The 72,089-nt window shown below is 34.9% G+C and overlaps 2 protein-coding genes across 4 annotated transcripts; one reads left to right on the top strand and one right to left on the bottom strand.

The window, feature by feature from the left end:
• The first annotated feature begins 8,876 nt into the window (after nucleotides 1–8,876).
• On the top strand, nucleotides 8,877–9,983 carry Cpr49Ad (Cuticular protein 49Ad). 2 transcript variants are annotated; one of them, XM_073992907.1, is made up of 4 exons: nucleotides 8,877–9,012; nucleotides 9,218–9,273; nucleotides 9,337–9,760; nucleotides 9,827–9,983. In XM_073992907.1, the coding sequence occupies exons 2-4, from the start codon at nucleotides 9,271–9,273 to the stop codon at nucleotides 9,898–9,900; spliced, it is 501 nt and encodes a 166-aa protein (XP_073849008.1). In that variant the 5' UTR covers nucleotides 8,877–9,012; nucleotides 9,218–9,270; the 3' UTR covers nucleotides 9,901–9,983. The 2 variants fall into 2 exon arrangements, with proteins under 2 accessions (XP_073849008.1, XP_073849009.1); XM_073992908.1 differs by having other exon boundaries at nucleotides 8,883–9,273.
• Nucleotides 9,984–40,196: 30,213 nt separating this feature from the next.
• Nucleotides 40,197–60,962, bottom strand: Cpr49Ac (Cuticular protein 49Ac). 2 transcript variants are annotated; one of them, XM_073990748.1, is made up of 7 exons: nucleotides 60,755–60,962; nucleotides 48,950–48,998; nucleotides 47,843–47,872; nucleotides 42,161–42,332; nucleotides 42,073–42,088; nucleotides 41,175–41,344; nucleotides 40,197–41,098 (listed from the first exon to the last, which is right to left on the bottom strand). In XM_073990748.1, the coding sequence occupies exons 1-7, from the start codon at nucleotides 60,788–60,790 to the stop codon at nucleotides 40,669–40,671; spliced, it is 903 nt and encodes a 300-aa protein (XP_073846849.1). In that variant the 5' UTR covers nucleotides 60,791–60,962; the 3' UTR covers nucleotides 40,197–40,668. The 2 variants fall into 2 exon arrangements, with proteins under 2 accessions (XP_073846849.1, XP_073846850.1); XM_073990749.1 differs by lacking the exon at nucleotides 47,843–47,872.
• Nucleotides 60,963–72,089: the final 11,127 nt, after the last annotated feature.

The following is a 72,089-nucleotide window of genomic DNA, read 5'->3' as shown; positions in this document are numbered from 1 at the left end:
TCGTAGCAACATTTTTGTAGAATATTTTCATGCACGAAATCTCAGTGTGCTAATTTTTCAGTTCCAGAAAACATTCATCTGCCTACGTGCTGGGTGGTGTCCACAATATATCTCAAATATTTCAATAAAATTATCCAGTCACACCAAAGTTCAAAATGTGAGCGCTGAACTTTAGTTTAAGGGGTGATCCCTACTTATAAATTTCAGAAGAAAGTAGAAAGTATAAATGTGGTCAATTTTTTAGTAGATCGGAACAATATTGCCTTAGTATGAGAGTTGGATGAGAAGAATTTATATTATTTTGTATGCAGCATATAAACTGTGTTTTTCTCGAAATCGTCCTCAAAAATATATGCTAGAGTTGGCACCGCAAAATGCTATAATAAAAGCTGGGTTTCGTAGACTGCCTCAAAACTTCGTAATATTTTTCTCTTTCAGATGGAGAAAAAAAATCTGCCAAAAAGTTGCGTAGTGTTCTCGAAAAAAAATCATAAATTATTGCTTTTATTGAGCTTTTCAACTGGGGTTCTCCTTTTAAGGCTAAGCACACTAAAATGTTGCTTTACATCCAGTTTAAATCTTGGTCATGAATTGCTTATAATTTTTGTTGCATGTACACAGTCCTTATGATTTGTATTGCCCCTTCATTTTCACATATTTTGAAAGCTTTAAGATTTTCTCACGCGGAAGAATTCCGTCCAGAATATACTCGTCCAAAAAAAAGGAAAACCGACAGAAACTTTCGTAAGATTCGGCCGAAACGATATTGATACGATCGAATGTATTCGAACGAATGTCCTTTCTAATGAATATGTAAGGAAAAACTAACACAGTTGCCTATATAGGCCAAAATATAGGAAAAAGTTTACACATTTTATATATATATATATATATATTTATATAGGAATTCACACTCGGAGTCGACCCGGAGTCGGAGCCGGAGTCGTGAAAAAAATTCGTCTGGAGTCGGAGTCGAGCCAAAAATATCTCGACTCCGAAACCCTGAATCCAACACAACTATAATAAAACCAAAGAAATTATTATTGAAACTCGCTTAATAGAATGGAATTTCCAAAGTAAATTTGATGCACTTTTTTATGCATTGGGCTTGTTATTAGCCACTAATATCATGTTCCGCTCGATATATGAAAAACTGGCTAAAATTCGGATAAAAACTAAATTCTTCAAATTTCGTTTTATCTGTACCTAGATATTTTCGTAAGATTTGTTATAAATAGGGTGCATTAACAAACAAAAAATATTGAAGCCTATTTATATAGTTAAAAAATTAAGAGAAAAAAACATGTCAAAAAGTATCATTCGGCTTTACCGACAGAGATATACCCTCAGCCTATGTGAATTGAAACTTTCATCTACGGACAGATCGAATGCATTTAATCTCTTTTCACAATTTTGTTGCCCTTTTTGGACAGTTGAACTTGCCATCAAAAAGGTGGATGAGGATTAAAGTTCAAAAGTGCTGCGGAGGTGGTACTTGAAGGGATGGCTCGACATAGTTTATTACGGAAGTGGATCTAATTTTCGGAGTCATATCCTTTCAATAGATATCGCCCCTAAATTTTATACCAAATCACAACATATGTTGCCATAGGGGGTTTTTTACACCTTTCGGGCTGTTTTCTCAAGAAGTATGGACTTGCTCCTGAAAAAACTGTTACCGTCGTAATGAAGGCAGCGAATGCTAGTTGCTTCAATGAAAATCAAAGTAATTCTAGAGCAGGTCTTAAAGTGAACTTACTCGAAAATTATTATTATAACCATACAAATTTGGCAACGTCAGACATCAATAAAAAACATGAAAATACAAAAAATAAAACATAAAAAATGTATACATTCTTTTTAAATTTATTTTCACTAAAATTAAATTTTTTCATAAATTAAAAAAATAATTCTTGGGGTTTCATAAAACCCATATTAAAACTAATAATTATATTTAAACAAGTAAGAAAAGTCTATAGTCGGACATAGCCGACCATGGAATACCGTATACCACTATCCCTGGACAATCGCTCTCCACGGAACTTCTTTTCAATGATTGTGAAAATTTAATTATCAAATATCAGAGATGTAATGTATAATACTTATGACCAAAACCAAAAAGTTATCTAGCATGACAAAGACATTTTTGTAGCAGGAAAGGAAAATTTAGTTCACACAAACTAAAATGTAATGAAACCCACTTATGTAGTACTACTACTTCCGTTGTTTAACCGCTACGTAATTGAAATTTTTACCAATTTCACACAAAAGTTTCAGTCCATTTAACCCGCTAAGTATTATATGATCTTCACGTTGGTTTGTACGTTTCATCTTCATCATAAACTCAAACTTTGTTTAAAATTTTGCGGGTTATTATTTTGACCTACCGAGCCGCTACAAAATTGGTTAAAATTTTGTTTTTGGTCCATTTCATCCCCAGAACATTTCACGATCATCACCAAAAACTAATCATTTCTATTCTGGCCCGAGCCCAACCTCCTTAAAAAATTCGTTACAATCGGTCCATAATTGCAGCCTTAAGCTTGTTTACAATTTTTAATGGACGGGCACACATCGCTAAATCGCTTTATCTCGTCGAGATATGAATTTCGGCATACCAAATAAGGGGTCTAGGACGAATATTTCGTGGTGTTACATAAATTTTGGAGAGACAATATGTAGCATGGGATAAAAATGTGGTTCTCTACACAGAACCCATTATATATTAGGCAGTAGGCCTGTTATCTAGCAAACACTTTATTGCAATTTACATCAGAGGAAAGGTCAGTAGTTTTTTTTCCATATGTAGGCTACTTTGCGAAATATATATGTCCTCAAGGAATTAAAATATCGACAAAAATAAAATTTTTACATTTTTCATACAAAAGTAATGGTCCATTTCACCCGCTAAATAATATCAGATCATCATTCAAAATTGCAGGCATCTTTTTCGACCTATACTCTTACCCGGTGCAAAATTTCGTGACTATTGATGTATAATTGCGACTTCTAGCGAGTTTATTATTACACTAAAAACAAATAACGGGATATATTAGGATGTAACTCTGTTATCTAATCATGCACACCAACATAATTGGCATCAATTGAAAGGTCAAGCGTTCCACTTTCAAGAATTTCTCACTTGTCCGGAATGTCACTTCCAGGAATTAAGATATAAGCTGTATATTAAAAATTTTCACAATTTTCACACAAAAGTTTTGGTCCATTTAACCCTCTAAATATTATCCGATCGTCATCTCAAATTGCAAGCTCCTCCTTTGTGATATACTCTTACCTTATTTAAAATTACGCGTTGATCGGACTATTATTGAAAAAAATATTATTGAGACCTACAGAGCCGCTAGAAAATTAGATAAATATTATGTTTTTGGTCCATTTCACTCGCTAAATATTTCACGATCATCACCAATAAGAATAGGGATCTATTCTGATCTAAACCCGACCTCCATAAAAAATTTCGCGACGATCGGTACATAATTGCGGCCCGGAGCGTGTTTACAATTTATAATGGACAGACGGACGGACGGACACACATCTCAAAATCGCTTTATCTCGTCGAGATATGAAGATTGGTATACCACATTGGGGGTCTCCGACGAATATTTCGCGGTGTTACATGAATTTTTACCAAAACAAACTTATAATACCCTTTCCACATTGTGGTATAGGGTATAATTATTCTTGGGTAGGCCGGGGCGATTTGAAAACCTTAATGAGCCCTTCGCGTTTCTGATTCCTGGGATTGAACTGAGCAAAAAAGTCCTCTGGACCATATATCTACCGTGAAAATTGAGCCTCCCGATTTTAACTTTAAGTTTTTTATTGACGTTTTTTGGATATTTTGGCATATAACAGCCAAACCATTGAGATTTTCGATCCAACGCAGAGGCAAAAATTGTAGCCAAGACAGTACTTGAAAACTCTCTGATACATCGCAAAAGCATTGGAACGCTCCTTCAGGCAGTTTTGGCCTTAAGAATGTGCAAACCTTTCGGAAAATGTCGATAAATGAGATTGTGCTACAAAATTTGACCAGAAAATTATTCAAGCGTTCTGATGCAAAATTCCATCGTGTTGGGATCCATGGAGAACGAAAATGCCTTTACTTCGTTTGGGTCACTTCGTTTTATTTTTTTATACCAGTTAAAGTAGTGAAAATCTGAGTTTCTTATATTTTCAAATTTAAACGGGCATATCTTATTTTTTCCACAACGGATTTCTTTTGATCCTTCTTCCTTTAAAAGGGGTAAATAATGTCTTTTGAATAAGCTATTATTGTTTTAAATCGGTTAACAAATGGCTAAGTTATAGTGGTTTATGTTTGAAAACCCCCACAAAAAAACTATAAAGGAATTTTTCATAATTTTCAAAAATATAATGTTTTTTTGTTTTGTTCAATATTTATTTTGAAAATTATGAGAAATTCCTTTATAGGTTTTTTTGTGGGGGTTTTCAGACATAAACCACTATAACTTAGCCATTTGTTAACCGATTTAAAACAATAATAGCTTATTCAAAAGACATTATTTACCCCTTTTAAAGGAAGAAGGATCAAAAGAAATCCGTTGTGGAAAAAATAAGATATGCCCGTTTAAATTTGAAAATATAAGAAACTCAGATTTTCACTACTTTAACTGGTATAAAAAAATAAAACGAAGTGACCCAAACGAAGTAAAGGCATTTTCGTTCTCCATGGATCCCAACACGATGGAATTTTGCATCAGAACGCTTGAATAATTTTCTGGTCAAATTTTGTAGCACAATCTCATTTATCGACATTTTCCGAAAGGTTTGCACATTCTTAAGGCCAAAACTGCCTGAAGGAGCGTTCCAATGCTTTTGCGATGTATCAGAGAGTTTTCAAGAACTGTCTTGGCTACAATTTTTGCCTTTGCGTTGGATCGAAAATCTCAATGGTTTGGTTGTTATATGCGAAAATATCCAAAAAACGTCAATAAAAAACTTAAAGTTAAAATCGGGAGGCTCGATTTTCACGGTAGATATATGGTCCAGAGGACTTTTTTGCTCAGTTCAATCCCAGGAATCAGAAACGCGAAGGGCTCATTAAGGTTTTTTTCATTCCACACAAATCGCCCCACCCTATTCTTGGGGTTTCATAAAACTCATATAAAAACTAATAATTATATTTAAAATATGTCAATTTGGGTAAAAAGCTATACTTAATGCCGATATGGATATTCACACATTTTTACCCATGTAATTTCAGCCACCGTGGTGCAATGGTATGCACGCCCGCCTTGCACGCAGAAGGTCAGGGGTTCGATTCCGCGGCCAGGCAACATCAAACATTTTTCAACGGTGGCAAAATACCCCTCAGTAATGTTGGCGACATTTCCTGAGTATTTCAGCCTTGAAAAACTTCTCACAAGTGGTGTCTTAAGACACGCCGTTCGGACTCGGCGATAAACAGTAGGTCCCATATCATTGAGCTAAATATGAATCGGGGTGCACTCATTGATATGAGAGAAGTCTCCCTTGTCCCGTATAATATAGCTCACTTCGTGTAAACGATACAGCAATTTATTAAATGCAATTTATCTAAAAAGCAATAATGAACATAATATATATATTATATTTTACAATATATAATATAATATCTATTATATTTTACGTATTTTCCAAAATTAGGAAAAAATAGTCGTTTTTAGGAGCGCGCCTACACCTTCCAATATTTTTAACTAATTTTTTGGTTTCCTTAGTTGTAGTATGTTTAATACAGGTTTTGAAATATTCGGCATCAGATTCCTTGGAATCCTGGCATTTTAGGTATAAAGTGTCTTTGGCAATGTTAATGACAACAATGCGGGGTATCTTTTTATGAAAAAATTAAACCTCATTCGAGTCACTAAAAGGGGTCTTTTTGATCCATTTTTTTAAAACAGTTTAAAAACTCCCCTAAAATGAGATCGTATCAGATCAAAATATTCTACAAAATTATTTGTTATAAAATTCTAAAATAGGTCCCCGAATACACCAAAACTCTAAATCGTACCTAAACGCCAGGAATCTGGCAAAAGTAAAATCACGTTTTTAGTGTTAATGTACTTTATCTGAGTTTATTAAGTTTTGTGCCACAAATCTTCATTCTAGATAGAAGACGTCAGAGACAAAAATATTCTCCATCGAATTTCAATACAAGTCGCTGAATAAATGAAATATGTATTTACAATATATATCCAGAAAATACATATGTATATATACATCAAATTTGCCAACAAAACATCCAAATATTTTTTGAATAAATTTGTTTTGTTCTGTTTTCGGGTTGATGCATGAAAGTAACATGAAATTTAGTTTTAGACGAAAGTTTTTAAAAGAAGAAATATTCTACATAAAATTTTACTATAAGTCCCAGAACAAACTATATATATAAGTAAAATACTTTGTTAAGAAAATGACGTTACAGAATTAGATATTATAGGTAGAAATTATTTGTTAAACTTTTGGACCCTTAATTAAAATTTATTCTAGATCAAAATTTATATTAGCCTCTGAACAAAAAAAATTGTAGCTATAATATTTAACATCTCCAGAAGCTTTTGCTTTTTATATATGATTTAGGACCATATTCTACCGTTTTATTTACAATTTGGTTATCTGCGGTCACAAAATATTCATTCAATTTTGTCAGAGCAGGAGTAGTTGCCATCATTATAGTATTTAAGACCATGCCAAAATCATGGATGTTAGGACCCGTATGTCGGATATATATTCACTGGACAATATCCGTAGACTATCCCCGCATTTTCACATACAATATCAGGAAACTTTGGCTTATCCTGATGACGTTATTATAGTTTATAGTACTAAAATACTTAGTTTTACAAAGTCCGATCTAGGTTGTCAATATTTTCCCTATATATACACCATAGATATTCCAAAAACAGTGTGGATCGAGCACATGTGATCTTCTGAAAAAATTTATTATGAAAAAACATCTGTAAAATATATATATTTTGTGACCGCACATAACCAAAATGTGAACAAAAACGGTAGAATATGGTCCTAAATCATATATAAAAAGCGAAAGCTTCTTGAGATAATAAATATTATAGCTACTAATTTCTTTTGTTCAGAGACTCATAATGAAATTTGATTTTGACACAATCCCCAAAAAGTGAAGTATTTTAGAAGATTTTGACTCAGTATGGAATAAATAATTAAGAGTCTAAAAGTTTAACAAATAATTTCTACCTAAAATATCTAATTTTGTAATGTCATTATCTTAACAAAGTGTTTTACTAAGATATATAGTTTGTTCTGGGACTTATAGTGAAATTTTGTGTAGAATATTTCTTTTTTTAAAAACTTTCGTCTAAAACTAAATTTCCTGTTACTTTCATGCATTAACTCGAAAAAAGAACAAAAAAAAAGGAAGGTATATGTTGGTACGACAAAAACCAAACTGAAACTAGACCATCCGGACACAAGTCGGATCAAAAAACAGACAAATCATTGGAACAAAAAACAGCGCTAGCGGCCCATTTTGCACTTACTGGGTATAAACCGAACTTTAAGAACGCAGACATATTATCACAGGAAACTAATTATAAACGACGATTCACTTTGGAGATGCTTCATATAATAGACGTACCTAATGAAAAAAGAATTAATTATAAGACTGATACAGACCACTGTGCACATATGTATAGGAAATTAGTACAAAAACATAGACGTAACAAAGTTTAGTTTGATGGTGACATTAAACCAGCACAGGTGATCTTCGCCAAGAAAATGTAATAATTTGTCTTATATTTAGTTGTTTATCAATTTGTAATATGTGCTTTATTATTTGTGAAATAGATCCCTGAAGATGATTGTCGATGACAATCGAAATATTGGAGAAATAAAAGAATAATAAAAAACAAAACCAAACATCTTTTTATTTTCTATGACCTAAAGCCGAACCAACAATCAAAATAAAACAAAACAAATTTATTCAAAAAATATTTGGGTGTTTTGTTGGCAAATTTGATATATACATTTTCTTGATATATATTTTAAATACATATTTCATTTATTCGGCGACTTATATTGAAATTTGATGGAGAATATTTTTGTCTTTGACGTCTTCTATCTGGAATGAAGTTTTGTGAGACATAACGTAATAAACTCAAATATAGTACAACATTAACCCTAAAACGTGATTTTACTTTTGGCAGATTCCTGGCGTGTAGGTACGATTTAGAGTTTTGGTGTATTCGGGACCTATAGTAGAATTTTATGACAAATAATTTTGTAGAATAGGAGTTTTTAAACGTTTTTGAAAAATGGACCAAAAAGACCCCTTTAATAACTCGCATGAGGGTTAATTTTTTTCATAAAAAGATACCCCGCATTGTTGCCAAGGACACTTTATACCTAAAATGCAAGAATTCCAAGGAATCTGATGTCAAAACCTGTAGAAATGGGCGGAACTTGCAACGCCTACTTCCCGACGTAAACTTTCAAAACGCTGATACACGTGTCTTCCTTTTTTCGGTCCTCTTTCATAATCTGTGCGGGGTTTCTTGTTATTTAAAAAAAAGTTAAATTTTGTTGTACAGTGTTATTGAAGGGAAGGATCCAATATTTCTAGACATTGTGGCTCTTTAAACCCTGGTGAAAAAATTAGAAAATATGAGAATTGTCGAAATTGGGAGAGTTGTATACCTGCTCGTCCAATTTTGAGCATGCTATTAACATTGTTTGTCCAAATGTCTCACCTTTGGTCTCATAAGCGTTAACTGTATGGATAAGAATTGAGCATAAGTAGATTAAGAAAATTGGTTTCAGCATAACCCATTATTATCGTAGCATTTAAAAACGATTGTTGAATGAATTGTTCTAATCCAAGTAGCAATAAAATGCCACCACACAATAAGAACAGGAACACTCAGCCGTATCGATTAAAATTCATAGAAATATGGAACGGAAATTAACTTTGCCAAACAAAACGATTGGATGAATGCAAAATACTCATTTAAAAAAGTAATAAAACGTTTAAAGACATTTTTAAAAACAAAGAATTTATGTTTTAATTATATCAGAAACATATTTTGTCGGTCATCATCATCGGTGGTGGCAGCTATGTGGGATATTATTTTCTGGTTGCCAAATAAATGATGTTGTTTGGTTTTTGAAATTTGCTTGGCAATATCTATAAATTGTTGACTTGTCTTAAAAATTGCTACAGTTTTCGAGGAACAGTGCTTCAGTGAGATACACAGGAAATTATAAAAAATCGCAATGGTATATGAAATTGCCAACGAAAAAAGACAAAAAAACTTAATAAATTTTGTTTGCTTTTTTCAGAAATTCCTTATCGCTTTGTTAGCCTTGACCACAGTGTGCATCCTTGCCTCAGCCAATCCAGTTGATAACCGTGGCCAGTACTATCATGGCCAATACTATGATGGTCGTTATTACAAAAACCGTGATTATTACAATCAACGTCGTTACTATGACAATTTATTGAAGACATACAGAGCCGATGTCGCTGCCAATGAGTCGCGTATTGTTGAACAAAAAGTCGAACCTCCAGTTGATGGTAGCTTTGCCTATCAATTTGACACCGAGAACGGTATTCACGCTGATGCTCGCGGTACCAGTGTAAATATTGGAGCTGATGAACCAGCCCAAAAAATTGAAGGTTCCTTCGCTTACATTACTCCCGAAGGTCTTCGTGTAGGTGTGCGCTATATTGCTGATGAAGCTGGATATCGCCCTGTATATACCTGTAAGTAAAAATATTGCATATAATGGTGGAAATTTTGTGTGAAATTTTACATTTTCTTGGTTTCAGTTGATGGTTTTGAAGCTGCCCGATATGCCAACTCTCTGCCAGCTGCCAATGTTGAAATTACAAAAATCCATTAATTAAACCATAATTTAACGAATTATTTTCTAATATTCTTTAATATCACAAACTAAAATAGCGTTAAGAGATTTACAAGATACTAATGAATGTGGAAATAAATATACCGCATTTGCAAAAATGTGCTGTACCAAAAAAAGCAGTTTTTTTATTTCCGCAGTGGCGATTATTTCAGTTCAACAAATAGCAAGGAAATATTTGTCTCGGCAGAAGGGACAAGGGAAAATTCTTTCATATCAGTGAGTACATTCCGATTTAAATATATTCAGTGATACGGGACCGTCGGCATAAGACACCACTGGTAGAAAAGTTTTACATGGCTCAAATAATACTCCGGAAATGCCACCTTTATTTTTGGCACCATTGAAATTGTCTAGACTAGGAATCGAACCCGATCATTCAGGGTGCTAGGTGGTTCTGTGTACCCACTGTACAACAGTGCCAGCTAAAACATTTTCTAAGGGGTATACGGAGTTCTTTTTTGGAAGAAAACTAATTTGAGGATCGGTGGCGGAATCCGAAGCTATTATCTTCACTGCATTGGCCGTTTTTAAACAATGCCAGAGTGGCCGGACAGGACCGACCATGTGATACCATATACCACTACCCCTGAACACTAGTTTTCCACGAAATTTCTTTTCTATTATTACGACATAGTTAAGGTGTCCTGTCATACATATGTATGTATATAAGTTGATTGGCATGGCAATATGCCAGAGATATAGCTCGTACATACACCGTCATTACTGGAAACGTTAGTTGCTATTTTCTTTATTTTATTATGGACAGATAGACCGTTTTGGCTATATGTATATATATTAGGTTCCTTTGGGTCAATTCTTCTTTTTTTGTTTGTTTTATAACGGTAAATGTAGTGAAAAACGGGGTTTCTAAGTATTTTCAAATTTAAACAGACATAGGCCTATTATTACATCCTTTCTGTAGTTAAATTTTGGCCGGTATCGGACAGATAACCCGTTTTTGTTCTTACGTGTTTCCTTTAATAATAAGTGTCAGATAAATTAAAAGGAGGTTTTTGTTTCTTTTAAAAATTAAAAGCCGCCCGAAAGTATGCTTCACCAAAAACGAGACAAATTTGAGAGCAAACCCAACGAAATCAAACCAATCAGAATTGAGTTAGTTTGATGTGCAGTTGTTTTTGCTTGATATTGCCATATTTTTACAAAATGTAACATTTATTTTAAATGGCAGATGTAATAATAAATCTCTGGTAATGCTAACTTTATTTCCCTAATTTTCTTAAATTAAGGTATAACAAAAATTGACTTTAAAGACAAGATGTAAGAACTGGACATAACTTCTTTTTTACTGCGGATTTCTATTGATTGAAGGAGTGAATAATATCATTCGAAAAAGGTATTATTTATTTAAATCGGTTAACAAATGGCTCAGTTAATGGAACAAATGGGGAAAATGCTTTTCCTGATGCTCTAGGCTGCTTAGAAGGTACCAAACAGTATAATTATTTGCTTTCACCAAAAAGAAAATTAAATTAGCTAATAAAATCGGTTGAAAAATGGGTGAGTTATTTAATTTTTTTTACGGAAATCCGCCTCTCCGTCTACGGTAATCACTATAGCATCCACAAAAATTTGAGATAGGCCTCAGAAATTTTGGAAAGATGGGTCTTTTTTTTGGGGGCATGTCAAGTTCGAAGATGGACGGTATCGGGCCGCATTTTGGTATACCCCCATATAATGGTGACTATCATTATTGCGACATTTTGTTGCACGGAAAGTAAATGTAGTTTTGTATAGAACAAATAAAAATAATATCGATGCCTTACTTTCTCAACATGAAAAATACAAGTTTTCAGGAGAGATAAAAAACGATTTATCTTTTGATACATCGGTGTTTGAGTAAAAGTGTAAAAGGCAATTATCAGGGAATTGAGTGCATCTATGCATATTAGTAGTAATAATATATTAATCTTTTTTCGTTAAAGCATGAAACGCATTTATTGAGATACCAGTTTGCTGCATTAACAATAATATTAATAATACCGTGCAACATGAACAAATTAACCATATTCTGACACTGCAGCGTTATAGAAGACCAAAAAAGAGGAGATACGTGTCTCGGCGTTTGTCGCTAGCACTTGCACTTTCGCGTTTAAGGCCGCCCAAGACTTGAGGTCTTGATGCCAAAAGGGATATTTTTTCTCAGACTGATATCTTCCAAACCGTTAAGAATTTTGATTTACTCCCAAGGGCAAAGATTTAACTTATGCCATAAAGAACAAACATTGCAAACATATAAAATTCATAAAACGTCATCTTGAAGGTCAAAATCGGTTATGATATCAAGATGAATACTTTTTCAGGCGCATATCTTCCAACCCACATACACACCAAGTGTATCTTCCTCACTTAAAATTTCAAGATTCTTGATCCAGCTGTTTCACCTCTGTGTTGATTACCAGTAAGTCACTCAAATCGTACAATTTTAAGTACATTTTAGTATTATTCGAACCCTTCTAGCACGAATTTTCAAAAACCCTGCCTTATCACACACCCAATCGCCATTAGAAACCCTCACTCTAAATTGCAGGATCCTAGCTTCAGCCGTTTCGCCTGGAAATTAAGATACCAGTTTGTTGCATTTACGATAATAAAAGATACGAGAATACTTTTTAATAATTTTTAGAGAATACCGACGATATTTTGAGATAATAAGTTATTACTAGACATCGGATTTTAGCATGTTTTTTATTTCTTATCCGATTGGACTCAAATTTTGGATCTAGACGTTTTGATCGTCAATTTTCCGATATTTGCAAAAAATATGCAAAATATATGCAAAAAATATGCAAAATATGCAAAAAATATGCTAAATATGCAAGTGTTTTTTTGACAAAAATCGTCAATTAAACTTGGAAAATCATCAAAAAAGCATTCTAAATTAAGTTTTTTGACGTTTAACATAGTTTTTTGCAGATTATTATGTTATTGAGACTCTCCAGATATTCCGCCACAGCAATAAATCTAGACTAACAAGTCTTTAATCAGTTTTCACAAGGTGAGAAAATGTCAAACAACCCAGCATTCCTATTACAACATAATTTGTAATTTCCTTTACAAATGTATACAGATAATGGAAAATTTTCAAAAACTCAATCAGAAATGTCAAAATCAACGTGTCCAAATATGGTGATAGTTTCTAATCGGCCAAAATTGTCTAGCAGAAAAACAAAGGAGCTAGAGTTAGTCGTCGCTATTTTTGTTTAGATAAAAGCGCAATTTTTTCTAGTTTTTGGAAAAAGGGTTCGTTTTTTAGCAAAAAAATGGGAAAAAGTACTAGAGCACCATTTACGATTCCAGGTTCTGGAATATAACTATAATTAGAAGTATACGTTTTGAATATCCACATATTGGATTTGAATATATTGTATAGTGTTTAGTCTTTTATTCAGTATATACAGACATAAATTGGCAATTTTTGTTCTTTGTGGTCAAAAAGCTTCTTTGGAAAAATGCTCTAACTACCGCTTTAATATTGATGACAGGGTTTTAGTTTAATGCACTAAAAATACATAATTTTATAATATCGATCTATATTGTACGCATACAACCGCTTAATGCAGAAGCGGAAAATGTTCACTCCTCGGCGAAAAGTAATGCATTATTGTTATACCCATGCACGATGGATAATAAGCAAAATGAAGAACGCCCAATGATTAGTGCAAAATAACATCACTTAGAAAAACCACACAATAGAGTGGTAGTCGTAAAATAAGTCAAAAACCTTGGAATTGTCTTTAAAATGGCAAAACCACTCACATATTTCTGCTAGAAAAGTATTTGGAATGCTAAAAAATATAGTTCATTCATTCCTGCTACAGGAAAACAATTTTGATAACACAATCGAAAAGTCATAACCCTTTTGTATACACAATTGTTTAATTTATACCTGTCCGTGTACTCGATAATTTGTACTAATTATTACCAATGCTTTGAATTTTGACAGTTGTTTAATGGAGAAGTTGGTAAAAAAATTGTTTCAGCAACATTTAGTAAAAATTATCGAGTACAAGGACAAACCTTTCATGACACATTAGTCTTGTTGTATAGGATATAAATAAATATATTAAGAAAAATATTCGCACAATATTGTCATTAAAGTTGCCAAATGCACTATACACCTAAAAGATTTTATGGAATATTAATTTACAAAACGATGAAATTATGCATCTGTCCCTAGGTTTGTTTACATCCTGATGTAAACTTTAAAAACGCCATATTTCTAGCACTACTTTCACAATCTGATTGGCTTTTTCTTTTTCCGGATTTTCGAGTAGCAAAATCTCACTAGTTTTTACACGTAGAGCACTTTCATTTAAGTGTTCGTAATTAGCAGTTACAATTTAAAAAAGTATTATTATATAACTTCCACGAATGATTTAATCATATAAAATAATTTATTTTCCTTACAATTCGTTAATCCGAACATTTTGATAATTCGGACACCGCCGAAACCTGTGGTGTAGGGATTATTGCGAATCAACTGTATATATGGGAGCAATATCCAAATCTGAATCAATTCTTACCAAAATAGGGATCGCCCTAGGGACAAAAAATCCCCAATTTTTATGCAAAGTGGTCTATAAATGTGACCTGTGCTTTATTTTCAAAAAGACATGGCGAGATGGATAAGTGCGAATCTATGCAGATCATCAAAAGGAACTGTGGGTCTATTTCGTTTCATTTTGCATGTTGCAAACTCATTCACTAAGACATAATACCCTTAGGGTATTAAAATATAGTTATCAGTGCAATCATGAATAAAAATTCCGTGCAGAATTTGTTTCCTTTCCCCAATTTCACAATTTTTTATTTCCGTATTTATGCTCAAAAAGGGAATATTTTTGTCGATTCGACTAGTATACGCCATAATGAAGCGAATCCAGTACTTTTTAAATTTTAACAAATATCGATTTTAAAAGAATTTCACTTTTAAAAATTATTTTCCGTGTGGAAAATTCAGAGGGAAATATTCATGCACCGTATATATTTGTTATATGTTTTTAATTAAATATGAAAGATTTTATGTAATATTCAATATTTCCTTAGTCTTAATTTCTGGCTCATTTGTTATTCTGTCAGACAATTTTGGCCGAGCAGAACCTATCAACATATTTGGATACATACATTTTGACATTTCTGATTGAGTTTTTGAACAAATTTGTATTAGAAAGCAACTTATGTTGTAACAAGAAGGCTGTGTTATAGGAAATTTTCTAAGTCTTTTAGTCCAGATTTATTGCTGTGGCGGAATAATAACTAATAACATGATAATCTGCTAAGAAATCGACGTTTAATGAGAATAAACTTAATATAGAACACTTTCTGATGACTTTCCAAATTTAATTTGATGATTTTTGTCAAAAAATTAACTTGCATATTTTGCATATTTTTTGCATATTTTGCATATTTTTTGCATATTTTGCATATTTTCCATATATTTTGCATATTTTGTGCATATGCAAAATATTCAAATATGCAAAAAAATAAAAAATATGAGCCTGTCATTGCATTCAGTTTTCTTCAAAATGAATTTTGGTCCAATCAGAATTTTCGTATCTTTATTAATAAAAAATATGCAAATATGCAAAATCCGATGTCTAGTTATTACCGTAATAAAACGCAAATATAGCAATCGATTGATATAAAAAAGTCAAAACCGAAAATAAAATAAAATTAAGTGAAATAAAATAATCAAAAGCAAAATAAAACAAAATAAAATGAAGTGAAAATAAAATAAAACAAAATAAAATAAAATACAATAAATTAAATCAAAATAAAACAAAATGAAGCGAAATAGAACAAGTAAAAAAGCGTTAAGTTCGGCAGGGCCGAACTTTTTATACCCTTCACCATGAGCTAACGTAGAGTAATTAGTTTTCTTTCTCCACAAGGTGGAGCAGTTAATTGACAAATTATAACTAATTTGTTCTGCAAATGTAGCTAAAAAACTTTGAATAGCTGAAATCAGACGGTACTGCTATATGGGGGCTATACCAAAACGTGGACCGATATAGCTCATCTTCGAACTTGATCTAAGACACGTGTGTACAAAATTTCACCCCCTTATCTCAACTCGTTCGGAAGATAGCGTGATTAAAACAGACGGACGAACGGAAGGATATGGTTAAATCGACTTAGAATTTTACGCTGATCAGAAATATATGTATATACCTTATAGGGTCGCAAATGATTATTTTGAGAGTATAATAATAAAATAAAAATAGTCTCTCAAATATTGTTTAGTCTAAGTGTAATATCGAGAAACATCGATTTGTGAAGTTGTTCGCAGGGTGGAATTTCGGAGAGTGAGTGTTCGAAGTAGGATGGCTAATTCAGAGGGGTGGTTTGGGGGGTGGAAGTTAGGAAAAATCCTTACAATTTGTTGTCATAACCGTGTTTTCACTATTTCCGAACAAAATCTACCGTCGTAACGTTTTTAAAACTTTTCTTGCTTTAACAATGTACATTGGCAAAGAGAACGTTTCCTCGCAAATTTAAGGCAAACTTATCAAAATTTGATCTGCAAAATCAAAATGCAGAGTTTTCTGTTGAACGAAAGATCACATTTTTTCCAAAATCTTAGCAAAATACACTTTGCCGTTACAACTTTTACTTAGCAGAAAGAACGTTTGTGGGACAGAAATCAAAAAGACGGCTAATTTTTTTGAAAACTAAGCAAACTCACTTTATCATTAGCAACTTATCACTTATCGAAAATTAGGGTTCTGTGGAACGCACACATTTGCGAATTGTCAAAAATATTGCTAAGTGCAAAATGAAAAGTTGATAAGTTGGGTCGTGGAATAGGGCCCTGGAGTTTGATTACAATTTATAATGGACAGGCGAACACACATGGCTTGATCGTTTTATCTCGTCTACGACGAATATTTCGCGGTATTACAAGATTTTTCAGCATATTAATATTAAAACAAGAATACTGGAATTAAGACTCATTATTACTTTAAAATAATTAATGCTTATTTTAAAAGAAACGTCCTATCATACATATGCTTTATCCGTAGAACAGATATAAAGTCAACTATGTGAGAATAATTATTTCGAAATGTTTTGGATGCTATGTCCGTTAAGTAGTGTCTGCTAAAATACGAATCATCAAATTCACCATAGACCAGATCTGCACACCACGTTAAATCGTGAAAAACACAAAACACAATAACATATTTTTTCCACAGCAGTTTTTTACAGCTTATATTTTATTTAAAAAGTGAAAATCATGTCTTTCGAACAAGACATAATTTTCAAAAATCGGGTATCAAATGGTTAATTTGTAGAGATTTAAGTGTGACAAAAACGCATTAAAAACAGGAAAATGCTTTTCCTCGTGCTCTAGGTTGCGTAGAAGACACCTAACTGCGTAATTATTTACTTTTATCAAGAAGGAAATTTAGTTAGCTTTACAAAATGGGAAAAACCAATGAAATCGGTTAAAAAATAGATGAGTTATGGCATTTTTTGTGTTTTAACTTTTTGGTGCGTATGATTGTAATTTGAATTTGTCTACTTAATAATTACGCACAATATACCAATCTTTTATAAAGGAAAAACCAAAAAGTTAAAACACTAAAGATGGCATAACTCACTCATAAGAGGGTATAATTAGATTTGTCATTTTGTTTGTAACACATTCATACATATATACATACATATTAGGCCGGGCGATTTGTATGGAAGGAAAAAAGTGTTATCGGGCGCCTGGAGTTTCTGATTCTTGGGATTGTACTGAGCAAAAAAGTCAACTAGACCATATGTCTACGGTGAAAATCGAGCCCCCGGATTTTGACTTGAAGTTTTTTTTTAGGGATTTTCGGATATTTTGGCATATAACAACCAAACCACTGATATTTTCGATCCAACACAAAGACAAGAATTGTAGCCAAGACAATAATAAAGAACTCTCTAGTACATCGCAAAAGCATTGGAACGCTCCTTCAGGCAGTTATGGCCTCGAGAAGGTGCACATTTTTCGGAAAATATCGATAAATGACACTGTGCTACAAAATGGGACTCAAATTCAATGGGTGGAAAATCCCTTTCGGAGATGAAAGCCCTTGGTGAGTGTACTAAGAACCCAAAAGGAAATTTTCACCATAGGTCAAGTTTCCGAGATATCGCGTGATTAATGGTTTAATTTTTGCCAATTAATTTGCGAGAAAATAGCTTTATATCTCTGTTAAGCGTTATTGTAGCTTCATTTTGAGATTACATGTCTTCAGTCAAGTCGAATGGTGAATCTTTTTGTAGAATATTTCATCCCTCTAACTCAATTCCTTCCATGTCCTTTTTGTCCTTTATTTTTTGAACCGTAGTAAAAGTACCACAAGATGAGATTTTACAGCATCCAAATATTCTACAAAAATGTTGTTCAGAAGATTTTAGGTACGGTTCTCATTGATGACCAATCGATATTTCCCCGTTTTCATGGTCCTTTTTGACATTTGCCCGTATTTTGTTGAGAAAACTGTGTTTTGTTTTTATGTATATTCGTTATCGGTCTGTGGTGCATCTGGAATACTTACCATAAATAGCTCTTGTAATGACGAACACGTTAATAACAAATTTTATTGAAGGATAGATCCGGTTATCTAAACTTTTGAACCGGATATTCTGATATCAAAACCGATTTTGGAACCGGTTTTAAGTAACCGATTAATCGTATATGTATATCATTGGAACGCTAATAAAATGGTCAATCAAATGACAGCAAGTAGCTGATTACAACTTTCTTGGTTCCAATGCTAGAACAAAAAACCGCTTTCTTAAACCGATTTTGATGTAAAATATCACTGGGTTGACGTGGTTCAAACTTCTGAGTTATAACAAAACAACATAACACAAATTCATCTCACAATAACTCAGAAGTTCGACCTATGGCATAACTGTCTTTCCAGATTTATTAAATTTCTTAATCGACTTTCATCGCCAAAAAGAATTTTTCAACCCAGTGATATTTTACATCAAAATCGGTTAAAGAAAGCGGTTTTTTTTGTTCTAGCTTCGGAACCAACAAAGTTGTAATCACGTAATCAGCTACTTGCTGTCATTTGATTGACCATTTTATTAGCTTTCCAATGATATACATATACGATTAATCGGTTACTTAAAACCGGTTCCAAAATCGGTTTTGATATCAGAATATCCGGTTCAAAAATTTAGATATCGAAGTATCTCAATAAAATTTGTTATTAACGTGTTCGTCATTACAAGAGCTATTTATGGTAAGTATTTCAGATGCACTACAGACCAATAACGAATATACATAAAAACAAAACATAGTTTTCTCAACAAAATACGGGTAAATGTCAAAAAGGACCATGAAAACGGGGAAATATCGATTGGTCATCAATGAGAACCGTACCTAAAATCTTCTGAACAACATTTTTGTAGAATATTTGGATGCTGTAAAATCTCATCTTGTGGTACTTTTACTACGGTTCAAAAAATAAAGGACGAAAAGGACATGGAAGGAATTGAGTTAGAGGGACGAAATATTCTAAACAAAGATTCACCATTCGATATGACTGAAGACATGTAATCTCAAAATGAAGCTACAATAACGCTTAACAGAGATATAAAGCTATTTTCTCGCAAATTAAGGGGCCAAAATTAAACCATTAATCACGCGATATCTCGGAAACTTGACCTATGGTGAAAATTTCCTTTTGGGTTCTTAGTACACTCACCAAGGGCTTTCATCTCCGAAAGGGATTTTCCACCCATTGAATTTGAGTCCCATTTTGTAGCACAGTGTCATTTATCGATATTTTCCGAAAAATGTGCAACTTCTCGAGGCCATAACTGCCTGAAGGAGCGTTCCAATGCTTTTGCGATGTACTAGAGAGTTCTTTATTATTGTCTTGGCTACAATTGTTGTCTGTGTGTTGGATCGAAAATATCAGTGGTTTGGTTGTTATATGCCAAAATATCCGAAAATCCTTGAAAAAAACTTCAAGTCAAAATCCGGGGGCTCGATTTTCACCGTAGACATATGGTCTAGTTGACTTTTTTGCTCAGTACAATACCAAGAATCAGAAACTCCAGGCGCCCGTGATGGTGTTCAAATCGCCCCACTCTAATACATATATACACATATTCGTCGGAGAATAGCATAAAATTCTAAGTCGCTATAACCATGTCCGTCTGTCTGTCCATCCGTATATCGGTTGAAAACAAGACACAGCTCGCAATTTTTAAGATAGAGCTTTATAATTCGGTATAGAAGTTTCTATTGCTCCCAGGATGTTGTTATTGAAAATGGGCACGGTCCACGTTTTAATATAGCCCCTATAGTACGGTACCTTCCTATTTTCCGTATTGTGAAGGTTGTGGCCTCAATATCCCACCGAATTGGCTAAAATTTTGTACTTAGTTTTCGTTGGGGCTAAAATACTTTCCACCTGAAATTTGTTGGATTAGGATCACGTTTAGTTTCCTTTTCCTTCATTCCTGCAAAGAATTGTTGGTAAAGGTTCACGTTTTTGCATATTGTGTGTTATTTCATGAAGTTGATATTTCAAAGAGGAACTCAAATTCGTAAATTTTGTATTGAAACCGCTATATTCTGGAGGAGGATTCATTGAAGCAGCAATGTTTAAGGACTTGCAGAAACTCAACGAGATTTAAAGCTTGGATTTTATAATAATTTAAAATCTAATTCTAGATTAGAAGAAGAAGATATTCAGGAAGAAAGACGAATAATAATTCTTATTACATCGGAAGGTACCCCGCCTCCTCTAAAATTTATAAAGTACACATTGCCACGGCAGACCTTTAGCCTTTTCTGCAAATTTCATGGAAATCGGTTCAGTGTTTTGGAGATATAACATATTTAAAAAAGTAGACGTGGTCAGAAGTACCTAGATGGTAGATTAATTCGTAAATTTTCAAACCGATACATTCGTTATTATTGCCAATGTAGCGTTTAAATATCAAACAAAATATGCAGCCTTTTTTCACCGGGAGCCATCCCTGTACATATCTGAAAATTTCAGTAAAATCGGTTTCGTAGTTTTGTAGATGCAACACATTCTAAAAGTGGGCGTTGACAAGTCTTTGGGTCTCAAATAAGTACGTAAGGTTGGAGACACAACCACAAATTAATTTCCAAACCGATACATTTGTAATTATTGTAAATATAACATTTTTTAAAAATTGGGTATAGGGGAAGTTCCTCGCCCCTTTCCAAATTCAGACCATTTTCACCGGGGGTATATTTTAAAACTGAAGTATAGGGGGGGCGTCGCTGTACATTCCCTGACAATTTCAGGAAAATCAGTTCAGTAGTTTTTGTAAAAAAAAAAGGTTAAAACTGAATAAAGTAGGCGAAAAAGTGGGCGTGGTCAAATTGTCTTTGCATAAAAACCTATGTTGGGTTATGACGAACATTTCAAAAAAAGAATTATCCAAATCGTTCTCAACTAATGCCATTAGCAACGAACAACATTTGATTTTTATTTATAAAAATATAGCATTTTTAAAGAAATAGGGTATATGGGAAAATAAAAAATATGTAGCCTATTTTCACCGGGGGTCATCCCTGCACATTCCATGACAATTTCAGGAATATCGGTTCAGTTGCTTTTGTAGAAAAGGTTAAAATTGAAATTTGAAAAAGTGGTCGTAAACGTGGGCGTGGTCGAATTTTCTTTGCCTAAAAACCTTAGTTGGGTTATGACGAACATTTCAAAAAAAGGAATTATCTAAATCGGTCCAGGCGTTTTCAACTGATGCCATTACCAACAATCGACATTTGATTTTTTTATATAGATATAGCATTTTTAAAGATATAGGGTATAGGGGAAATTGAAAATATGTAGCCTACTTTCACCGAGGGACATCCCTGTACATTCCCTGACAATTTTAGGAGAATCAGTTTTGTAGTTTTTTTGAAAATTGAAAAAAGTGGCCATTAAAGTGGGCGCTTAAGTTTTATTTATATAGATTTGTATTATTTAAAACGCTAATTTGTTTTATTATTTATATGAATATATTTTGTATGTTTTAATAAAGTGGAGCCAAAATGGCCTAACCCTCAGTTCCTATCTATATACAGTATCGGCCAAAACTAAAATGAAAATGTAAAAAAAACGAAGTTGTAATTTTTATTTGTATTTTCCTTTTTATTTATATCTATATTATTGAAAAGCACAAATATAAGGAATTCAGAATGTAATAAACAAAAGTTAAAATTCAAAAAACATTTTAGGTCGAAAATATGAGCGGAGCAAACTAAAGCACCCCCAAGTTGAGGGATAACAAAAACGATTGAAATCAATATTTCGTTGCGTGTCCTTTATTCTGGATGATACAAGCACATCTTTTAGGCATAGAGGATACTAAACTATTAATGATTGCAGGCGATATTTTTTCCCAGGCTACTTTTGCGGCTTCAAATAATATTTCTTTGGCTTTGCAATTTCTTCCACACGTCCCAATCGATAGCTAAGGTCAGGGGATTGGGCTGGCCAATGGAGTACTTTTGTTGAATTGTTTTGGAACCACTCCTTAACCACTTTCGATACATGTTTTGGCTCGTTATCTTCCTGGAATCTCCATCCAAGTGGCAACTCTTCCTCCATGTTTTACAGTGCCTTTGCAATATGTACGATTTAACCGTTGCACATTTGGTACACGCATTATGATATCTGAATTCTTTAAATTAAAATTAGATTAATTCCGAAAACATCAGAGTCCTCCATTTTTGTTCACTCTCCAGTTCAGATGGGTCTTGGCGAGTTCAAATCTGTCGATTTAATTTTTTGTCGATATGAATAGTTTTTTCCTGGTCGTCGACAAAATAAGCCGGAAAAGCGGCAACCATGTTACTATTTTTTACACGCTCAAATTTGTCGTGTAAAAGGTTTTTTTAAAGAGCGTCATTCAGCGACATTTTTGTTTAAAGAGATGTGAATATTTTACAACTTTTTTGTGTACGGGAACGGTTTTTGAGGTAAAATGTGTAAAAGTGGTAAAAATTTTAAAATTTTTTTAGTTCTAGAACAAAGCTTATGTGTTGCCTTTACCATGTTTTACCATTGAACACATTTCATTACTACTTTTGCTAGTTTTACAATTTATAAGCCAACAGGCTTCACATACATGACATTGTACATTACTTGGGATATTTAATTTCACCACATTTTTTTAGTTTTCGCCTAAAAGTATTCTTTGTTTATAACAACTATTACACTTTTGTTTTTTTCTGTTATTAGGAGAGCTTTGTTTCTATCTATTCAAGTTTTGATCATACTAAATATACTAAAAGCTTTTGAATCGAGGACCAGCCTAAGACTATGCTTTATAATAAAGGGTGTTTTTTTAAGCTAGATAGAACTTTAAATTGTAAAAAGTAACACAAAAAAATAAATTTTGATGAAACTATTTTTATTTGTTTCAGTATACTCTGACAAATCATCATGAATAGATTCACGCTTGAACAACGCTACGAAATTATCCAAATTTACTTTGAAAATCAGTCGTCGATTCGCGCAACTTATAGACGCAAAATTGTGTTCAGCGATGAGGCGCATTTTTGGCTTAACGGGTTTGTCAATAAGCAAAATTGCCGCATATGGAGTGAGACCAATCCACAAGAGACCCTACAGACTCCATTACATCCAGAAAAATGCACCGTATGGTGCGGTTTTCACGCTGGTGGCATCATCGGACCTTATTTCTTCAAAAATGAGGCCGGAGCTCGCGTTACGGTCAATGGAGATCGTTACCGCACCATGATCAATGATTTTTTGTTTGAAAATATGGATGACATTGATCCGGAGGAGATGTGGTTTCAACAGGATGGCGCTACGTGCCATACGGCGAACGCAACCATCGACTTATTGAAATCAAAATTTGGCGATAAGTTGATTTCGAGAAGTGGACCTGTCAATTGGCCTCCAAGGTCGTGCGATTTGACACCTCTCGATTATTTCGTGTGGGGCTACGTGAAGTCACTGGTTTATGCTGATAAACCAGCAACAATTGATGTCTTGGAGGCCAGCATTGTTCGTGTTATTCGTGACATACGACCAGCAGTGCTCGAAAAAGTGGCCAAAAATTGGACGTCCAGAATGCACTTCGTCAAGAACAGCCGCGGTGCCCATATGCCCGAAATCATTTTCAAATGTTAATGTCACGTATTGATCTTTCGAATAAAAAAAATTTTGATTACAATTTAATTTTTTATTGTAATAATTATTGTTGACCTTTGGACTTTTTAATTTCATAAGAATTGTTTTGGCTCGAGGTCAGATGAAAATAAAAACAAAGAATTGTTTTTTATTTGATTTTTATTGTTCCGATATTTCGATCATATTCTATGATCATCATCAGGGAGTTGACTTAAAAAAGAAACAATGACAAGAATTGTTACATTATTATATTAGCAAAAACTTAAACAATTTAATTTTTTTTTTACATTTATTTGTTGTTTTTCTTTTTTATCACCACAAAGGCTAAGTTTTTGTAAAAAAAAAATATGTTCTCACACAAATTGTCAAATTTTGTAGATCGATTTACTCGCCTTAACGCTAATGTGATAGCTGATTTTTTAATGAGGAATTCTTAACTATATAGAATGTGTCTACGCCGAATTACATCTGTATGCCATCTAGGGACTGAGCTATGAATGCCCAAATTATTACGAATATGTATAGACGAACGAACAAAAAATAGTTAAAAAACCAGGGGGTAAGTTTCTTTATAAATTTCATTTTACATTTTCATAGAAACAGAATTGAGCCTGTGCTTATGTTTCTTGGCGTTATAATAACGCAGGTAGTGCCGTAACAGTGTTTTATATAGAGTGACTTTTGTTAATGTATAATGCGCCACATTTATTCAGATCCAATCTAATGGATACTTTTACGCGATATGTTTTTAACATATGGGCTGTCACTTTTTATACCCTCAGCCTTTAGGCTAGAAAGGGTATATACACTTTCATACGGGCAAAATGTCCCTCATCGAAATAATGGTTTAAGACTCCAAGTATGTTGGGACGAAATGTGTTTCAGACAATTTGGAGTCGATTTAGCAATGTTCGTCCGTCTGTCTGACTGGAGCGCACGATAACTCTCAAACGGATGAGCCGATTTGGTCCAAAATTTGGCCATCGTAATATTTTATCCAAACTTAGTTTCAGTTAGAAGATGGGCCATATGGGTCTACTCCTTCAGGTACCTGCCCCACAAAAAATCGAAAATATTCGGCAAATTTGTGCGCACGATAATTCTTGGTCCATACTTTGCACATCGTGAAATGTGCACCAGACTTAGATAAGGTTTCGATATGGACCCAATCGGCCCACACCTTCGGGTACCTTCCACACAAAATTTCGGAAAAGTTAAGTTTAGGGCCTGCTCTGGAATCGCTTTGATTTTTGTTGTAGCAACTTATATTCACTGCCCCCCATACGACGGTACAAGTTTCATCAGGGGCAAGTCCTTCCTTCTGAGAAAATAGCCTGAAAGGTGCAAAAAAACCCTATGACACCGTGTGTAGTGGTTGGAGCGTAAGATAACTCTCGAGGGATCTGCCCTTTCGGTCCAAAATGTGGCCTTCGTAATATTTTGTGCAAACTAAGTTTAAGTTCGAATATAAGCCATATCGGTTCACTCCTTCAGTTACCTCCCCAACAAAAGTTCCAAAATGTTCGGAAAAATTGTGCGTACGATAACTCTTTATGGGAGTGACAGATTTGGTCCATACTTTACACATCCTAATATATCTACCAGGTATAGACAAGGTTCAAATACGGACATTGGGTACCTCCCACACACATTTTTGGATAAATTCACTTTAAGACCTGCTTCTGTGGGGAAATATGCAACATTTATACCGTTTGTAACTCATAATCATTTGCGACAATATAAAATATATATGTACATTAGGGCAACCCATTTTTTAACGAAACCTACAATAATTTATGGAAATCGGGCCAGATTATGAAATTGCTCCAGTATTCACATATGACCAATTATAGGTAATTTGGGCCCTATAATATATTTAATTTTAAATCCGAGCCGATTTTCATATTTTTTGGAAAATAATTGTGGTCTCTACAGCTATTTTTTGTAGAGCGATTTTCTGAAATTTCGCCTTTGGCACCCATGCAAAGCACTATGGAAATAAAGATCGGTCAGGGGCACGGGTACCGTTAACCGATCATCATTAATTTTTGTAGGATTCGTTTTCACGGTGCTCTTGAACCAACTTTAAATGAAAGGAGCTTACACCTGGGAAGTTTTTGCGGATTCTGAAACTACAATGTTCATAGATGAAAAAAAACCGCCGGAGCGCTTTTTAAATAAATTGCGGTCAAAGTTCACATTTTTAGGTTTTCACGGTTTTGCTTGGAAATCGCAAGTCCTATGGAAATGGGATTAGATAAAATATTGTAGCTGTGAAAATTCTCTACAAGATTGTTTTCGTAGGTTTTACCATTTGCGGACAACCTAACGATGTAACGTAGGTGGTCAAAAACGAATATATTGCAATAGTCGCTAATGAAACCCAACTTTTCATTTTTGCGATTTTAATTATAATGACGATTATCACAGCTTTGGTTGTGGACTTAACATCTTTACAAAGACGCAAAGTAGGCTGGCGTAGGTGACCAAATAACGGAGATATCACAATAGTGGGCAATACATCCCATTTTTCCATTTTTTGAAATCACGCAATTTTTATCCGATCGTCACTATATTTTGAGGGTTTATGGGGGGTCCCATTGTGGAAGAAGCCTATTGATTTTGGTTATGGTCGGATAATATTCAGGGTTCGAAATGAGCAAAAAACTTATGTGGAGAACATTCAACGTTTGAATCACATGTTAATATCTCCGCTTCTAGTAGGCGAATTATAAAAGGAAAGCCCGTCAATGGATGAGGAAAATATCACCTTTTCCATTTTTCTATTTTAATTGTACTGACGAGTATATCAGCTTTGGTTGGATGCGTTTCAACAATGAAGACATTCTGAGCTTTAAAATGTTGCAAATTGCTTTACCAAAATAAATGAAATGCTCGTGATGTTGAAAAAGGCGCTGCGATATCCCCATTTCCAATTTATGGATTCCTGAACATTTTCTGAAAATTACATGAAATAAGGTTCAGTAGTTTTGGAAAAATGATGTAGTGAAAAGAGTGGGCGTGGTCATCAGTTTTCAAGATAGAAAAGTGGGGGTGGTCCGGTTTTTTGGCTCCCAATATGTACCTAGGGTACACACAACCTCATTGTCTTCCAAAATATATGCTGAAACCGATATAATCATACGTTTGGTTTATACACATTGCGTTTAAAAGAAAGGCGTGGGGAAGGTACCCCACCTCCTACGAAATAATAAAATATACATAACAATGGCAAACATTGAGCTTTTGCTGCAAATTTGATGGAAATCGTTTCAGTAGATGTAACATATTAAACAACGGACGTGGTCGGGTCTCCAGGCCCCAATGAAGTACCTAAATTGTAGATGAATCCGTAAATTTTTAAACCGATACATGCGTAATTTTTGAAAACATAGCGGAATTCAATAAAATTTGTAGCCTGTTTTCGGGGGCATCCCTGTACATTCCCTGACAATTTCAGGAAATCGGTTCAGTACTTTTAGCAGAAATTTAAATTTAAAATTGAAACAAGTTGGAAAGGTAACATTTTCTTTCCATAAAAACCTAACTTGGGTTATGACGGCATTTGATTTTTATTCATAAAGGCATAGCGTTTTTAATACGGCAAAGCGAGGTACCCCGTCCCCTTCAAAATTCAAGAAAATATGCATACTATTTTAGCACGACATTTGATTTTTATTTATAAAGTTTTATTGGAACATATAAAAGAAAATACAAAAACACTCATATATTGGTGTACAATATGAAAAAATCTAAATCTTGATTTTCTCTGTCACTAATTAAACGAACTTCATCGTTTTTGATTCAGGGGTAAGCCGAATGTGTTATCTGTCGAACAAAAAAAACTATAAACAAAGGAATTGTGGGCACTGAATACATGCGGTTGCATAAAAGCGATTCGAGAGCAGCTCTTAAATTGCACTTTTCCGAAATTTTGTGTGGGAAGTAGCCGAAAGGAGAAGGTACGAACTCAAAATTTTGGACCAAATCGTCTGCTCCTTTCGAGGTTTATCGTGAGCTCCAGCCAGACAGACAGATAGTCCGGATTGATGTTAAAGTCCGGATTACCCCGTTGTACAGATTAACTAGTGTTCAAATTATACAGACTATACAGTATACATATATTAGACTGTAAATATGTTATCTGACCACGTACACCATATCAATTTGTGGCTATAAATTTGATTGTGAATGAAATGAATATTCTCTAAACATATCAAAATTTTCACATCCAGTATTATTTTTATCAATTTACAGCGGTAATATGACAAGTCGAAGAAGTTGTGATTTGTATGTGGTGCCTCAAAAACATAAAATACATCCGCTAAACATTCGATAAGAGGTAAATGTACAATTTCCAAAATGAAAACAATGTATAGTTGGTGGTATATACTGGGGAAAGTCTCTAGATTACGATGAAAAAATCGTTCAAATCGTTAAAGTTCCGAAAATCGGGAGGTACGTCTATATGGGAGCTACACCTAAACTAGGACCTAAATTGAACATCTTTTGCAAGCAGAATTTTGTTCACTGAGAACTAAAAATATAAAATTACGGCAAAATCGGTTGAAAAATATTGCAAAAATAATTCGAAATACCGAAAATTTTCAACCGAATCGTCAAAATACCCAGAATCGGGCGGTACCTTTATTTGGGGGCTATACGTAAACGCGAACCTACATTCGCTAAAATTTATTTCTATCTTTTTGTCTCGTTATAAACCTGTGTTCAAAATTCCGAGGCGGTAACACGCTTATAACTATTTTTGGCACTCCTTTCCATACAAGTGGAACCACTGTGCAATGGTAAGGTCAAGTGTTCCTCTTTTAAATATAATTTACTTAAAAGGAACGATTAAGGCAGCATATTAAAAATTCACACACAACTGTTTTGTGACATTTGACACTTTAAATATCACCTGCTTATTACTTAAAAGCTGAAAAGTACTTCTTAGACTCCAAGACTCAAACATTATTTAAAATTTCGGACCGATCGGACAATTATTGGGACCTACGGAACAGCTACCAAAGTTTGATCCATTCCACATCCGTTCACTTGTTTCTATCGTTGTCTCAACAACGGCTGAGAATAAGAGAATCCTAGGATAGAGTACATATTTGGAATAAATTATCTAAGTGAAGAAGTGAAGGCAATGGTTGATCTTTTTATTTCCCACCTCGAAAATATTCGTCATAGGATACAACGATTAATGTCATTGGAAATTATTCAGAATGTGTTACATTTTTTTTGGTACTTGGCCATTTTAAATATTTTTAACTTGATTGCTTTTATTTTAATGTTTTATTTCTTAAAATGAAGTACCTGCTTGTTCGAAATAAACAATTTTATGACTTTAAGGTGATTGTCAATAATCGACAATTCTAATCACTCATTAAAGTTGGTATAATTAATTAAGCGAGAGAGATATATTTTATCAACAGAGCCTACAGCCGGTGACTTGAAGGCCACGTAACTGGCGGGTGCATGACCATTTGCAATGTCAAAACCTGTTGTCAGACAAATAAACAAAAACCCGACATTGCATTTCAGCGTGAATGCAATAAACTTATTAATTGTGATAAGACTTGCGTATTGCATTTCCTGTCTAATAAGAATGAAAATTATTTTTGGCAAGCGAAACATGTTATCTGATAAGTGATATATGTACGTTTATATTTATATAAGAACACAAATAATTGAATTGCAGCTTTTGAACACTAAGAGTTAAGTTGGCATTATTGCAATAATAATCCTAAAAAATGAACTACTATTTTAGAAATTGTATTCACAATATACATACATATGTGTATAAATAATTATTAATTAAATCATATTAAGTGACAAAATTTCTATTAATTAGTATCCATTTCCAATGTCACAGGGTGTCACATCACATTAATTACAATTAAACGAAACTGGTTATTTGTTTCGATTAGTGTAAACATGCACAGTAGCAATTGATTTAAATTTTATTCAATATTGTCAAAATGGAATTCGGGTTTGAATTGAACATTGAATACCTTGTTGTGGAACACATTGTTATGCTAATAAGACATTTTAACAGAAGCAGTTTTTGTTTTTAATATAATCGAATTTTGTTTAAAACAGCACATGTCAAGAGCCTCTCTAGCTGTTTATTTTTAGGAGAGTGAGAGTTAAAGCAGAAATATTTAAAACTTGGGAATACATTTTAAAACCTACGTCGCGTGAAGTATATATTATACGTTCTTGAAGATCGGAACTCTGCGTAAAACTTGGAACATACTTGTACACATTCATCTTTTGTAAGATTAGTTTTATATTCAACTAGCTGAAACCCGTGTGTTTCGCTACCCCAGCTAAGATATAAAGGAATGGCGATACTTTTTTTAATTTTTAATGTTACAATTTTTTGCATGGAGCTTATTTTTATATGTTGCAGGAAGTAACACTATTTTGGGTCACATTTACCGAGTTCATATATTCTTACACAATTTCGACAGATTGGATGTAGATATACATAGCTGAGGCTACTCTGAGAGAATAGTTGTAATTAGTTTATTCATTGGGGTATTTTTCCAAGTACACATAACATCTTATTTTGACTCCAATAATGATTTAGATATAAGTATGATATAGGTTACTGTTTTCCCTTCACTCATTCCCCTTATTTCTTTTGTAACAACGCGTTCGGGTTATTCCATGAAGTCTCGCAGATATATAATGTTTAATAGTAGTAGTCCTGGTTAATTCCCTTCCGACTATAACTACAAGTGTAGGCTTAACTTTACGTTTAAGCTCGGATCCCACTGCAATTTTTGTCATGGATAGATCTTGTCTTCCTTATTACGGCAATAAATATATTTTTGGCTGGGACGTACCCGGTTATTCGGTTATTTGATCCGTAAGTTTGAATAAAAAGCCACTGTAGAACCGGTTGTTTATTGACATGGGTATCATATGAAAGCTTATGAAAATAACTATCGAATGGGTTCATATAACCGGTTCGAAAGATATATCCAAAAATCCGTTTTTAAAGCCGGTTATTTTATAAAAAATTTAAAACATTAAAAATAACCGATTACGAAGTACATCCAAACATCACGTATATTTGTTCATAAGACCCAAACATATGTTATGTTTGGGACTGCTTGCAAACAAATATACGTTTGCTGCAAAATATGTTTGGCACATATGTATGTTAGGGAGGTCTTTTTGTGTGTGTAATTTTCTAATGACATAATATATATAACATCTAAATTTCTAGGGTGGCAGCCACAACCAGATCTCAAGTTATGGCGACATTTCCTGTATGATATGGTGTCGCACAGTGTCACGACCGTGGCCAAAAATGGTCAAAATCAAGTACTTCGGAATACAAATTTATTGTGGGGGAATGATAGTAAACATTTCAAATTGAAGGAATTTGAATTATGATATTGATTTGTCAAGTAGTTTTGGAAATATGCAGTTTTGTCCTTATTTAACTAAAATTAATAACTTTTATTATGCTCCAGTACTTTCATATTTAAAGTAATTTATCGTTGTAAAATAAATGTTAAAGTTGCTTTGGATGTAATAAACATGGCTTTAATTTTGTTTGGAAGTAAATAGTGATCATATGGTGTTTACAGCTACCCAAGTCTGTGGAGTGGGGAACAAATTGTATAAAAGTGTATATTGATATTATTTGCTGTTTGAATTGTGAAAAGTGAGCACCTTAAATGTATAAAGGTTCCGGCTGCACAGGTTTGCAGACGAACGTGTTATTTCTCTTTTTCAGTTACCACCTCACTCAGGGGTTACCCCCTTTTTAAACAAAGCGTTTTGCGGTGTTGGCTTTAGCTCGAAAACGAATGGACCGATAATCATATATTTTTGTGTGCTTATTAAGTACTCAATAATCTTGCTTTTGAACGGACACATTTAAAACTATCAATTTAAAAAAAATGTTGAACAGCGAAAGTCAAAATTTCGGTGTAATAATTAGGCTAAAACTTCAAAGTACCGAAAATCGGGAGGTACTATTCTATGGGGCTATATCAAAACGTGGACCGACCATCCCAGTTTTTTGTCCTGGAGATTGTAAGTCAATAATAAGTACGTGTACCAAAATTGATACACCTACGATAACTCCTTCTATTTTTGGCCACAGTTAATAAACTTAGTAATACATGTTTGGGTAAATGTAGACACCATATGATTAATATTTACATGCAAAGAAAAGTGTAGCCAAGTTTATTACATCCCAAGAGAACTTAGGAACCATTTACTTTTAAATTTTAAATATTAATGCATAATATTATTTATTAATTTTAGAAAAAAAACACAAAAATACGTATTAACTAAAATTGTCGGATTTAAATCCTCATATAGCAAAAACTACTTCACGTATCAGTACCAAACTTCAGATTCTTTTTAATTAATATGTTTTCTATTACTCCCCATCAGTAAATTTGTTCAACGAAGTATTTAGTTTTTACCATTTTTGGCTACGGTCGTGACACTGTGCGGCATAGTGTGTCGTAAGGCCACCATCAGACCATCTGCTTTTTCACATGTATGGGATCAGCTGTTCTGTATATTAGTATACCCAAAGTGACTACATACATGTGAAAAAGCAGATGGTCTGATGGCGGCCTAAGCAGGACTGCCAGATTTTTTTCAAGTATAGAAAATCGCCAAAAATCGCCAAACCAATAATTTTTCAATTTATGTTAAAAGTTATACTGCATTTAGCTTTTTATATTATTATATTATATTAAGTTGATTTTTTTCGTTTGTAACGACCTTAAAAAGTATATATGTGAAATTCTGAGTCGATCTATGCATGTCCGTTGGTCCGTCTGTGCTAATAACTTTAGCATCCAGATAAATTGAGATATGACACTAAAATTTTGCACGGATACCTCCTTTGTTTGCAGGAAGGTCAAGTTCGATGATGGGCTACATTGGCCTACGTGTTGGTATAACATCTATATAACAGTACCGCCCGATTTCCGTTTTTTTGAAGTTTTCTTTCGATACATTTTCTGACCGAATTAGAATTACAAATCAAGTGATCAAGAAATTTCTCTTTCACAAATCATGACAGCCATAAAACGGTACTCACGGATTTCGGGTATTTTGAAGTGGTTTAGCTTCATTTTCTGACCGAATTAGCAATAATTTGGGATTTGACCACTGGGACCCCTGAATGCCAAATTAGAACTACTTGTGTCAGAAAACGTATCTAGAACTACAAAAAACTGAAATTGGGCGGTACAGGTATATGGGACCGTGGTCCATATTTGAATTTGTCCTGCCTGCAAACAAAACATGGTAGAGTATTATCTCAATTTGTTTACAAGCTAGAGTGATTACCACAGACAGACGGACGGATTGATTCGGATTTACCCGGATCAAGAATATTCAGTGGTGTGCCCAAACGTATTTTGTAAGTAATAAATAATAACACTGTGCAACACGCACAAATTAACTATACTCTGACACTGCATCGCGATAAAAGGGTCGCAAATTATTATCCCAATGCCTTACGAACTGAAAAAAATTTTATATACCCTCCATGCTATATAACTATAGGTAATAAAAATATGTTAAGCCATATTCACATGCATGGATTTTTTGGGCATATATTACAAATTGAATTGTAAATACATTACATATACATACAGTTACATATAAAACATAAAAATACAAAATCGCCAACTCTTCTATAATCCGCCAAAAAAATCGCCATGTCGCCAAGTAAAAAATTAAGTCGCCAAACGTGTTGAAAACCCGCCAAGGCGGAAAATCGCCATATCGCCTACACCACACTGTGGTAAGGGGTATTATGACTTTGTGCATTTGTATGTCACATACAAAAGGAAACGGAATAGACCCATAGTTCCTTTTGGGGATATATGTACATATAATCACTTTCTGAGTCGATTTATGCATGTCCGTCCGTCTGTCCGTCTGTCCATGTATTTTTGTTCGCAACGTACAGGTCGCATTTTTTGTCCGATTCAGCTGAAAATTGTGGAATTTTTTTGCCATTGGAAGAACGCTGTTGCTTTTGGTGATAATCGGTTCAGATTTGGATATAGCTCCCATATATATTTTCGCCCGATTTCACGTATTTGCTGCACCAAACACGCTATATATGTACGTCCAATTTTGATGAAATTTGGAATGTGTGACTGAATTCGGTCTAGAAATAAATGTGCCAAATTATATCGATATCGGTTCAGATTTGGATGTAGCTCCCATATATATTTGCGACCGATTACGCGTATTTGCTGCACCAAACACGCTATATAAGTCCGATTTCAATGATATTTGGAATGTGTGACAGAATTCGGTCTGGAAATAAATGTTACAAATTATATCGAAATTGGTTATGATCTGGATGTAGCTCCGATTTATATTTTGCATAATCACATATAGTCGGCCCCACCCGACTTTGATCCTTTCCTTACTGGTTTAGGTTTTCAGGATTTTGCTTGGAAACCCCAGGTCCGGTCGAAATGAGACTAAAGAAAATGTTGTAGAAGTGAAAATTCTCCTCAACATTTTTTAGTCCCATTTCAATAGAGCTTGCGGTTTCCATGCAAAATCCTGAAAGACAAAAATAAACCTAAACAAGTGAACTTCGACCGCGATCTATTTAAAATCCTTCCAGCGATTTTTTCTTGTTTTTGGATTTTTCTCATCTAAGAACATTGCTAATTCAGAATCTGCAAAAACTTGCCAGGTGTAAGCGGTTTTCATTTAAAGTTAGTTATGGCGCACCGTACATGACATTGTTTTATACAGAGGTGATACTGTCAGTAGTGCATTGTTCCAATTTGAACTTCTATATCTCAAAAATGGCGAAACCTTCGAAAATAGCAATCTTGTAACGAATGTTCACAGCTACAACATTTGCTCTAATCCCATTTCAATAGCACTTACGGTTTCTAAGCAAAAAACCTAAAAATCTAAAAATGTGAACTTTGATCCTTGACCAAAACAATTTCCTCGTGATTAAGGTTACACTACCCACAACTAAAATTGAAGGATCCCTACATATACTAGGCTGTAACTCCTTTTAACTGACCACGTACGTAAACATAATTAGCATCAATGGAAAGGTCAAACGTTCCTCTTCTAAATATAACTTCCATTGGTTTAACAAAGTTTCAAAGAATGTATAAGATATAGTCATTTCACTAACAACTTTACAAATTTTTGACACAAAAGTTCTGTTCAATTTAAACCGCTCAATATTATCTGATCACCACGTTAAATTGCAAGCTTCTTCTCTGTCGTAAACCCAAACCTTACAAAAAATGCGACTTACAGAGCCGCTACAAAATTGGATAAAAAAATTTTTCGGCCTTTCGCCAAAAACTATCGGAGTCTATTCTGGTCTGCACATACATAATTTCGTGAAAATTGGTCCCATAATTGCGACCTGTAGCGTGCGTAAAATTTTTAATGGACGGACGGACATCTCAAAATTCCTTTATCTAGTCGAGATATGAATTTTGTTTGGTATACCACATGGGTGGTCTACGACGAAATTTTTACGGTGTTACATGCATTTTTCGAAAAACAAACTTATAATACCTTTTCCACATTGTAGTGTAGGGTTTAAGTACTTCTTGGGTTTTATATTTTAAAAATGTCCTATTGTATAAAAATCTATAATTCTTCTCATATGAAGAAAAACACACATTTTTAACCATGTAATTTCAATAACTTTAAGACAGTGTTAAACAGACGGAACGGGTCGGATACAAAAGTGTATATGGGCTGAAAGAGAGAGTGTCCTCCCTGACATCATTCTGCGAAAATTAAACTTTGTTAAAATTCTGGTCCACTAAATTTGAAATTTCACTAAAATTTAGTACCCGAGGAAAATATAACGGTTCTGAAAGGACATAAAACCAGCTACCTTACAAAAAAGAGAACTAAATATTTCTTTCTCCTGAAATTTGCAAAAATGACATATTTTCCAAAATTGAGAAAAAATTGTCATCATGAATCACGCCACGTCAACACTTTGATACTTTCGAATCCCATATATAAATTAACATCGGTCACGAGAAAACATCAATCCACGGCAGCGGGTTCTTTGTACCGGATTGACCCGGAACTACACAACATCATTGTTTCGGCCAGCGGCTGCCACCTCAGTGTACATATGTTTGTATTTGTTTCGTTTTTCTGTGTTGGAAGCAGCATATCCCGGAATGCCTGCTCCGAATCCTTTTGGTCCGTGCCGGGACGAAGGAAAACCCAGGACCAATATACTTGTGCTCGGTTTGTCACATCCGCATCTTCACCCACATCCAGCCTTCGGTGAGATGCAATAGATGTCAGGAGTGGGTGCAACTAAGGGGTTGCTCTGGACTTGTCCACGTGAGGGACTACGACAGGGAGTATGTTGCTGCATGCTGTGTGAATACAGTCCCCAGTGAGTCGTCATCGGATTACGAAACTCCCTCGTCGTCTGCTTATGAGACTCCCCCGCTGTCCCCTCGACAACAACCGCACATACAGCCTTTAACACCAGCCGTTGTTGTCCCAATCCCGGAAAATTCATTCTTTTTGCAATTTAATTGCAATGGACTCCGAGTTAAGATCGAGAAAATAGTAGATTTCATGAGTCGGAGGAATATCAAGGTCGCTGCGATGCAAGAAACCAAGCTCAACAACAACTGTAGTTTACAACGTGCTAAGGAAGGATCGCACCAGAAGTGGAGGTGGGGGTTTAGCTTTCCTATTGCACCAGTCTATCCAATACTGACCTATCTCGCTTGTGCCTGTCCCTGTATGGGGGTAGCAGTCAGGTGTGGAACTGCCGAGATGGAGTTGCTGAACGTATACATCCCGCCCAGAAATAGCTGTATCTCAGATTACGTGCCTAACATTAGCCCGCTTTTGGAAGGTCCTAATCGTCTGGTCCTGGGGGACTTTAATGCGCATCATGAGAAGTGGCATTCGGCCCTCGGAAACGACCAGAGAGGTACAGCGCTGGCTGAGCAGATTGACAGATCTACGGTTTGCACGGTCAATGAAGACGCCCCTACCAGAATTAGAGGAGAGTGTCACAGCTCGCCAGACATAACCATCGTGTCACCTGGACTGACAAATGACGTTACCTGGTAACCCGTCATTTCCTTGGATCAGACCATCTCCCCATAATTGTGTCCATTAACAGACCACCCGATTTCATTACCTCTGAACGCCGCACATTCGTCAATCATAAGAAAGCTGATTGGCCGGGTTTCAGAGAGTTCACCAATCACCGCTTCATAGAACTGCCCAATCCTTCTGATGTTCGGGTAGCGGAAAGGACGTTCCGAGACATCATCACTGCTGCACCCGCTCGCCATATCCCTGCTGGCCGAATACCCGAAGTAAGACCAAACTTCCCAGCAGAGGCGACGGGATTAGCAAATGAGCGTGATGAGCTTCGCCGAACCAACCTCAATGACCCCAGAGTCAGGGAGCTGACACTGGAATAGGCTGGTCGGCGAGCACAAGCGGAACTAGTGGTTATATCATCTGAAGAGTTGCAACATTGGATCTGGTATAGGTGAATTGTGGGCAACGGTTAAGTCTCCCTCGAACCCTGGAAGAAGGGAAGATAAGACCTCAGTCACGTTTGGCGACGTTACGTTGACTGACCCGAAGAGGTGCGCAAGTTATTTCAATCGACAGTTTGTCGAGCACCCCGAGAGTGACAGGGCGAAGAGAAGAATATTACGTCGCATGAGATCTCTTCCTGCCGAAGAGGAACCACCACAGTTTACAATGGATGATGTTGCCAATGCCATCGGGAACGCTAAATCATCCAAAGCGTTGGGCCCTGATGGAATCTCCATGGTAATGGTGAAGCAGCTGGAGTATCTCATTAAAGTTCTCAACTTGTCGCTATCCACCCTCATTGTTCCGCAAGTCTGGAAAATGGGCAGGGTGGTCCCATTACGGAAGCCCGGCAAGGATGGCAGCAAAAGTGAATCGTACAGGCCGATTTCGCTTTTGTCGCCCGTAGCAAAGACACTTGAGGCCTTAGTCATCCCCAGTATTAGAAATAGCTATCAAGTTGCCGATCATCAGCATGGATTCCGTAAGCAGCGCAGCACGACAACTGCGCGGCACGCCATTACCAGAGACGGCCGTGCGATAGAACAGTGATGGTGGCGCTTGACTTATCAAAAGCCTTTGATACAGTCAGGCACTCCACGCTGTTTGAGGACATTGAGCAGACAACCCTCCGGCCAAGCTTGAAGCGTTGGATAGTCAATTATATGTGTGGACGCCAGTCATACGTGGAATTCAGGAACAAGAAGTCCAAACCCCGTAGAGTGAAACAGGGAGTTTCCCAAGGTGGGGTGATATCTCCTGTATTCCGCCCCCCTCCAAACGGCATTGAGATCGAAACGTATGCGGATGATTGCACAATCCTGGCGTAGGGTACCTATCCTGATGACATCTGTGAGAGACTGAACAACTATTTAACCGATCTTACCACCTTTTTCCATTCGAGGAATATGCAGATTTCCGCCACATTCTACACTACTTTCACGACGTGCGCGCACCCCACAGCTATCTGCGACAAACTGAAAAGTAGGAACAAGGTCCTCAAGTCCCTAGCCGGCAGCACTTGGGGTGTAGATAAAGAAACCTTGTTGACCACATATAACGCGATAGGTCGGTCTGTAGTAAGCTATGCGGTGCCAGTCTGGTCCCCGAGATTATGTGATACGAATTGGAAACAGATTTAAACTTGCCTGAATGCCGCCCTGAGAACAGCAACAGGGTGCCTCCTCAAATCTTCAGTGGACCATCTACATGAGGAGGCAAAGATTTTTCCAGTAAAGCAACACAATGAGATGCTTTCGTTGCAGTACCTGCTTGGATGTTACCGTGTGAGCCATCCCAATCACCATCTTGTGGGTAGGCCCGACACATTCAGGCAGATCAGGAAGGATATCCATGCCCTCTAGAGCATATCCATGCCCTCCAACGATACAGTAGCGAACCCCTAAATCAACAAGCATATCAAGCAGGTTTAAATAGCATTCACACGGACGCAGTTGCCAATGCCTTAACCAATTATAGTGTGAATAAAGTCCTCGAAATACATCCCCCATCTAATGCAGCTGAGGAGCGTCAGCTGCCACGACAAACTAGAGTAGTTTTGGCTCCACTACGCTCGGCATATTGCAGTCGCCTAAATTCTTATTGAGAGAAGTCCCCCTTGTCCCCTATGGGATGTTGTGGAACAATGTTTTAAATTCCTGTTGGGGGGAAATCGACCACGCAGTGCAAGACATCTGCCCAGTATGTGGTATGGGCCCGCACGACACAAAACACCTTTTCAACTGCCCAGCCAAACCTACTCATCTAACTCCAGTGGATCTGTGGTTACATCCCATCGAAGCAGCCACTTTCCTGTAACTGAAGATAGACCCAGAGCCAGATTGAACAGAAGAACGGACATACAAACATAATAACAAACACTGTTACAACAACAACGACAAAACATTTGAGTTTTGGTCAGAAAATCGATTTCTGAAACATTGTGCGACGTAAGATTTACCCTTACCAAGGTTGACATTGACATGCATGTATATTTATATTTATTTATTTGTTTATTCCTACACAACAAGATTAGCATCTTATAAATTAAGCTAAAGGAATTGTATGTAATAAACTAATAAACTATTTAATATTAGCATCCATTAGGAGACCTAAATCGGGGAACACAAAAAAATTGGAATTTTGGCTAAGAAAACTGATGTCTGAAGCTCTGTGAAAATCCATTTCTAAATCTCTCTATTTGTTGTTTCATTGCTTTATCTTCCTCGCAAGTCCCTTAAGTTTTTCTAGAGATGGTGGCAAGCCGAAATCCTAAATCCAATATTATAGGCGCCAGAGACTTGGATTCTGACATTTTCTCCGATGTCGAGAATTAAACTGGCGAAATGATGCAACTTATCTTACAACACGATAAACAATCGATTAATACGATACCCAAATTCTGAACACCCTTTGTCGATTTTGAGAAAAAAGACGTTTTGTATTAGTTTTTTGTTCATGTTTTATTTTTTTATTATTTTCTTGTATAAAAATTAGCAAATTCGTTATAAATATTCAAATAAAAAAGACTAACAATTGTTTTTTTTTTGTGATTGTATTTGTTGGTTTCATAAATAACTAATAACTAAAACAAGATGTTAACATATGAATTTCTTAAATTTTATAGCGTTGTTTCTTTTTTTGGGATGAGTTTTGTTCATATGTTTGATAATTCCGTTTTAAAATGTAATGATGTGATGGATGTGGGTTAGAGGATGGAAGGGTAGGGATGTGGGATGTGGGAATTGGGATTAGGGGAGTTTGGTGTAAATGGATGCATGAAAGTTAAACATTTCTAACAAAACAAAAAAGCTAAATATGGCCTTTAAAATAAACTAACGTTGCCAATGGGCTGCATATTTATAAATTTTGTGTGCAGGGGTGGTTTAAAGGATATTTTAACAGGCTGTCAACTACTCCTTATAAAAAATTTAGCACTTAATTATAAATAAGGTCCATGACATAATGAAAACAAAATGATTTAGTTATAATCGTAAGATTCTTCGTCATCCAAATTGCCATACAAAGCTTCCATCTCAAGTTGTAATTCATGGATTTGCTCAGCAATTTCACGGGGCATATCTTCGATATGAATGGCCTTAATCTCCTTCAACATGTCTTTGCTCATGCGGTCAATGCGGAAACCACGTTCATCGAACAAAGGTTTCTCACCGTTGGCCTTGCGTTTCTCATCAACATACTTGAGAGCACGGGCAATGGCCTCTGGAATTGGTGGTGGTGTGGGAATATGTTCACCTTCAGGAATGAAACCTTCATGGGTACTCTTGTAGTTGACGCGATAAAGTTTGCCATCATCACCAGTATATTCGTAACGTCCCTTGGCATGGGTACCACCGGTATGATGTAACTTGGCCTGTTCTTCACCATAAATACCGTTCTCAGTTAAGAAACTGTCAAGGAGGGAGAGAGAACATTGAGGAGTAGATGAGAATTTGAAAATTGTTGAAACATTTTAAATTGACTTACGCATGATCGTATTTATCGGCTTTACGTTCATTTTCCTGGTGCAAAATCTTGTGGCGACCTTCATCATCATAATTGAAGAGAATGCTACGTGGTGTGGTCGTGGTTGTGGTAGTAGTTGTTGTGGTTGTAGTTGTGGTGGTTGTGGGTTTCTTGGTGGTCGTTGTGGTACTCTGAGGTTTGTTTATTTTTTGAGCAATATGGGTAGTGGGTTGCAAGAAGAAGAGTAGAAAAATGTGTGTTTTGAATATATTTTCATATCGTTTTGGATTTGTTTGTGGCATGCAGGATGTGTCTCAAAATCATTGCATGCATTATATGATTGGGGTCAATTTTTAAAATATACACATTCCATTTGAATTAAAAGGGGCCAGTTTTTGAGAAAGTGGGCGATTGTTCTTTCTTAATGTGATATATTCTTGATATTGTATGATTATCTTTACATAGAAGTTTATGTACATATGTATGTGTGTGGGTATGTGGAATACTGTACAGTTTTGTTGTTGTTGATAAATAATATAAAACATTTATGGATTTCCTTATTACATAAAAAATAATACTTAAAAATAACACATAAAGCTTTACAAAGACCATGCAATGAACAGTTATGGGTTTTAAACACATGATTTCTTTTTTTTCTCAAGGGGGGATGTAGTTTTTCTGGGGGCAGGCTTAGTAAAGTACAAGTGTTGGGGGTAGTAGTTGATTGTGGGGTGGTTGAATAATTATTGTGTAATTTTTGATATGTTGTTGATGGGTATTTTTTTGAGAAACATTTTAACGTGCAGCGATTTTATTCATTTTGATATGATAATGTGGTGGTTTCTTCAATAATAGGTTCATGATCGGGAAAACCATATTCCAATTGTATTTCGGGAACACTAAAATCAGCATTACTTACTGTGTACAGACTGTGGCTAAGGAGAAAAGGAAAAAAATAAAATTCATTTTATTTATAGTCACACACAGAATGAATATTGACAACTTACTCATAAGGTTTGTCATCATGGACATAGGGCCGGGGGTCATGATCATAGGGTATATTGGTACCATTGTATGGACCATAACCGCCATCATAGGGATAGGGGATATGCACATATTTACCCAAGTCACGATTATCATGAACATGAACATATGGCACTGGGTTGTGAACATAACGGCCTGTAATATGAAGCGATTTGTATTAAACTTGGTGTTGTTTAAAATTTTAATTTTTTTAATAAAAGGGATGAATAATTTTAATGATTTGTATTTTTTTAATTCATAGACTGCTACTGTGAAAAAGCATTTCATAATTGATTGCCAAGTCCCAAAACATATTTTTGTACATTTTGAATCTTACATTAGTTTTAGTAATAGAGTATTTATTTGGGAAATAATAATAAAAAGCGCTTAAATGAAAGTAAAGCGTAAAGTATAAAAGCTTTTACATTTAAGTAAGAAATTTTCGCTTATATACAGATTCAAAATATTTTATACATTATTCGTTGATACCGTAGCTCAATAATATTGTGAAAAAAAATCTTAAGCTTTAATAGTCATAAAGTATTTCAAAGAGGTATGGTTTGTATTAAGGTAAACGCATAATCGAAATTGACTGACAAATATGTACCATTATGCGCTCAAAGGTTTAAGCATACATATGAGTATCGAAAATAAACGGTGAAGAAGGAGGACATGCTACACTAGAACATGCAGTGTAGGGCAGTGATGGCAAAAGCGCCACATTCCACAAATAAAGCTCCCTGAAGTGTGTCACAAGAAATAAGAACGGCGTTGAGTTCGTCCAGTCCGAACTTTTTATACCCTCCACCACGAGTTCTATTGAACTAAAATGGATAATACTAAGCTCTTCAGTCACGTCAAAGCTTATTCCTAGAAGAAGTGGAATATACTAACTGAAGAATATCACTTTCTTTTAACCAAAGTTTAATTCGAATAAGACATCGATGTTGTCACATTTAAAAACAGAAATACCATGTTACAGTCATTCAATTTGGACAATGTGTGTACAATAGGGTTATGACTTTTTTACAACCTGTATGATATTTTGATGAGTTTTTACCTAAGATAACAAAAAATCTTAATTATAAAGTGATTCGATAAAAAACCTTCAGCACAAAAAGCTTTTAAAGTCACTGTAAGCCGACTTTAACTGAAAACAAGGTATAGGGACACATTACATAACCAAAATGACATAACCGTTTGTTTCTCACTAATTTTATCATCGTATTATTCCATATATATCATTTTATATTATTATTACTTTATTTCATATATCATAAAAATTCAAAGGGGTTTGTGTGGGACCTATTTCAATATTTTAATGGAATAAAAGTTATTTTAGACTTTAATAGGGAAAAGGTCATTCATTTGTGCAGGACAGGAAATAATTTTAATAATATTTTTTAAATTTCATAGTATTTAAAAAAAAATATTCAAAGTGGTTTGTGCGGAGCCTTTTTTATAAAAAAATGGAAGGAATGTAATTTTAGGCATTTATAGGCAAAAGTTCATTCATTCTCACTACAGGTAATCATTTTTGAGTGTACAATCTTTGAAATACGTAAATTGGGAAGGTACCTTCATATGGGCTATAAACAAAAATGTGATGTGTGGAGGTTTTTCTACCCATTTAGAATCCAAAACACAAAGTTACAGTTGAAAAATCCTTCAAATAGGACTTCACATCCGGCGGTATTGTTTACCCTTCAATATGAGAACCCGCTGTATGAAATTACAGCAACATCAGTAGGGAGGAACCGTTATGTGTGCTTACCCATAATTTGTGTGTATAAGTTTTTTAACCACGAGAAACCTTAAATTGCAAATTAGAGCCATTTTGGTCGGAAAATGTAGCTAAAGTCCTCAAAGTAACTAAAATCATGAGTTACCGTGACATGAGGGTAATGCCAAAATGTGGACATATGGTGCCAATTTTTCGTAATTTTCTGACTCCTTGGAACCTAACTGACGAATTACTGCTATCTTTGTCTGAAAAATAAACTATAATCATCAACATAGCAAAAAAAAAAACCTGAAAATCGGGCTATCAAAACTTGCATTTATACCCACAAGTGTATGTAGGAATGTTGTCTTGCCATATCGGAGACTAAATACCAAATTTCAGTTAATTCGGTTGGAGGTATCGTTCTATTGGGGCTATGAAAACTTGGATGTGTACTGATAAATTTCTGGGGAAAATTTTTGTAGCCCCAACGAAGACTAAATACCAACATTCAGTCAATTCGGTTAGATAATGAGGCTAAAATCATTAAAACACCGACAAATCGGGGGGTACCGTTCTATGAGGGCTATATCAAAACGTGGATCAATACTGAACAATTTCTGAGGGAAAGTTTCATAGCTCCAAAGAAGACTACATACTTAATTGTGGCCATTTCAGTAGGATACTTCAGCTAAAATCCTGAAGACGCCTAAAATTAGGAAGTTATGTTCTGTGGGGGCTATATCAAAACGTGGACCTCTATAGACAAATTTCTAGAGAAAAGTTTTGTAACCCCTCAACATGGGTATTATATTTAAACTTGCATCTATACCCGCAATTCTCTGTAGATACCAAATTTTAGTCCATTCGTTTGGATGATGAAGCTAAATCCTTGACAATACCGAAAATCGTGCCGTGTCATGTCGATGTGATATTGAGGCTAAAACATCGAAAATACAATGTGTGTACAATAGGGTTATGACTTTTTTACAACCTGTATGATATTTTGATGAGTTTTTACCTAAGATAACAAAAAATCTTAATTATAAAGTGATTCGATAAAAAAGCTTCAGCACAAAAAGCTTTTAAAGTCACTGTAAGCCGACTTTAACTGAAAACAAGGTATAGGGACACATTACATAACCAAAATGACATAACCGTTTGTTTCTCACTAATTTTATCATCGTATTATTCCATATATATCATTTTATATTATTATTATTACTTTATTTCATATATCATAAATTTATTTCATATATCATAAATATCATAAAAATCGGGAGGTACCGTTATACGGGGACTACATCAAAACGTGGATCGATATAGCCCATTTCCAATACCAATCCTCCTAGGAGTAATAGAAACTTCTACAACAATTATAATTATCTATCATAAATATTGCGAGCTGTATCTTGATTTAAACAGATGGACGGACAGGCGGATAGGCTACCGATACCTGATGTAGACTCTCTGCTAAAGACTATAAAAAGGTTAAGCAGGTTAATCAGGTGAAATAATCAACATCTTAAACAGTCCTAAATGTGAGGCAACATTACACTGTGGGGATTTACCACCGCCGAAATTTTTTATGTTATAATCGGGTATTGACTGGAGACCTTCTGAGCAGAGTTGTGCCAATCTAGTTCAATTGTACGACCTAGTTCACTATCTAGTTCAATGGATTCCAGTCGCTTATATGAAAAAACCGCGTATATGTAACATCTCACGACGTTAATCATACGTTTTTGAACTGGAACATTGAACTAGATTGCCCAACTCTACTTCTGAGTGCAAAGCGCACTTGCTTGCTACTGCACCACGTTGGCTTCCTGATTTTGCAAATTCAAAAAACCTAATTTTGCTTTCGATAGCTTATGCCTCGTGTCTGTTCTAGGCGGCCATATATCAGGGTCAGGCACCATACTTTTCTATTGCATACTTTACGGGGTGTCATTGTGTGAGTGCATGTTTTTTCAATGGGTTGAGTTGTGTGTATGGAGAGAGCAACGGTAAATGAGCGCACACGGCGCCTAATCGCCTGACGCTGCCATATATCCCCCCCCCCCCCACACTCTCCATACTTTTACGTTATTGTACGGTGTTTCATTAATATGATATACATAGTGTATACTTTTAGGCGGTGAACTTGCTATGGAATATATAAAACGAATTAGACCCTAGACTACCGGATTTTTTCAAGTAGCTTAAACTATCCGGTGTGGAAAGGATGCAAACAACGGCAATATAAGGGTTTTCTGTACCAGCACAAAAGTGCACCTAGTTTGACATTTTCCCAAGGATGTTTTTAAACTTCTCAAGAACATAAAACCGAAACCTGTGACCAATTTGTTTGAAGAATTTGCAATGTATGGTTAGAGAATATGATGATATGTCCTCCTGCCACTTCTGCAAAGACGACAAAGAAACGGAAATAATCTTAACTTCATGAAGTTAATGTACAGTATGGACAAATATTGAGTTTCATTGAGATGTTATGTATAATGTATACTTTTAGGCAGTGAATATGGCGTAGGAATATATAAAAATATATAGACTCTAGACTGCCGGGTTTTTCTCATCAAGTATACTAAGCTAAGCGAATTGCTAAGTATGAAACAGCCATAAAAACAATAAAACTGGACAGAAAGATTGCACAGTACCTATACAAAAAGTGCCCTGTAGTGGGATTCTCTAGGGTATTTTTTGGTTACCGACAAAAATCGGTCAAATTTAAACGCAAAAATAAATGAAAAAGTTCAAATAAAAGTTGACATCACTGTTGCTATCGGTAGAACTTGGCGAGTACTTTTTATTGGTCGCTAACTTACCTAATAATACCGTTAATTACCGAAATTATAAGCATTTTTATTTTAACGATTTTTGTCGATAACCAAAAAATGCGTTAGAGAATCCCACTACTGATATTTAAAATTTCGCAAATGTGTTTTTAGCCTCCCAAGAATCTAAAACCTAAGGTGCAGGCTATTTCGTTTGAAAATGGTGTTAGTCCGTAAAATATGCATAGCAATATATAAAAAGAAACAGATTTTAGAATTCCGGGTTTTTTCATGTAAAACTAACTATGCGAATTGGAGAGGATGAATACAACTACAACTGGACTGTACGATTGTACAGTACCTGTAAAAAAGTGCACTGATATTGAATATTTATCAAAGATGATTTTAGCCTAATACACAGGGCATTCCGTCTGAATTGTCTGTCAAAGAATTTTGAGTAAATTTATTGAGTACTTCGTACTATGATCGACAGATTATAAGGATTCGACTGGAATATTATTATTGTTACAAATACAGAATATTTTGATTTTTTTTTAAACAAAAGACTTAAGACACATACTTGTGCCTTAGGTATAATACGGCGTTGTTTTGGTCTTAAAAATTAAAGCAAATAATATATAATCTTAAGACACTAGGATGAAATAACGAATCACGGAATTCACATGCTTACAGTGGGTCACACTCCACGGATCAGATTTGTTTGCATAACCATTATAAACAAAATTCTTATTTTTTAAAACATGTGTCGTTTTGGTTGAAGAAAATGTTATTTCTTTTTTTTTTTTGCCCCTTTTTGTTAAAGTTGAATTTTAGAAAATGTTAAACAATATATGTATGTGAACTGACGACTGTCATAGTACATCTGTGAAATGAGGATTGATATAACACTCTCTGACACTTGGGACTGACCCACTTTGATTCGAGCCCACTGCAAGTTATTATTACTATTTATTTTGTATTCACATTTACAGTGTTCAACCATGTTTATGGTTTCAACAACAATATTTTTATGAATGCATGAACCTTATTATACACGGTATTTTGTATATATACAGTTTTCAGTCTAGTTTAAAAAAGGCGGCGATTGAGTGATTTTAATGAAAATATTTGTGAAAAAACAAATTAAATGAAAAAATTAATTTTACCATGTGCGTCAATGTAACCATCTTTAAGGTCTATAAAAAATTTAAATTTACAATAAATTAATATAAATGAATGTGTAAAAACAATAATAAAGCAATTTTCAAATAATGCAATAAATAGCAACTATAGCAATAAAACGAACATAAAAATTCTTTTCGGTCATATACCCGTATGGATCTTCTCTAACACCATAAAAATGCCCAAAAGATTAATGATTTCCAAGACAAAAAATTATTGACCTTTTGATGACATTTTTATAACGTTATCATCTCATTTGCTGTATAAATTGTCATAAAGAATGGCCTATAATTGCAAACAAGATTCTGTTGAAAATGAGAATTTTTGTGTTTATTTTGCGTATTGTTGTGAAATAAAATTCAAAAGAATTATAAAAAAATATATAACCAAAATCGAAACAACTTCATGTGTCATAAACATCATCACAATGTGTGTGTGATTTATACGTTACAGGAATTTAATGGGATCATAAATTTTTCAAATCTAATTTTTAAAGTCAAATCAGCAAAATTCCAAAAATATGTAAATCAAGTACAATAACACTCAAGTTGCCTTAAATTGCCAAAATTAAAAAAAATATTAAATATGAGAGATGTGCCAAGGTTTATTGACTTATACACAAAAAATGCCGTTGTTTTGATTTTTATTCTAAATTTAGTTAGGGCTGGAAAGAAATAATAAAATTAATGAACGATCAATTGACTTAGGAGGCAATATGATTGGCATATTTCATGACAATGCGTTTGATTGTTTTATGATTTGTTTGTTAATCATAGTTTAAAAAAGCAGTCTTAACTATGTAAAATATTTACAAAATATTTCAACTGTCTTTTTGTTGTAAGATTACAAAATCAAAAGCATTATGAAACTATTTTCAATGTTTTTTTTTTACAAATGCATTTTAGTGAGTCGCTTGTATTTTGTTTGCCTACAATTCGATTTAAGTTCTAATTAAAGCAAAACATTATAACAATGTGCAACATGTATTAATCAAAGTGGAAAGTTTTAAACCATCATTGATATAATACCTTCATTTTTTGACCTTGGACGATATTTGCCATCATCATTGCGACCTGAAAGATTATACTTGCCGTTGTTATTGTTGGCGGGTGCAGCACTGCCTAAAGCAATAGCGGTGGCCTAAAAGAAAAATAAAGAGAAAAATATATTTTTTTAATAAAGTTATTTACAAAAATCGTGATATATAATTAGCAACTGTAAAAAAGAATAAGAACATGGTGGCTTAACATTCCATTTGATCACGAAAACCCATAGCATTTAGCAAACAAATATTCGTGGCAATTTCCAGTTAGGCAGCTTATGCAAATTTTTCAAATAATATTGCGCCTTAAGGAGATAATTAAACAAAAAAAAGTAGAATGGTATTTCCAAAGTTTAAGCGAATTGCGAGTAAATATTCAATATAAATGCAATTATTTCAAAATTTAGAGAGCCTGCTTATATTTGTTCTTAACATTTGTTTAAAGTAAAAACAAGAAATTATTATTTCGAAAATATTTGTTTATTTTTTCTAACGTCATTGTAAAACGTTTTCTAAGGTTTGATAAATTAGTAGGGTTTCGATTACATATTCTTTGTTATTACTCTCTAAGCTGAGTCACTTAAAAACTTGTTTTTGCAACGGTTCATTTAGAATGTTCTAATTATTAATTACTCGCGATAATTTATCTCACCTCACAATATTTAATTTTGAAATTTATGCAAATTTTTATAAATTTTAATTTTAGAAATTGAAGTTCTTGTGATTTAATAATCAAGTGTCAATATCGCCATTGATTTGACATTTGGTAATAATTTTTTATTATTGCAAATACAAAAGACTTAAGATACATGCGCAGTGTATTGGTTTATTGACTGCATTGTTTTGGCACATCATACAAAAAAAAAAAAAAAACTAGAATTGTTGAGTAATTTCGTAAGCAACAAACGAGTTCTAAGATCATTTTCAATTATGAATACAATTTGAAAAAAAGAACTATTCGATTATTTGCATTATTAATGCATCTCTCATACAATTGGGATTTTTGGCATTCCCGCAAGATTTGAATGGTACGTATTCAAATCGTTATAATTTAATTAAGTTTAGTTTACTTGTACTTTCTGCTCAGTATATTTAAGAAATTTGTATTGGTATGGATCTGATGCTTATTTTGGATTTGGTGAAAATGTGTAGCTAAGTGTAAGTTTTCGAGGAAATGCCAATATTGATCTCGAGCAGGGCTAGTTGAGAGACAAAGTATCTAAATTATACAAGCTTATTGGGTATTTCCTATGATTTTGTTGCTCATAGTCGTTGGGTCAATTTGTTAATTGTTTTACCTAAATATATTTTTCAATATACTTGGAGTAGTGTATAAATCTCCTCATGATCAGATTCTTCAATGATGATGTGGATCAGAAAGAGGAAACCTAATTATTTCACAGGCACATCTTCTTATTTTTATCGTTCATATACGCCTGCGTTTCCAAGGGACAAGGGAGATTTCTCTCATACTCGTATCAATGAGTGCACGCCTATGCATATTGCCTGAATGATATGGGACCTACTTTTTATCGCCGACACCACTTGTAGGCAAGTTTTTCATGGCTGAAATACTCAGGAAATATATCTCAATATGACGCTGAGTGAATTTGCCACCGTCGAAAGTTTTGATGTTCTGGTGAGAGATTGAGCAGCAGACCGTCTGAGTGCAAGGCGGGCGTGCTTACCACTGCACCACGGTGACTGTACAATGAAATATTAATTGGATTCTTTAACGTAAATGTACTACAGACAGATCCGTAAACTTTTGAGCGTTTGTGGGCCTAATTATTCTACAGACAGACCCATTCAACACAGTCTTCACCAAATCTAATTCTTCTAGCACTGGAAGAAACCACTAGGGCGTGGTTTTTGTAACATTCCAGCCATTATCGGGAGGAGAATGAAGAAAGTAATAAAGATCACAAAAACTACTACACCTTTAGTGTAAAATCTGTATGAAAGAGTGGCCCTAAATATTGAGCCATTTTGGCTAACAAATCTCAGAAAATATTGGCTTCCACCACCTTCCACACTAGAAAATTAGCGAACATTTTGAATTTTTGTGTGGCAGGTACCCATATAGTTTATTTTCGAACATGATTTAAATTAGGGAAAATATTAGGATATGCAAAGGCGAAATTGTACTGTCGAAATAGGTGCCACGAGGACAATCAAAACGATCCAAGATATGTCCTTAAACTGCACTTGTGCGAACAATTTTGAAATTGTATGTGGGAGGTACCCAAATGATCTGCTACCGGAAGATGTTTATCGATATGGGCCATCTTCGAACTTCAGCTAAGTTTAGATAAAATATTACGAGTGGCAAAGTCTGAACTAAATCGATTGATTCGCTCGAGATTTCTCCAGCCAGTCAGGCAGACACACGGACAGACAGGGCAACAACAACAGGGCTGTTACAACAACAACAACAACGGACAGACAGGGCTATATTGACTCCAAGTTATCTGTAACGGACTTCGTCCAAACATATGTATGTGGGATGCAAAAGCGTTATTTGTATGGGTCATATATTTATCGTATCAAAGTGTATATTAGCCTAAAGCCTGAGAGTATAAAAAAATTCCGTGGAAGCGGTTTTTTATTTTATTTCGGGAAGCATGGAGGTCTTCATACCTAATCTAAATTAAAAAACAAACAAGTAAGAAAGTTTCCGTGAACTGTGCAGACAGAGATATACCCTTAGCCTCGTACCTAAAGAAAAGAAGCAAACACAATACTTCTGACGTCTAAGGGGTTTTTTGAGTTTTGGGCCAATTTCTCAGGAAGCATGGATTTGCCTCCCCCCCCCCCAAAAAAAAAAATGTACTGTCCTAACTGAGGCCGTATACACAACATGTTGCCAAAAAGTTAAAAACAATCCCAGAAGGTATCCGAGAGAGTGGCCCGATGTAGTCAATATTCGTACATAATTCCGAGGCTGTATGATATAATACGATTGGACTAAATCGGTTCTCTCTTTGATGGTTATCTTATACTACCCTGCTTTGTTGGTGTCGGTTTTTTTTGAGATTTTGGGTCATTATCGTAGGAAGTATGGACTTGCTCCGAAAAACATGTACCGCCGTAAAGTAGGCGGCAAGGACAACATGCTGAAACATTTCAAAACGATACGAAAGGAGATCTTAAACTTCAATTCTTCCGACTTTTGTGTTGGAGATACCCGAAGGAGTGGACCGATATAGTCTATATAAACCCAATTTGTGGCTGGAAGTAATGTTACCATATACGGACATTGCGAAATCGACGCCTATTTCAAAAAAAAAAAAAGAAAAAAACATGCCTGGAACCGTGGGGCTATAACCAACATGGCCAGATTTATTCTAATATTAAATTAAACATGTAAAAAAGCGTTAAGTTTTTCCGGGCCGAACTTTATATACCCTCCACCATAAAATATATATTATTTAGTTATCTTTCCTGTCCACTATTTTAAGTGGAGATAAGTAAGGTGAGAAAATGTATCAACAAATTTCTTCAATCGGGCGTCACCTTTATATGGGGGCTATACCAAAACACGGACCTATATTGGCGATTTTTGGTAGAGATATTTCGTGGCCACAAAAAATTGTACCTAAAATCCTAAAAATACGGAAAATCGGGAGTTACCGTTATATGGGCGCTATACCGCAACATGGAACTATGTTAACGGTTTTTGGTGGAGATATTTTTTGACCTCTAAGAACCTCAAAAGTCAAATTCAGAAATTGTAGCTAAAATCCTCAAAATACGGAAAATCGGGAGGTACTGTTCTATGGGGGCTATAACGAAACATGGACCTATGGTGAACATTTTTGGTGGAGATATTTTGTAGCCTCTGAGAACCTCAAACGTCAAATTGCTGGTAGTTAGGTCTGACAAATTAACTAAAATCCTCCAAATACCGAAAATTGGGAGGTACAGTTATATGGGGGCTATACCAAAACATGGACCTATATTGCAGAATGTTGGTAGAGATGTTTCGTGGCCACTGAAAACGTCAGCTAATTCGGTTAAAAATTGTAGCTAAAATCCTCAAAATACCGAAAATCGGGAGGTACCGTTATATGGGGCCATACCAAAACATGGACCTATGTTAACGATTTTTTGTGGAAAAGTTTTGCGGCCACTGATGGCCTTAAATGTCAAATTACAGCGAGTTCCGTTAAAACTTGTAGCTAAAACCCACAAAATACCGAAAATGGGGGTATACTAAACAATAGACCTATGCCCATAACTTTTACAATATAAGGTTGTTGATCACTAGGAACCCTAAATGTCAAATTATAGTTAATTCGGTTTGAAAATGTGACTAAAAACGTCAAAATACCTGAAATCGATTGGTACCGTTATATGAGCTATATCAAAACGTGGACCGATATAGCCCATCATCGAACTTGACCTGCCTGCAAACAAGAGACGCATCTTCCCAAAATGTCAGCGTCTTATCTCCATTTTTGTGGATGCTAGAGTGATTACCAAAGACGGACGGACGGACATGCATCAGAGGTCCGCAAAATGCCACTCGCTTTTAATGCATATTCGCGATTTCGTGCCTTTTTCATTGCTTGATATTGCCATCTCTGTTAAATGCTATTGCTTGCTTTGCCTTTACTTTCATTAGTGTGTGCCAATTGCACACACACAACACACTACAAGAGCTCGTTGCCTTTTTTTGCACGCTGCCTTCGAAAAAGCACGTTGCATTACAAAAAGCAGTAGATATTTCTGGTCAAATTTACATGTTAATAAACATAAAAAAATTAATGTTGAGACAATAAAAACAATTACTAGTTTAGTTTATCCTATTATTAAAGAAACTCAAAGAAAAAGCGAAATTTGGCAAATGTATTCATTTATTCGAACAGAAGATGGTACGATACTGTGTGGTGGTATGCAGTATTGTGCATACTGCATTTGCGAATCGTGTGAATACAAATGTAAAAGCAAGCAAGCATGCACTAAAGCAGTGAATCATTTTTTTGGGGTGAATCTGCTTTTTGCACATTCATATTTTTTATATGCAAGGCACTGCACTATTCGCTTTTGGGAAAAGGCAATAGAGTGTGCCTTTAATATGCATTTTGCGGACCTCTGACATGCATAGATCGACTTAAAATTTTACACTGATCAAGAATATACATATATACTTTATAGGGTCGCAAATCATTATTTCAATGCGTTACAAACGGAACAACAAACTTAATATACCCTCCATGCTATGGTTGAGGGAATAAAATTACCAACATATGATACAGCGATACGAGGTTGTTCAGCCATCATCACCCTAATTTGCTTATTTATGTAATCAAAACTTTTTGGGATAATGACACAAAAGTTTAAAGGATATCCCTCGTCCACCAACCACAGTTGTGATTATCGCTCAATATTAAAACGTTAAAATTTTTCGAAACATATTTCTGGTTGGAAAATTGACTATATCAGTCCACTGCAGAGGTAGTATCGCCCACAATGTTTAACATTTATGACATTAAAATTTTCTTCTTGAGCAATGTAATACTTCTCCAGATAAGGACAGCAACGTTTAGCTGAAATTTTAATTGTCGAAACTCTCCACTTCCTAATTTTCCCTCTATACTTGGTGCAATGGTTAACATCGCCGTCTACATACTGAATGTCTGAGTTTGATTTCCAGCTAAAATAAATCTTAATTTTCAACGTTCTTTAATCTTCCAGTGTATTAAATTTTCTGAATATTTAATTTCCTTGCCTGCAAGTGATGTAACACATCATCTTAACATGCTTCACAAGCCGTTTGGACTTCGGGTTTAAGAGGAGTCCTCATATCAATGATCTCTTTGTAAATTCTCTCTTTGTCCTTTAGGGAGGGTTTCGAAGGTGGTCTCTAATCGCTTTAAAATTTTTAACACTATTGGTTGTAATTACTCACGATAAGGAACGGGAAAATTTTATATACATTCCGAACCTCGAAGAAGTTCTTTCGTTAAGCCTTAAAAAAATTAATGAATTGAATGAAGTATCTTGGTATGTTATATAAGAATGTTATCAACTCTAAAACTGTAAAAATTCTCTTTTTGTCCTTTAGGGAGGGTTTCGAAGGTGGTCTCTATTCGCTTTAAAATTTTTAACACTATTGGTTGTAATTACTCGCGATAAGGAACGGGAAAATTTTATATACATTCCGAACCTAGAAGAAGTTCTTTCGTTAAGCCTTAAAAAAATTAATGAATTGAATGAAGTATCTTGGTATGTTATATAAGAATGTTATCAACTCTAAAACTGTAAAAAATAGACATACTTTCTTCCATTATTAAATAACATATAATTTCTCTCATTTTTTGATGAAATATCCATACATATTTGTCGGCGTTTTGATTTTTTCTAACCTGTTTTTATGAATGTAAAGTTTTTTATGTGTTTAGCCATTTTTATATCTGTTGCTCCGATATTTGCGGTATTTTGCATAATATTTCCAAGGGTTGTGAAACATACATTTTGATATACATTTTCCAAAGTCGATGGCATTTAGAATTATATGTTATGAAAATTCCAATAGCAATAGGTAACCTTTTTAAATGATATGCTCCTCAAATGTCAAAAGCACAATTCTATTCAACTATATATGGATATGTTTTAATAAGGTTCTCTTTCATTGCCACCGTTAACTATCCCTGGAAGCTCAAAGTTTTGATATTATGTTCAATATTCTATAGCCACCACATTCATATATACATTCTAAATAGATATGTATAATAAAAAATAAAAGTGTGAATGTTTTACGATCTTTTAAAAAATAACAATATCGTAGCACTTCACAAATTGCAAACCAAAAACAAAACAAAGCACAAATGGGAGTGTTTTTTGTCGTTTACTTGATTTGTGATTTCACTTTCAAAACAAAATAATATTATATTGTGATTAGCAGTAGGTGTGTGTAAGAAAAAAAGTTCGACGGTCAGAGAGCAACGACCCCAATGTGACAGATTTGAAAAATCTTATCTTCCCATGGTATAAGATGTGGCTTTTCGAGTAACCTAATTAAATATATTTACTGATAATCCCTTGAACTTCGAGAAACAAACAACAAAACACAATATTTCAAACAAAATATTCCAAAAAAAAAAAAAAAATTAAAATAAATAAAAAATAGCAAATTAACCAGAACTGACTGAATGTCCAAAATGTGTGAAGACATTTTGTGATTTCGACCATTTTTTTTATTACTTTCAACAATTTATGACGATAGCCAAGCTGATAAGATTTTTTTCTTTTTCCTTCTCTTAGACAAAAATATGTGACATAAAACAACATTTGGTTTGGTGTTGTTATTATTTATTTCTTCTTCTTCTTAAAAGGGGTGCTTTAAACGAAAACCACAGCTTTAAAAAATCCGTAAAAAGTATTATTTATATTCATACTGGCATTGTTTTGTCTTTTTTTGTGGAATTTTAATTGGCATTGTTTCAAAATATAATTAATATTATTATGTCCAAGAATGTTTGCATCAATATATACATTACTTGGCGAATTTGTTGAAATTTCATTGAAGTTTGTTGTTGTCGTTTTTTTTTTGGCTCGAGCTGTTTTGTGATGCAATGCAATTTATTTTTGTCTAAATTTTTTGGTGTTTCTGTAAAGTTTAAGAGCCATTTGAATAGAGTATTAATTTCCGTATGAGTTTGAGAATAATATTTGTGAACCATATGGGCAATGTTTAATTGTTTTTATCAGTGTTTTTGGACAAGAGCTTCCGCTAAGGCAAATGTTATTACCTTACTGAGAATGTTATGTGGGTTATTTATGATTGTTTGTAGAAATCCCATTGAAACATGGTCGTAACGGGAGATATATGACACATCACAATGCAAAAAAAAATTAAGAAAAAGTCAAAAGTCGAATATACATACCATGAATATGATTTGAGCCTTCCTTTCTTAGTTTCAATATGAAATTCTTCAAAACGGACAGCCGAGAACAATTTAACTCTTCAAATCAAATGAAAATAATTTAAAAAGTATATGTCACATATCTTAAACAATTGTCTTATCCTCCACCAGGAAAATGGTCGGATTAATAAATTTGTGTTTGAAACTCCTTGAAATGTCCATTTGTAAAGTTTGAAATATTCACGATAGAGTTCAAAAATATCGTAGGTATTAAATAATGCATTTTAGGGTATTTTTTTGATTTTTTTAATGGTTTAACGACAATATTCAATAAACGTGGTTGAAATGTGGAAGTCGGTCTTGGCTAAGGGTAAAAACCCTAAAAAGTTGTGAATGTAGGCCGATGTCTTGATAAGTCCCTTTAGCGCGGTAATTTTAAAAAATTTTAGTTACATTAACGAATCGAAATTTCTCACATTTTGTGTTGGGGTTCCTTAGCGGGATGTCGCACCCATACAAATTTTTTTTTGCTGATTTAAGATATTTAGAATTCGCTCAAATTTGGCGTTTTGGATTCATGAGGGTTGAAGGATATTCTGGACACTGCTACCGTTCTCTGAAGACAAATGCTTTGATACGGCACTCGAACATCTCCTGAAAGAGTAAAAGAGTCGTGAATGACAAAGAAAAGAGAGGTGGGCCTCAAACCAGCGACCAGCCTGCGGACTCCAATGCCTCTACTCAGTATAAGGTATTAGAAGTCTTGTCCGGTTGCACAGATTGAATCGGACAGAGGAAATCACATCACACATCTTTCAATAATAGAAATTATTGTGAGGAATCTCAAACCTAAGAACAAACTTAAACAGGTGTTTGATACGATGTTCAGACCAGACGATTAGAAAGAAGCGCCCCACTATTTAGCTAAAAATAATCGTGCAGCACACAAAGAAGCATCCCTTTGTTCGTTTGGATATGTTTGTGAAGTAGAAAGTCAAGCCGAAGTAAGTTTTGGTCTCAAATCGCTATGAAATTTTCACTGCAAATTTAGCATTTTTTAATCAGAAAGTCTATAACTCGTAGGACATAGGCCTTGAAAATATTAACTATAAAAAACCATAAAAAAAACCCAGGGTAGTTGCCATTCTCCAGCGTCTTTCCGGGCGGCGGATGGGGTTTCTTTGATGAGTGGAGCCGGAAATGACCGAGGGCAACTGAAGTCGGACCTGGCTCCGCACGTTCCCTTAAACAATTAACTAAGATGTGTGGGAAAAAATAAGTGGAATAAAGTCATGGTGCAGGGAGTTAATATCAAAGTACCGACGGCAAGCTTTTGTGAGACCACAAGCAATGAATCGTCGAGACCAAGTGATTGTAATCCTGTACCTGTTACAAGTTTAACCGAAAAAAGACGAGCACTAATTAGCCAGGACTGGCGAAAACAGACCCTACTTCCTTCGGCTGACAGGACCGAAGTTGTGGGCGGGGACGTCCTACAACAGACTCTTGAAACTATCCATGATACTTTAGAGAGACAAAGTGGGGAACTCCTCGACGAGCTGGAGTGGGAACATACTTTCGGAGCAATTGCTACATAATCTGACTCTAACTAATGATGAGCTCAACACCACGGTGATTCCGGCCAATTCTACTAAGAAGGACAAATGTAGCTCTAACGAAGAGAGTATGGACCTTGATGCTCAACCGGAGGGAATTTCGTTCGGAGGGGGAGATCTACTTCATCAGGAGTAAGCTAAGGTTCGTACGGAAATTTAAAAAATTAACCACACGCACTACGTCGCGAGCTCCACGTGGAAAGAATCTTCCCCGGGAACCAAGTCGTTCCTCAGACCCCGTGACGAACAAAAAAGTAGAGTTGGCGAAACCCACTGCCTCAGACAAAGGGGTGGAGTCGAAATCTGTTCCAAAGCCAAACCCGACCCAGAAGAAAATGAAAAAGGCTATTGAGTGTACCCCCGAACAAACTGACATCCCTATTCTACTCCAAAAGGCAAAGCAGAAGCGGAAGGAAGTAGGGTCTGTCTGGAAGGGAAGGAGGTTAAACCGATTGAGAAACCATCGTCTTCTGGAATGGCGAACAATGCTCCATAGCATAAATCTGTGAAGCGCGTTCGGTCTTCCGAAGGTCCACAGCCTTCAACAAAGAAGACGATAACTTCGCGTTTGGTCAACCCATCAATTTCTTATACACTAAAATGACAAAAAAACAGTTTTCTTTCTGTTACAGAAATATGTATGTCCACTTATCTGAAAATACTGTGCGTCTACTATGTCAACTATTTGATGCAATTTTAGCAATAAACTTTGATAAAAAAAAAACCTCCTTCTCCTTCCTTGGACCTCTGCCCACAGTGTTTTGACCACTTTGATGCCAAATTTTAGCTAATTCGGTCAGAAAATGTAGAAAAAGCTTCAAAATACTAAAAATCGGGTAGTACCGTTATATGGAGGCTATTCCAAATCATGGACCAATTGTCATTATTTTTTAATGGAGAATTTTGTTTACCACATTTAACTTTAAGCCACTAATAACATCCTATTTGGGCAGAAAACGTCAATGAAAATTTCAAAATACCTGAAATTGGGGGTGTTGTTATATACCAAACCATATGTTGACAATTGTTGGTGAAGAAGTTTTGTGACTACTGGGAACTTCAAATGTCAAATTACAGCTAGGTAGGAGAAAAAATGTACCACAAATCCTCAAAATACCTAAAATCTGCAGATACCTTTATATGGGCTATACCAAAACATGGACCCACTTTGACACTTTTTGGGAAAGAAATTTTGCGTCCACTGGGAACTTCAAATGTTAATGTTGACACTTTTAGGAACAGAAGTTTTGCGACCACTGCAAACTTTAAATGTTAAATAACAGGTGTTTCGTTCTAAAAATGTAGCAAAAATTCTGAAAATACCTAAAATTAGGTGTTTATAATTTTTGTTGGAAAAGTTTTGTGACCACTGACAACTTCAAATGTCAAATTAAAGCCGGTTGGAACAAATAAATCTGCTGAAATCGTCAAAATATCTAAAATCCAGAGGCACCGCTTTATGGGAGGCTATAGCAAAACGTTGTAGCCTATATTCGAACTTGGCCAGCCTATGGAAAAAATACAATCGGGTGCAAAAATATAGCATTTTAGCTCAATTATTGAGTTCGCTATAGCGATTACAGCAGACGGACAGGGTTAGATCAACTCAGACTATTTCGATGAATTGCAAACAGAAAAAAATCTTAATATACCCTCCATATTATGGCGGAGGGTATAAACAAACAAGCCTTTTGTAATGGGAGCAACAATTTTGATATTAAGGGTGTACAATATAGACGTCACCGTTAAATCTTAACACAAAAAGTAACGAACTCTAGTGTAATTTTATCAGACGGACGGACCCACAGGTTTGGGAATATTTCAAAATATTGAAATATTTCAATTAGAACACGTTTAAAACTTCGTTTGCATAAGCACTGTCATCTCTTATCATTATATTGGAATTTATATAGGCTTTCATTAATTGGATTTTCAAAATAATTTTGTACTTTGAACATTTCAGTACAGTTAAATGAATTTTTTAGTCGAAAGCTCCCATTTAAGCCCAAAATGGTACCGAATATTCTTAAAGCGGAATAAGTTTTTGGCAAATTGACTGGAATCTACATTTTGTCATTCAATAACTCTCATTCACAAATGTCACACAAGTAAGCTTTTGTTAATCTAATGGACGCATTTGCACAAATTTAATACACTTCAGATACGTTGGCACTATGGGTTGTATGATCAATGTTTTAATTCACTATCACCATCGTTGTAAAGTTCACCACAAAAGTTCCTTTTTAATGATCGAATTTTTGCTTTCATTCAATGTTTTTCTTTTTTATAATTTCAATCGAACTTGTTCTTTTTTATATTTTTATTCGAACTAGAATTATTTTTACAGTGTTTCTTAACTTTACTCACCACAATTGTGAAGAGCACAATCACGATTTTATTCATTTTTACACTTTAGTTGGTTTTATTGTCAAATACGGTAAAACACTTAAAGTATGTTGTTGCTGTTGTTTTCACTTTTCTTCTTTAATCTCGTTTGTGTTTATTCAATATTTCCTTCTTGCTTTCACAATATACAGTGCAAACTAAATTTTTGATTTTAATCCTTAGGCTTTGATTGTTGCAACAGGAATGGTTACTGTCCGTTCTCGGCTGGTCTCATTTATATATGTGAACTGATTCTCAGTTTTGTGGTATTGAATTTTTGAATTCTTCGTATTGAGTTAAACGAGTCACAAGAATATCAGAATATCAGTCAGTCATTCATTCAGCATCAAGATGAGGATGAGTACATTAAAATAAGATTAGCAGCATTGTGTTTGTGTGTTTGTGTACACATGTTTGATGGTTCGTTCTCATTGTGCTTGATGCTTAATTGTCTCAGTGTTTAAGATTTAGTACAAACTCACACACACACCTATATTCAAATTTAGTACAAGTTAATGGGATTGTCTTAAATATGTCACATTTCAGTGATACTCAGCATATTCTCCGGAATTGTGTTACGCTCTGATTTTGTTTTTGTCTTGGAAATTCTTATGAGATTGGGATTTTTTTGTTTTAAGTAAGAATTAATGAATTAATTTTAATTGTGACTCTTTGTGTATCTCTTGTTATCAGTTTATCGCTCTTAAATTTGTAATTGTGTATTGTATTTGAATCATTGTTTTTTAGGTTCAATAAATTTTCGCATTTTTTACAACAATCAAATTAACAATCTTTGATTACAAAAGATAAGATTCACACAGTTTGTCATCACATTTTGCCCAATAAATTTCATCAAAAATTTTGGGAATTTTTATTTGGTCATTATGTGAAATTCAAAAAATACACGTAATGTTTGATTGGAAATAAGCAACTGTTAAAACAATTTTTTAACCGGAGGATTTTCAAAGGAAGAAATATCCTTATCATAACCAATGTTGCGGACTCCTAGGGGATCGATCATGATAGTGTCGGAATCTGAATTGAATTGGGTATAAAGTGCGCAAACACAAACAAATAATCGGTTGGCCTTGCCTTATATGAGTGTTAAAATGTAAACAGCAATACTGGGTAGACCAATAATTTAATCAAATAAAAGGATTTTTTATTTTTGCCTTATTAAGGCGAAGGTCATTTATAGTGATATTTAATTAATTCTTTTTCGAGTTGAGCTGTTAGACCTTTAGAGATGCATTGAAAAATTAAGAGTCTACCGAAGTCCCACGCATCCATCCATTACTCTACGTTTCACGGGTGGTTAAGCCGATCATTAGGCGCATTAGGATGTTATTTGTGTGGCAGACGAAGGCAAAGCTTGGTAACTAGTATATATATCGCACTTCATTAGATAAATGCATATGCGAAATTATGTCAGTTAATTGAAACTCCAAACTTTTCCTATAGTCCTGCTTGGTAACCCCATTTTTCAATGTTCACAAATACTATGGTAAGTTTTATTCCTACGTCATTAGTAATTGCTCTTCTATATCAGAAGATTTTGATCATCAATTATTGTCTACTAAAGTTTTGACAATTGATGGTGGCTCAAAACGCTACGACGCCGGCAACCTTGACACTCAGTTGTCGGAGAAGATCGGCTTAAACACCCGTGAAACGTAGCGTAATGGTTGGATGCGTGGGACTTCGGTAGACTCCTAATTTTTCAATTTATCTCTAAAGGTCTAACAGCTCAACTCGAAAGAGAATAAATTAAAAAGGATTTTCTTCGGGACATTCATTACCTTTACGAAATAATATTATTGTTGAAATCAGGACCACATCATAAAATTGTGGTAAATAGTTCGCAATTTTGTTTATGCAAATATATTTTTAGTCGCGACAACAAGGATTTTATACGAACTGATCAGGTGCTCTAAATGGATTAAAGCGAAAATTCTAGGACGTTTGAGAGAGCGATATCGGAAAGATTGAACCTGGTTATTTAACTGACGGTTCTTCATTTAAAATCGTCTACGCTTAATTTATTACAAAAGCACAATTGGCGTTGTAACAACGATTACAAGACTTACACATATAACACTGATTGCGCGACCATTAGAGACCCGAGTCGTCATCTTTAAAAACTAAGTATATTTTGTCAAAGATATAATTACATAAAGATTGGAAAACTCAATTGTTAACATTTGTCAATAGATGGAGTTAGGTTCTGTTCTTACGATATCATAACAACATTCTGTTTCAGGCGATTTTAACCGCCAAGTTCATACTCAATGAACTGGATACTGCTATGGAATACAATTTTGAGTCCAATTTTTTGCTTTCTTACAATTTGTATAAGCCGAATCGCGCTTTAATGGGGTTTTAACATTAACATACCCCTGCTGTTGATAAAATGTTCATATACTTTGTTTCATAAACATTTTTGCACTATGCATCTTTTCTAGTCTTTATAGTTCTATGTCTTTGATTTTGTATAAAATAGGGTACTATGGACCCGGTTATACATACATGTAGGTATATAAGTTGGTGTGAAGCGATTTGAACACCATAAGAGGAGCTTCGCGTTTCTGATTCCTGCGATTGTACTGAGCAAAAAAGTCCACTAGACTATATCGTCGGCGTCATGCTTAAGTGTTTCATACACCAGTTGACTGATTCGAGAAAAACTCAAGTTAATGTTTGAGTCTATACAGACTAAAAGTTCGGAAATGTTCGGAAAATTTGTGCGCACGATAACTGTTGAAGAGGGTAACCGAGATGTTCCATACTTTGCACATCGTGAAATTTCTTACAGACTAAGATGAGGTTCCATTATGGACTCTATCGGTCTTCGGGTACCTCCCACACAAAATTTCGGAAAAGTTCAGTTTAGGATCTGCTCTTGAACTGCTTTGATTTTTGTTGTAGCAACTTGTATTCACTGCCCCCCATACGACGGTACAAGTCTCATCAGGGGAAAGTCCATACTTCCTGAGAAAATAGCCTGAAGGGTACAAAAAACCCCTATGACACCGTGTGTAGTGGTTGGAGCGCAAGATAACTCTCGAACGGATCTGCCGATTCGGTCCAAAATGTGGCATTCGTAATATTTTGTTCAAACTTAGTTTAAGTTCGAAAATAATCCATATCGGTCCACCCCTTCAGATACCTCCCCCACAAAAGTTCGAAAATGTTCGGAAAAATTGTGCGCACGATAACTCTTGATGGAAGTGACCGATTTGGTCCATACTTTACACATCCTAATATACCTACCAGATATAGATCAGGTTCGAATACGGACTATATTTGTCCAATCCTTCGGGTACCTCACACAAAAATGTGGATAAATTCACTTTAGGACCTGCTCCCGAATCACTTTGATTTTTGTTGAAGCAAATTGCATTCGCTGCCTCAATTATGACAGTAAAAGTTTTTTCAGGGGCAAGTCCATACTTCTTGAGAAATCAGTCCGAAAGTTGTAAAAAACACCTATGGCACCATATGTAGTGGACCGAATACTGCGCTCGTCCACACTTTGGATATTGTAATATTTCTTCGAATATTACATGAAATTCGAAGGTGGTGCTTATAGGTCCACTCTTCCGGTACCTCCCCCACAAAAATTCGAAAATATTCGCTAAAATGGTACGCGCTATATCTCATAGCCGTAGCAACCGATTTGGTCCAATCCACAAAGGCTGAGGGTATATCTCTGTCGGCAAAGCCGACTGATACTTTTTTACTTGTTAAATGTTTCCTTTACATTTATTTAAGGGGTTAGGGGTTCATATAACAGTACAATATTTAAAAATATTTAGATTTAAAATCTATTATTCTTCAGTTTTTAACCAAGTCCTTTAAAACAATTTGTTCCATTCGCCACATTCGCAACTTGAAACAAGTAAGAAAAGCGTTAAGTTCAGTCGGGCCGAACTTTTTATACCCTCCACCACAAATTTCAGCCATTTCGGTGGATTAATGTGGCCACAACCTTCAAAATACCGAAATTCGGAAGGTACCGTTATATGGGGGCTATATGATGGCGTGGACCTATACCTACAAATGTCTGGGGGAAAGTTTTATACGCCTAAAGAAGACTAAATACCAAATTTCAGCCATCTCGGTGTGATAATGAGGCTAAAACGTTCAAAATATCGAAAATCGGGAGATATTGTATTATGGGGGCTATATCAACACGTGGACCTATATAAACATTTTATGGTGGAAATGTTTCTTAGCCTCTGGAAACACAAAATACAAAGTTACAACCGATTCTTTGGTCAAATGGGTCTAATACATTCAAAATATATGAAAATGACGCGTACTTTATAAGGGGCCTTATGTGGGGGCTATACCAAAACGTGGACCTATATAACCCAACTTTGGTAGGAATGTTTTCTGGCCTCTGAAGACACAAAATACCAAATTACAACCAATTCTGTGGTCAAATGGGTCTAATACATTCAAAATATATTAAAATGACGCGTACTTTATAAGGGGCCTTATATGGGGGCTATACCAAAACGTGGACCTATATAACCCAACTTTGGTAGGAATATTTTTTGGCCTCTGGAGACACAAAGTACCAAATTACAACCAATTCGGTGGTAAAATGGGCCAAATATCTTAAAAATTCCGTAAAACGACGACGCGTCACGCGTCATTTTGTATGGGGGCTATACGAAAGCGTGGACCTACATAGCCCGCTTTCAATACCAAAAGTCCTACGTAAATATAACATATTTTCCCAAAATTTCATCAACCTACGTCAATCCGTTCGGACGCTAGAGTGATTTCCACAGACGGACAGACGGACAGACGGACAGACGGACAGACGGACGGACATGGCTATATCGATGTAGAATTGCACGCTGATCAAGAATATATATACTTTGTGGGGTCTACAATGATTATTTCGAGTAGTTACAAACGTAGTGACAAACTTAATATACCCCCATCCTATGGTGGAGGGTATAAAAATGGGCAATTGTTTGTTCCAAACGCCATCATTTTTGTGCGGAACAACTCGTTTTTGTCTCTGTTTGTTCCATAGCCAAACGACATAGATATGGAACTAAAGAGTTCAAAGTTGTTTTGTTCCATACGCCAGGCTTTATGGAACATAATAATAAATTGTTCGGTGTCGCAAGGCGGATATGGAACATATTGCCATCTGAATATCTCAGAATCTATAAGAGATAGAGTAACCCCGACTAAAAATCTGAAAGACCATGTTTCAAAACCTTGTAAGGTACCTTTGTCTCAAAATGTTAAAAATGGCGTATTTAATACTTGAGCATGACACCAACGATATGTCTACGGAGTAAATCGAGCCTCCCGATTTTGACTTGACATTTTTTATCCAAAATTTTTTTGGATATTTTGGCATATAACAGCCAAACCATTGAGATTTTCGATCCAATACTAAGACAAAAGTTGTAGCCAGGACTCTAGGACATCGCAAAAGCATTGGAACGCTACTTCAGGCAGTTTTATTCTTGAGAAACTGCAACATTTTCAGGAAAATAACGATAAATGACACTGTGCTACAAAATATTCAAGCGTTTTGATGCAAAAATCCTATCGTACTTTGGTTCGTTTGGGTCGCTTCGTTTTATTATACCTCCACCATAATAAAGAGGATATAATTAAATTTGTCATTTCGTTCGTAACACATTGAAATATACGCCGCAGACTCTATAAAGTATATATGTTCTTGATCAGCATAAAACAGTTCGCAATTTTTAGGACAGATCTTTATAATTTGGTATAGAAGTTTCTATTACTTCTCGAATGTTTGGTATTGAAAATGGGCTATATCGGTCCACATTTTGATATATCGCCCATAGAAAGGTGCCAACCGATTTTTGTTATTTTGAAGGTTGTTGTCTCATTATCACACCAAAATGGCCGAAATTTGGTATTTAGTCTTTGTAGAGGGCACTAAACTTTCAACCAGATATTTGCCGGTATAGGTCAACGCCTTCATATATGTATAGCTCTCATACAACAGTACCTCCCGATTTTCGGTGTTTTAAAGTTTGCGGCCCCAATATCCCACCGAAATAGCTGAAATATAATATTTAGTCTACAACATACAACTTTCCACTTGAAATTTGTCGGTATAGTTCCACGTCTTCGTATGGCCCCATAGAATGGTACGTCCCGATTAGGAAGTATGGATCTGCCCCTGAAAAAACTTGTACTTTCGTAATGGAGGCAGCGAATACAAGTTATTACAAAAAGAAGAAAAACGATTCGAGAGCAGGCCCTAAACTGCACTTTTCCCGATTTTTGGGTGGAAGGTAGTAGGAGTGGACCTATATAGTCCATATTTGAACCTGATCTATGTCCCGTAGAGATACTACGATATGAAAAGTATGGACCGAGTATGGATCAAGAGTTATCGTGCGCACCATTTTAGCGAAAAGTTTGGAGCTTTTGTGGGGGAGGTACCTGAAAGAGTTGACCGAACTTAAACTAAATTTGGACAAACTATTATGAACGCCAAATTTTGGACCAAATCTTCTTATCCGTTCGAAAATTATAGTGCGTTCCAACCACTACACATGGTGCCATAGGGGTTTTTAAAACTATCGGACTATTTTCTCGGAAAGTATGGAGTTGCCGATGATAAAACTTGTATCGTCATAAAGGGGGTAGCAAATATAAGTTGTTACAACAAAAAACAAAGCGATCCGAGAGCAGATCCTAAACTGAATTTTTCTGAATTTTTGTGTGGGAGGTACCCGAAGGAGTCGACATATAGAGTCCATATTAGAACCTCATCTATATCTGCTGGAAATGTCACGATATCCAAAATATGGACCAAATCGGTTACTCCTTTCTTTCTAGGGTTTTCCATTTTTAAGATATAGAAGTTCAAATTGGCACAATGCACTGACTGCATCGCCTCCCTATTAAGCAATGTCATGCCTTAGCTAACTTTAAATGAAAAGTGCTTACATCTGGGAAGTTTTTGCGAATTTTGCAATGTTCATAGATAAGAGAAATTAAAAAACAAAACAAAATCGCTGGAGTGATTTTAAATAAATCGCGGTCAAAGGTCACATTTTAAGGTTTTAAGGGCTTCAGGATTTTGTTTGGAAACCGCAAGCCCTATCGAAATGGAACTAATGAAAATCTTGTGGAGAATTTTTACTGCTGCTTTCGTTTAAAGTTAGTTCAGGCGCACCGTGTCTAGTCTTCAAAATTTTATGCCTTTGCTTTTTCGAGCATCATTTGACGGAAGAGTGTGTTATCTCAAGAATGAGCTGTAATAAAAATAAATAGAATAAAACGTGGCGTGATATCCCCAGTATTAATTCCTAAGGAATTATATGGTGACAATTACTCTGAATTTTGGCCTATGACGTATCTTTCCTTTGGGTTAAAACTTATTCTAAAACTAAAGTGAAAGACAATTTATTTTAATTAACACACCCTATATGCAGAGACAAGTAAAAAGCTATAATAATTAAAATGTTAATGTTTTTCGGGTGCAATAACTTTAACCACTCCTTAGTAGACACAATAGACAGGAATTGATTAAAAACAAATTCCGTAAACACAATTGTGAGGTTATTGTCGTCTGGTTGTAGACAAATTCCTAAAAATGACTAATTGCAACAAATGCGTGAACGTATTAAAGAAGTAAAAAAAAGTATTTATTTTATAAAAAGTGGTAGCTTGCTTAAGTTATAATGAACAAGTTAGGAGGCAAAAATGCCAATACAAAGAAAGGAATTCTGCAATTTCCAAGAACGTCTAACATCTAAAAAACATTTATATGCATACATATTAATGCAGACATGTAATTACAATTGTGAATCATTTTCGATTACAACGGTCAAGGTCGTCTTCACCACAAAGCAAAAAAAGAATTTTAAACTCCAAATGTGGATCGTTTTCGCAGTTCTTGTGGTGAGATTTCTTGAAAATAATAGAATTTCGTTTTAATTTCTGTACAAATATGTATGTGAGTCACAATGCATTTCTTTTGACCGCAACTAAGTTCATTGCGTTTTGTCAAAGCCGAGCTGACCACAATCCAAAATGTATGCAAACTGGTTGTCATATCTCTCTTTGTGGGAAATTATTGATAATTCAATTCATTTAAAGCATGAATTCGTCAATGATAATGGATTTCTGTTTAAATAGAGCAGCGCGGTTATCTGAGTATTGGATTGTAATAAATAAAATATTCATGTTTCTAGCCATTTCTCAGAAAAACATTGAACTTGAAATGGGAATAAGTGAATATTTTAAATTCTTTACTATTTTTAACCACTACCTATATGTATCTCCTCAATGTTGACCATTGTTTTCTGCAGTTTAGTTAAAGAGTTTTTCCTTTCTTTTTTCCAAAATACAGTAAAGGAAATAGTTGACAAACAAAAGAAAAGAACGTGAGGTGTTATATGAGTACGATTGAGTATGACTGAACATTTGGTGAAGAGTTTGTCAGTAGTACGAAGTTTTCCCCGAAATTGGAGACGAAATCTCTGTTTGGGGACTTGGAGAGTTTGTGGGGAGATGCTATCAAAAACTGGGAAATATTTTGGCACTTTTTTAAAAGCTCATTACAAAACCTTTTACTAACACATTGTTTTGACAAGAGCATTTTGCGGGAAATAAGTAGTATTTTGGTATTTCATAGGAGAAGTGGAATATGCTAACTGAAGAATATCGCTTTTGAAGTAAAATGAAATGTACTAAGCAACGTGAAGGCTTATTCCTAGAAGAAGTGGAATATGCTAACTGGTCACCAAGATTTAATACCAATGAGACATCGATGTTTTCTGCCTTCATAATCCCAAATACCATGTTACAGTCATTCCAAATGGAATGTGTGTAGAAACTTTAATATACGTAAAATCGAGTGGTACTTTCATATGGGATATATACCATAATATGAGCCTATATTGATGCGTGGGATTTCCTACCGATTGAGAATTTCAAATACCAAGTTATCCTTTAAAGGACTTCACATCACACAGTGGATGCATTTCTTTAGGACAATGAGACAAAAATAGTAAACATTGGTATATCATTTAAAAACTTTATGGACTATGTATTTATCACTACAAAAGAATCATAACAAATTTCAGCACGATCGGACATGCTTAAGGTATCCTGTCTATGCTATAACCATCCATATACATACCAATTAATAATACCAACTAATGTTGTTTAAACAATCAATCACAGGTAAACAGACAAACAAGCATAATAGAAGACCAAAAATAAGACAACACGTGTCCCGGCGTTTTTCCCTGTTACTTCGACTTTCGCAGTTATGGGCTCCCAAAGACCTGAGGTCTTGATCAGGGATCATTTTGCCAGACTCATATCTTCTAAACCGCTAAGAATTTTGGTCCACTCGTGGAAGCACAGTTGTATCTCTCATCTTAAGGAATAATAATTGTGAACACATAAAATCAATTCAGCCTCATCTTCAAGGTCAAAATCGTTAAGGTCAAATTTCCGTTATAATTTTTTCTCGGATTTTGGTCTACAGATATCAAACCGATCACATTTGAATCAAATAACCAATTACAAAAATGTACCTTAGATCTCAATAAATAATTTTCTAGAACATACGAAATCTGTGGAAATGGTTCTTTTAGGTCAAAATGAAAAAACAAATGCGATTTTTATCCTCTTTTTTCGGCTTCTGCTCCATAGAAACTAAGCCATTCAAAATTCAAGAAAAACAATCACCCACAATCACCGACCTAGACAAACATTCTTGAGATCTTTTGTTGTCGAAACTTTTGATAAGAGCAATAAGTATATAGTCTCTAACACCTTTTTGTAATAAACTATTTTGATCATCATAACAATTACAAATTCTTTATTATGTTTAAAATTTGCAACAAATAAAACTATATCAACCACTTTTTTATGATATAATTTATATTCCACCGCAGTGTCGTCCGTTAAGATTATTTGCAACTCGTCTCTTCCTACAAATTAGTAAATGCCTATTGCACGAAAAAGGATTTTTCTGTCGTATTTTTATGTTTTGTTCGATATTTCGAATGTTAACAAAATCAAGATTATTGATATTGAGGTCAATGTTTATATTTTATTTATTGCATATTATTTCAAATATTTCAAAATTACATTGAATTTCATCTTCATGGATTTTTCTGTCGATTACTCTTTGAATTGTGTTTTGGGAATTACTTTCAATGGATGCACATTTCTAGAATTGTCCCTTTTTCCTTCTTCGGCAAAGGACTTTATAACAACAATCGAAATCAAATAAAAAATGATCGGAAACAGATTCAGTATCGTCGAAATCTCAATAAATATCGGTCGGCTTTGCGGATAGGAATATACCCTGAGCCTGTGTGAACTGAAACTTTAATCTATGGACAGATCGAATAGCGGCTACACAACCAAAATCCTTTAACCCAAGGCTATGTATTAGGAGATTTTCAGAATTGTGTAGCCATTTTCGGAAGTATGAACTCACCAACAAAATAATGTTACGGAGGAGGTAACTGAAGACATGAACCGGAACGACATAGTTCATTTTGGAAGTATATCTTATTTTGGGAGTCATTCCTTTTAAAATATATTGCGCCCACAACTCATTTCAGTGCGTCACAGTATAGTTTTCAGAGAATATCGACCTTAAACTGTATTAAACAACTATTTTGAAGGTTTGTTGGATGTACCCATTTTCGAGCTAAAACTAAGTTTAGACAAAATATTACTAAAACCAAACTTTGCTCCGTTCAAGAAAATCGCACATACCACCGTAGCTACAATTCTTAAATTTTGGGGGGAAATACCAGAGGGGGGAGTAGACCGAAAATCAACATCTACGAACTTTATATAACGATCGCATGAATATTGCTATAAACTTTTAGTAATAGGCGCCCCGAGAAAAATTGCTGCAAAAAAGCAAACCGTTTCCAGAGAGGTCTTTATAATTTATTTATATAATAATTAATTTTTTTCATATTTTTAGTTATAACTAAATTACTAGCATGGGTGCCACCGTGGTGCAATGGTATGCACACCCGCCTTGCAAGCTTGGGTTCGATTCCCAGGCCAGACAATATCAAATTTTCAACGGTGGCGAAATACCCCTCAGTGATGTTGGCGACATTTTCTGAGTATTTCAGCCTGGTAAAACTTCTCTACAGGTGGTGTCTTAGGACACGCCGTTCGGACACGGCAATAAACAGTAGGTCCCATATCATTGAGCTAATATGAATAGGGGTGCACTCATTGATATGAGAGAAGTCTCCCTTGTCCCATCTGGGATGTTTATAAATTATTAGCATAAAGGAAGTGAAGCCAT

Source organism: Musca autumnalis, unplaced genomic scaffold, assembly GCF_047663935.1.
Source record: "Musca autumnalis isolate F117 unplaced genomic scaffold, ASM4766393v1 scaffold_5, whole genome shotgun sequence".
NCBI lineage: Eukaryota > Metazoa > Arthropoda > Insecta > Diptera > Muscidae > Musca > Musca autumnalis.
This window is presented reverse-complemented; position numbering and strand designations above follow the sequence as displayed.

Coding starts and splice junctions, on each gene's coding strand:
- Cpr49Ad (XM_073992907.1), top strand. Junction 9,761..9,826: donor ATATCGCCCTGTATATACCT/GTAAGTAAAAAT, acceptor TCTTGGTTTCAG/TTGATGGTTTTGAAGCTGCC.
- Cpr49Ac (XM_073990748.1), bottom strand. CDS start 60,790: ATGAATAAAATCGTGATTGTGCTCTTCACAATTGTG. Junction 47,873..48,949: donor ACCCGCCAACAATAACAACG/GCAAGTATAATC, acceptor AATTTTTTATAG/ACCTTAAAGATGGTTACATT. Junction 42,333..47,842: donor TGGTTACATTGACGCACATG/GTAAAATTAATT, acceptor TTCATATTACAG/GCCGTTATGTTCACAACCCA.